Raw genomic sequence first — 58,103 nt, forward strand, 5'->3', positions numbered from 1 at the left:
GCTTGCCTTGCATGCATGAAGACCTGGGTTCGATTCCTTGGTACCACATACATAAGAAAAAAAAGCCGGAAGTGGTGCTCAAGCCCAGGACTGGCAAAAAAAAAAAAAAAGGAATAAACATTGAATATATTTAAAAAAAAAAAAAAAAGAAACTCTTATCTCCAACTAACCACCAAGAAGTTGGAATGAAAAGTGTTATCTTGTGGTGGGGGGCATTAGGGGTAGTGCCCAGGATCTATTTTAAGCTCCCCCTTAGTTCAATCCCCAGTACCAGTACAATTTTAATTTTTATAAAATGATCTGGGGCCGGGAGTTTGGCCTAGTGCTAGAGTGCTTGCCTAGCATGCACGAAGACCCGGGTTCGATTCCTCAGTACCACATACATAGAAGAAAAAAAAAGCTGGAAGTGGTGCTGAGGCTCAAGTGGTAGAGCTGTAGCCTTGAGAAAGTCCAAGGACAGTGCTCAGGCCCTGAGCTCAAGCCCAGGACTGGCAAAAAAAAAAAAAAAAAAAAAAATGATCTGGGCTAACTGCCAGTGATTGTATATAGAGATTCCCATTCTGAATACTTGTTAAACACGTCATTTGAAATATCGATGTAAAAATCGATGTTAATAAATTCTTTAAAACAAAATTTTTTTTAAATGAACTGGGGAGCTGGGCACAGTGGCTCATGCCTGTCATCCTAGCTACTCAGGAGGCTGAGATCTGAGGATCGAGGTTCATAGCCAGCCTCAGCACAAAAGTCCGTGAAACGCTTATTCTAATTAACCACCAGAAAACCAGATATAGCCCTGTAGCTCAAGTGGTAGAGCTCAGGCCAGCATCCAGGCCCAAAGTTCAAGCCCCACAACTGACCAAAAAAAAAAAAAAAAACAAAGGACCAGGAGTTTGGCCTAGTTGGTAGTGTTTGCCTAGCATACATGAAGACCTGGGTTTAATTCCTTGGTACCACATGCATAGAAAAAGCTGGAAGTGATGCTGTGGCTCAAGTGGTAGAACCCTAATCTTGAGGGGAAAAAAAAAGAAAAAAGCCCACGGACAGTGCCCAGAACCTGAGCTCAAGCTCTAGGACTAGCAAAAAAAAAAAAAAAGGAGAGAATAAGAAGGAAGAGGAGGGCCCGGGAGTTTGGCCTAGCGGTTAAAGTGCTTGACTAGCATGCACAAAGACCTGGGTTCGATTCCTCGTTACCACATACACAACCAAGCCGGAAGTGGCAGAGACAAGACTGCGACGGCGACAGAGAGCGAAAGAAGCGAGCTGAGCTGAAGTGAACAGAGCCCAACCGAGTGGTGGCCGGAGCGAGCGAGGCCGGAGCGAGCAGGACCGGAGCGAGCAGAGCCAGGAGCAAGCGAGAGCTGGCCGGGCCGGAGCGAGCGGGGCCAGAGCAAGCTGGAGCGAGCGGGGCCGGAGCGAGCGGGGCCAGAAAGAGAAAGGGGCCAAAAAAAAAAAAAAGAAGGAGGAGGAAGAGGAGGAGGAGGAGGTGGTGGTGAATAAACACAAGAGGGTAAGCTCTAAACTGACATGACGGTCATAATAAGACAAGATTAAGATGCCAAGTATGGCGGAGAACTTTCCTAGAGTTCCAGAGGCCAGGCATGGGATTCAATCTCTGGTCATGGAGAAAGAGGGACAGGACATCAAAATATAGACATACATAAAAGAAAAGACTATTCAGAGATGAAAGCTAGCCTGCTTAAGGAAATAACTGTTACCACCACACCCTAATCGTGTACTCCAAACTTCTAGCACTTCGGCCACACAATCTGCTCTGTATTAAAGTTCTCTGGGGCAAGGCAGCCCAGGGTCTCCTCAGGTAAGCTCCACATTGGTATCACGTTGCACCTCTTCAAAACCTTGCTGCTTCTCCATAACCTCCATCTTCATGGGAGCTAACAGGTCTGAAGTGGCCTCAGCAACAGGAATGTGGGTAACTTCGTCTCCTGATACTCTGTAGTGTTGGGGACTGGTCTCCATTTCTGAGGCCTATTCATCATTCCGGCTCAGCGGCCCGGCTTTGGCCAGGCATTCCTCACATACCTCCCTTGAGGTATTCGCATTCCTAGCATACCTCTCTTGAGGTATTTCTGTGTATGTGACTCCGCTGAACGTACATAGAAAAAAAGCCAGAAGTGGTGCTGTGGCTCAGGTGGTAAAGGTTCTACACTTGAGAAAGCCCAAGGACAGTACTCAGGCCCTGAGCTCAAGACCCAGGACTGGCAAAAAAAAAAAAAAAAGTTTTGCCGGGTGTGGTGGCTCACGCCTGTAATCCTAGCTACTCAGGCGGCTGAAATCTGAGAATCAAGGTTTAAAGCCAGCTGGGGCACAAAAGTATCTGAGACTGTTATTTCCAATTAACCTCTAGAAAACGGGAAGTGGGGCTTGGCTCAGGGGTATGGTAGTAGCCTTGAGCTGAAGCGCTCCGGGACAGTATCCAGGCCAGGGACAGAGTGGTAGCCTTGAACTTAAGAGCTCAGGGACAGTGTCCAGGCTGAGTTCAAGCCCCATGACCCACAAAAAAAAAAAGGAGAGGGGCCAGGAGTTTGGCCTAGTGGTTAAAGTGCTTGCCTAGCATGCATGAAGACCCGGGTTCGATTCCTTGGTACCACATACATAGAAAAAAAAGCCGGAAGTGGTGCTGAGGCTCAAGTGGTAGAGCTCTAGCCTTGAGAAAGTCCAAGGACAGTTGAAGTAGGGAAAATTAGGAAATACTTCATCTACCCCATTTAAAAATAAATCTTTCCTGTAGATCTAGCTTTAAATCACTATCTTCAAATCTCTACCTTCTGAATAGATTACAAGTATGAGGGGGAACCTGGCTAAGTTTTTTTTTCTCTCACTTTTGTGTGTGTGTGTGTGTGTGTGTGTGTGTCAGTACTGGGGCTTGAACTCAGGGGCTGACTATTGTCCCTTAGAGCTTTACTGAGGTATTCTCAACATATTAAAAGCTACAGCTATTAAGTATATACCTGTGAAGCTACCACTTTTGGAAATTTTAGTCCCTTTTCTTTTCTTGGGCTAGGCCTGAGCAATGTTACCAGACATTTTGTGTTCAAGACTAATGCTGCTCTATCACTTGGAGACATTGTTCTACTTCCACTTTGTGTGTGTGGATGTGGATCATAGGGCTTGCCTGGGCACTGACCCTCAGCTCTTCAGCTCAAGGCTACCACCCTACCCCTGGGCATGGGCCTGAGCTCTTGAGCATAAGGCTACTACCCTATCCTTGAGTCAAGCCCAACTTCCCGTTTTCTAGTTTTCTACAGGTTAATGGGAGATAAGAGTCTTAGGTTCTTTCAGGTTCTTTTGTGCCCAGGCTGGCTTTGAACCATGATCCTCAGATCTCAACCTCCTGAGTAGCTAGGATTACAAGCATGAGCTATTACACCAGGCTTTCTACTTCCACATTTTTAATAATAAATTGGAGATGACTTTTCTGCCTGGGCTAGCTTCAAATTGTGATCTTCAGATCTGAGCCTGAGTACTTAGGCTTACTGGTATGAACCATGGGTACCTGGCAAGATTTTACTTGTTTTCTCCCTTTGTCCTTAAGAGTGAGAACATGTTCATTTTACAATGTAAAAAGTTACATTTTAAACTTCTCAATGGACCAAGAGTTTGGCCAAGTGTTAGAGTGCTTGCCTAGCACACACAAAAACCAGGTTCCATTCCTCAGTATCAGATACATAGAGCCGGAAATGTTGCTGTGGTTCAAGTGGTAATGCTGTACTGTAGCCTTGAGAAAGCCCAAGGACAGCACTCAGGTCCTGAGTTCAAGCCCCAGGACTGGCAAAAACTAAACAAAACCAAAAACAAAAAACTTAGCCGGGCTAGGTTCACACCTGTAATCCTAGCTACTCAGGAGGCTGAGATCTGAGGATCAAGGTTCAAAGCCAGCCCGGCACAAAAGAACCTGAGACTCTTATCTCCAATTAACCCCAAGAAAACGGGAAGTGAGGCTTGGTTCAAGGGTAGGGTGGTAGCCTTGAACTGAAGAGCAAGGGGATAGCGCCCAGGCCCCATGACCCACAAACAAAACAAAACCAAAAACCCTTCTCAATTGATTGATATTTTTTCTAATTTTTTTTTCAGATAGCATATGGTAATGGAGCTCACACTGGCCTTGAAACTGGTCTTTATGCTTCTGCTTTCTGAGTGCTGAGATTATAAAAATATGTCACTACTGCATCTTCTCTTAACATTTTATTTTGAAAAATGTCAAAAATATTGAAAAGTTGATTTACAGTGAACACAAGTCAACTCACAACTGTGTATTTTGAAGAACTGATATTTAGTTCAATATTGTGAGGTTATGAGATCTTGTATTATGTAGTATGATGAAGAGATGAATTAAGGTGAAGATTAACTACATTTTCTCAATGAATTAACTTTTTTTTTTTTTTTGGTTGGTTGCAGAGCTTAGATTCTGGGCCTGGGTGCTATCCCTGAGTTCTTCAGCTCAAGGCTATGGCCCTATCCCCTGAACCACAGCACCACTTCCCATTTTCTGTTGGTCAACTAGAAATGAGTGTCATGGACTTTAGTGCTGGGCTGGCTTTTAACTGCAATCCTCCTCTCAGTCTCCTGAATAGCTAGGATTACAGGCATGAGCCACTGTACCCAGCTTCAATTTGACATTTTTATTAAACACTTTAGATCTTTTAAAGACATCTCAGAGCCATATTGAGATTCATATTTGAGGATTAAATGACCCAGTTCTCTCTCTCTCTCTCTCTCTCATACACACACACACACACACACACACACACACAGCTTCATGATAATGAGAAAAACTAAGTGAGAATGATCATCACACCTGTAATCTTAGCTACTCAGGAGGCTGAGATCTGAGGATTCTGGTTCAAGGCCAGCCTAGGCATAAAAGTCCCATGAGACTCTTACCTCCAATTAATCACCAGAAAATTGGAAGTGGTGCTGTGGCTCAAGGGGTAGAGTGCTAGCCTTGAGCTGAGGAGCTCAAAGTCAGCCCCCAAGCTCAGGGTTCAAGCCCCATGACTGCTGAACGCTCCCCCGAAAAAACAACAAAAAAAGATTTTAGTGATTATTCCAAGAAATAGTTGTTTTTTGGTTTTTTTTTTGTCCCTGGTATAACAGAGTCTGCAAATTAGTTAGGCCCAATTAGAAGAATGTATCTTCTTAGCTACTGTTCATATGCCATTTTGTTTCATAAGAAAAGCCCTGAAAAGAATTAAGCCCAACTATATGTAAGAATTCAATACACGATGAAATTGGATCAGAAATCAGAAACAAAAGGGAGAATTACTAATTTTTTTTTTGCTAGTCCTGGGGCTTGAACTCAGGGCCTGGGCACTATCCTTGGGTACTTTTTGCTCAAGGCTAGCATTCTGCCACTTGAGCCACAGCGCCACTACTGGTCTTTTCTGTGTATGTGCACCCAGGGCTTTGTTCATGATAGGTGAGCATTCTACCAGGCTACGCCCCCAGCCCAGAATTACTAAATTTATAGTGATGATGAAACCGGCTGGTCATTTAAATATTTAGAGCCATCATTTCTCAATTCCACATATAAACGTCTTTGATATAAAAAAAAACACAAAAAAACTACAACAGTTGAAGGGTTAACAATATATTTTTAATATTTCTTATATTTGTAACAACATAAAAATAGGTATATATTCTTTATGCTTAAAGTTTTCATACAATAATAAAGGCAAAAACATTTAAAAATTAAATTAAAAACAAAAATATGAACCAGCAAAACGCAAATAATCACTTTAATTTTCTTATATAATAAATGAAGTTGTTTTGCTCAAATAGAAAAGTTTGCTCAAACAAAATAAACAAGTATTTGGCTTAATAGCAAAAAGCTGTAATTTCAGACCCCATTCTGTTTATGAACATAGTATTAACTAATTCTATTAAAATGGCAACTCTCAAACATCCATTGTTTTTCTTTTCTTTTTTTAAAGAGCCAAGACCAAAACTTGTAACTTGGTGCCTGCCACTTTTGCTCACTTATTGGCATGCTACTGAGCCATGCCTCCAATCCCACAAAATCAATTTTTAGAAGCTTCCAACTGACCTTTTTTAAGGTTGAGAAAATAAAAAATTGGCTTTACTAAAATCTGCAACAACAACTATTGAGTTATTTTGTATTTGGAACAAGAACATTGTTTAGTATTTATTTGTTACTAGACTTATTGCTTATAGCTGTTGCAAGTTACAACATAAAGGTTGACTTACCATGCAGATTTTTTCTGAGTAATGTAAGTCAATGTCATCTCAAAAACATCCTGAGACTTTATGTGTACAAAAGTACCACACCATCACTTTTTTCATTTTCACATAATCTGTGTTCTCCACTTTCATCGCTTTTATTATTTTCCAATTCAGATTTTAGTTTTGAATATTTAACACTATTGATTATGTGCATCTCGCTTTCTTCATGTTTGCTAAGAATATGTGATAAATGTTGCCAATCTTTGCACCCATTCTCATTTTTCAATTGATTTTTTCCTTCCCCAAAGAGTTTGCAATACAGACAAAATACAGAATCTTTTGAGGCTGAATAAAGTAACCAGGATCTAGTGGTTTTCTCACCACTTGGAAGAATTCTTGTATAGTAAGTTTCTGAAAACTTTCTCCCTGTATTGTCTTTTGGAAAGTTAAAATTTCTTACTTGAGGTGGCTCATTTTCAATAAGAGCATCTCTTTGTTTAATGTCCAAAACTCGGGGCCATGTACCTGGATCTGCAGAAAGCACAACTGGTATAATGGGGTCTTCAGATTCTTTGTTTTCCAGTTGCTCTTGAAATTCATCAGCTATGGGTGACATGGAAGGTAAATTCACATTTTGTTCATTCAGTAGTATATCTGGACTACATTCTACAGAAACATGTGGCTCTGAAGCCTTTTCCTTTTTTTCTGGTATATCATTCATTTTTTCTAAAAGTACATTTGATGATCCAAGGAATTTTGTTTCATTTTCCTCTGTAATAGCATTCCTTTTTCTGGTTTCTGGTGCTGAAAATGCTTTTGATTTTGTTTCCAATATCTAAGAAGAAACAGGAGAATTATAACATGACCCAGCAATTCTACTCCAATTTATTCTACTCAGAATAAATTTAGGATGAACAAGTTAGCTTGCGTAGTACAGTGTTTGCCTACCAAGGGCGAAACTTGAATTAATATAAACACTGATCAAAAACAAATAAACAACAAAAAATACAAAACATGTTTCACATATATGTTTAAAATGTTTTGAAATATATGTTCACACACAAAAAAGTATGGAAATAACAAATGAAGAACTGACAAATCTTGAAAACAGTAGGAGGTATGAAAGAGGATAATGACAAAGAATGACATGCTTGCATTTGTGTTAAAATGTCCAGAATAGGGCCGGGAATTTGGCCTAGTGGTTAAAGTGCTTGCCTAGCATGCATGAAGACCCGGGCTCGATTCCTTGGTACCACATACATAGAAAAAAGCCAGAAGTGGTGCTGAGGCTCAAGTGGTAGAGCTCTAGCCTTGAGAAAGTCCAAGGACAGTGCTCAGGCCCTGAGCTCAAGCCCAGGACTGGCCAAAAAAAAAAAAAAAAAAAAAATGTCCAGAATAGGCAAATATATAAGGAGAAAAGGTAGATGCTTGGGACTTTTGGAAGAAGAAAGGATGGAAATAAGCTGGGCACCAGTGGCTCCTGCCCGTAATTTTAGCTACTCAGGAGGCTAAGAGCTGATGACCAAGGTTTGAAGCCAGCCAGGCAAGAAAGTCTATGAGATACTTTTATCTACAATAAACAAAAAGGCCAGAAGTGGTTCAAGTAATAAAGCTCTATCCTTGAGCAAAAAGCTCAAGGTCCCGAGTTCAAGCCCCAGGATCAGCATCAAAACAAAATAAATAAAAGTGATGGAAATGACTACTAACAAAACAAGAGGGTTCTATTGGGGTAAGTAAACACATTCTGAAATTGTTAAATTGGAGATTGTGATATACATCTACATGTATATACATATATACACATATTAGTTATGTATATAATACCTCAATATAAGATAATACATATATATGTATTATATACCTCAATATAATTTTTATTTAGTTGAGCACCTGTGGCTCATGCCTGGAATCCAAGCTACTCAGAAGGCTGAGATCTGAGGATTACAATTTGAAGCTAACCAGGACAGGAAAAGTCCAATTCATCACCAAAAAGCCAGAAGCATAGCTGTGATTCAAGTTGAACAGAGTTGCCTTGACTAAAACAGCTCAAGGACAAAGCTCAACTGTGAGTTCAAGTCCTAGCACTTGTTCACACACACACACACACAATCATTTAGACTATGTACAGTGTCTCACAGCTCCTTTGAAGGTGGAGATTGGGAAAGAAGTTCCCATTTAAACAAAAAAGTTGGGCATGGTTATGCATACTTATCTCATCTACACAAGCGGTATAAACTGGAGTATCACAGTCTTGGCAGCAAAGGCAAAAAATACAGAACTATGGGGCTAGGATTTTGGTCTAGTGGTAGTGTTTGCCTAGCATGCATGAAGACCTAGGTTCGATTCCTCAGTACCACATAAATAGAAAAGGCCAAAATTGATGCTGGGGCCAAGTGGCAGAGCTCTAGCCTTGAGAAAGCCCAAGAACAGTGCTTTAGGCCCTGAGTTCAAGCCCAAAAACTGGCAAAGAAAGAAAGAAAGAAAAGGAAAGAAGAAAGAAACTAGATGAAATAGCATCTTTTGAATTTTTACCTGGGATGGCCTCCAACGACAATCTTTCCAATCTTGCCTCTTGAGTAGTTAGGATTATAGCCATGAACCACTGGTACCTCGCTTTTTTCTTTTTTTGAACAGGGAGAAGGGAGTACTAGGGTTTGAACCCAGGGCCTTATGTTTGCTAGGAATGTTAGGTAGTAAAGCTATAGCCCCTAGTATTTTGCACATGCCCGACAAGTTATCAAAAACAAACAAACAAAAAATTTTTTTGCCAGTCCTGGGGCTTTAACTCAGGGTCTGGGCTTTCGTAAGGCTAGAGCTCTTACCACTAAGCCACGGAACCACCTCCGGCTTTTTCTTTTTTCTTTTTTGCCAGTCCTGGGCTTGAGCTCAGGGCCTGAGCACTGTCCTTAGACTTTCTCAAGGTTAAAGCTCTACCACTTGAGCCTCAGCACCACCACAAATTTTCAATAATACAGTGTTTACCTGAATCAACTCAATGACAGAATAAAATGTAATTAAAATTTAAAGATAAGCATAATTAATGTAAGCCAACAGAACAAATCTATGTTGTTGATCATTAAATCATATTAAATCATATTAAAAAGAATTACCTGTTTATAGTCATTAACACAAGTTTGACAGCAAAATCTCTTCTGCTGGCCTCCAATCAGGATGCTGTTTCCAGTATTTTTACTGGGCAAGTATTCTCCACACTGTTCACAGCAGTTCATTATTAGACCATTGGCCAATCGATACTCATTAAAGCAATGGTTACTGCACAGTTTATGTGTTACATTATTAACACTGACTTCATGACGAACCTTAAAAAAACAAACAAACCCAACAAATGTTAGGTAAAATATATGAAGTTTTCAAAAAATTAAGTGTAGTATCTTCTTTATTTAATAAAAATATATGAACCAGATTAATACAATAGGCAAAGTAATGAATAGTTTTGGCAAAACATACAAAGAAACAAAAAAAAGTATATTCAAGAAAATATTGTTTTTCTTTTTCTTTTTTTGCTAGTCCTAGGGATTGAACTCAAGGTCTGAGCACTCTCCCTGAGCTGCTTTTTTTTTTTTTTTTTTTGCCAGTCCTGGGCTTGAGCTCAGGGCCTGAGTACTGTCCTTGGACTTTCTCAAGGCTAGAGCTCTACCACTTGAGCCTTAGCACCACTTCCGGCTTCTTTTCTATGTATGTGGCACCGAGGAATCGAACCTGGGTCTTCATGCATGCTAGGCAAGCACTTTAACCACTAGGCCAAACTCCCGGCCCCTGAGCTGCTTTTACTCAAAGTTAACACTTAAGCCACAGAGCTACTTCTGGCTTTTTGTTTTATTTTAAATATTTTATTAACATTGACTTTTTTAATATCATATTACAAATGTCAAGTTTAAACAAATAAATGTTCAAGAATCGGATCTCTATATGCAAAGATTGGCACATAAGAACAAATCAAAATTAAGCTGAGAGTTTGTATGTCATAGATAATCTATATAACATTATGTCTACAGAGTATATGTCACACACACACACACACACATTATATATATATATATTTTTTTTGCCAGTCCCAGGGCTTGAACTCAGAACCTGAGCACTGTCCTTGGGCTTTCTCAAGGATAGAACTCTACCCCTTGAGCCATAGCACAACTTTTAGCTTTTTCTGTGTATGTGGTACCAAGGAATGGAACCCAGGGCTTCATGCATAGTAGGCAAGCACTCTACCACTAAGCCACTCTCCCAGCTCACCATCATATATTTTTGCCTATGTAGTTATATTTATTTGTTATATGATACTAAGGAATCAAACCCAAGGCTTCATACATGTTAAATAAGCACTCTACCACTAAGCTACATGTCCAGCCCAAGTTGTTTTTTCATATTTCAATTTAATGTGTTTGTTGGCTGTTACTAGGACTCGGAATTTGGGCCCCACACACACCTTGCTTGCTCACAGCTTGTGTTCTACCACTTGAACCATGCCATGAATCTAACATTTTGCTGGTTAACTAGGCCAGTCTCACAGACTTTTCTGCCTGGGATGGCTTCAATTGCAACTGCAATCTTTTTATTTTTTTTGGGGGGGGGGTTGTGGAGGGTGGGGACATATACCCGTCCATATGTGTGTGGGGAAGCTTGAAGTCAGAGCCTGGGCACTGCTCCTGAACATTTCATTCAAGGCTAGTATTCTACCACTTTGAGCCATAGGTCTACTACTAATTAGAGATAAGTCTCAAACTTTCCTGTATGGACTGCCTTTGAACCATAATGCTCAGATCAGATCTTTGAAGAAGCTAGGATTACAGGCATGAGCAAGCAGTGCCTGGCACAAATGTAATCTTTTAGATAACAGTCTCCTGAAATAACTAGGTATGAGAGAGCCAGAGGTACCCAGTTTCTTTTTTAAAAATCAAGGTTTATAGAGAAGCAATAAACAACAAATAATTTAATATTTGGTTGTTGCTGTCCATCATAGTGCTTGAACGTAGGGTTTGGACACTGTCCTTGAGCTCTGCACACTACCACTTTGAACCACAGCTCTACTTTGGGTTTTCTGATAGTTAATTAGAGGTTAAGTCTTACAGACTTTCCTGCCAGGTCTGGCCTTGAACTGCAATCCTCAGATCTCAGCCTCCTGAGTAGCCATGATTATAGGTATGAGTCACTAGTACTCAAGATAAAGTTTATTGCCCTATAACTCTGTGAGAAGAACTAAAGGGAAAAGTATCTATGTTATCAATAAAGGTGGTTCTCAATGTGTAATTAAGATAAACTAATTTTAGCTTCCAAAGGAAATGTTAAGGCAAGGACTATCTAAATGCATGTTTCTTCCTCATCCAGCAACTGGACAATGTAATACCACTTGTAGTTAAATGAACAACACATATTCACTCTGCTTGTTCTACATGCTTTCACACTAGGATAATCTGCTGCTTTGTTCACATCAAGTTACATTTTTGTTTTATTAATATAAACTCCTGCCTTATTTATACTTGCAATCAATTTCTCTGAGTGTACTTTCTATACTTTGACTCTCTTGCCTAGACTGGCCCCAAATCGTAATCTGTATCTAAAGTAGTAGGGATGCATCATTTCATTTGCTTTGAAGTAGCCATTCTACTTGGAATATTAGTATGATTTAGCATATCCTTATTTGTCCTTTTCACATCATTATGTACAACTAGGATATGTGTTTTATGTAGATGGAAGCACTTAAAAAAGAAATTACCGGAGTCTTAAACTCCCATTTCCTGCTGTGGAACAGGAAATGTTCTCCTTTTCCATTTCTTTCTACTTTAACTTCATTTTACTAAAATATATCCTTCCTAAAACTTTGAAAACCAATTTGAAGTATCTGTTAATCTAAATAATTTAGATATAAAAATCCAGACCTCTCCTAATTTACTACAGATTATACATCTTGACTTAATATAAATTCCTTTTCGAATATTCTGGTTGTCTTCATAGGGACACAAAGGTGTGTTATAAAATTGTTGGGAGGATCTGCTTGATTCTACTGGAAGAACAGTAGCTTTCTTTGTAGGTGTATCTCTGAAACACAAGGAAAAGACATACAATTTAGAAAAAAAAGCACTTCAGTAAATAATATTTATATAAACATTAGTTTACATTTTTCTTTTATTCAATTCCCTTTTACTCAATCCTAGAAAACAGCTGTAACTTTTGGACATAGCAAAGGGCACTTAACAGAACTAAGGTTCAAGAAAAAAAAAAAGACAAAGGCAAAGGCAAAGTCTCTGCCAAGATTAACACTTTTTAGTGTGTGTTGCGATATTTGGTCTTGAACTCAAAAGCCTTAGCTTTTGCACTCAAGGCTACTGTTCTAGCATTGAAGCCATAGTCCCACAGCTGGCCTTTTGATGGATAACAGGGGATAAAGAGTCTCAGACTTTCCTGCCTAAATGCCAGCTTTGAATCAGAATCCTCAGATCTCAACATCCTGAGCAGCTAGGATTACAGGTATACCTGACACCTGGCTTGAAAACATCCTTAAAACAATTCCACTCATGAATCTTCAAGCTCACATTGATATTCAGATCATTAATACTGCCAGTATTCATTTAAGTAAAAAAAACACTGAAAAGTACTGCTTACTTTTTATATATTATGTTCCGTGTCCTTCGAGTACGTCTACGAGAGAAAGAAGAAAGGCAGGTGGTACAACAAAAGAGGTGAGGAGATCCTTTCCGTTGATAAGCTGTCTGTCCCTTCTGTAAAGGCTCTTTGCAGTTTGCACAAGTGATTTTAGCTGGTTTAAGCTGCTGTTGGGCTGTAGTCTGGAAATTCTGCTTAGGAAGTAAGGCCACTGGCGATAACGAATCCATTCCTGGTTGTTTCTGATTTCGAGGAAATGATGCTGACTGAGAAATCCAAGAATCTTAAAAAATTAAGCATATGAGAAAAAGTCACAAATTCACATTGGAAATATGTTTAAGGTTTTAAAATTTTAAGAATCTAGTGACAAGGCAGCCAATCAGTCATACAATCAAAGCCCTGGGGCCTGAACATAGGGCCTGGGCACTGGCCCTGAACTTTTTTTTTTTTGCCAGTCCTGAGCCTTGAACTCAGGGCCTGAGCTCTGTCCTTGGGCTTTTTCTCTCAAGGACAGAGCTCTACCACTTGAGCCACAGCACTATTTCTGGCTTTTTTCTATGTATGTGGTACCGAGGAATCAAACCTGGGTCTTCATGTATGCTACGCAAGCACTCTACCACTAGGCCAAAGGCCGAGCCCTCCCTCCTTGAGCTTCTTTTGCTCAAGGCTAGCACTCTACCACATAAGCCACAGTTCTACTCTGGCTTTTTCTGTTTATGTGGTACTGAAGAATAGAGTCCAAGGCTTCATGAATGCTAGGCAAGCACTATACCACTAAGCCACATTCTAAGCCCTAATTTTTTTAAAAATAGTTATTTTAAAAGGTGATGTATAGAGGGGTTATAGTTACCTAAGTCAGATATGTTTGTTTTTTGAGACAGCACTTCACTGTGAAATTTAGGCTGGCCCAGTTTCCTTAGTGCTGGGATTATAGACATAAACTGCAACACTCAACCTCTTTTTGTTGTAGTGCTGAACTGTATGCATTGCCAGGTAGCACTCTATTACTTAGCTACAATCTAGCCTGGTGTGTCCTAGTTTTCATAGGTATAAATTATAATTATGTCTAATTTACTAGTGTTATAGGTAATAAATAAGATAATGCAAATATGGACCTGGAGTGTGGCCTAGTGGTAGAACGCTTGCCTAGCACATCCTGGGTTTGATTCCTTGGTACCACATACACAGAAAAAGCCAGAAGTGGTGCTGTGGCTAAAGTGATAGAGTGCTAACTTGAGATAACTCAAGGACAGCGAGTGCCCAGGCCTTGATTTCAGCCCGAGGACTGGCAAAAAAAAAAAAAAAAGATAGCAGAGAATTATGTGGCAGACAGGACATATTCAAAACATTACTTTTTTTCTAACAGGAAAATAATTGTACGTTTATAAAATGAAGCAAAGGATAATGTAAGAAGGTAACTATAGTGAAAGCAAGGCTGTCTAAAACACTTGAGAAAAACAGTAAGTAGCTTATATATGCTATCTAGTCACTTAATTAGCATTATGAAAAATGTAAAACAAGGATGTTGGAAAATTTTTTAATATATAGGATCCATATATACACCAACTGACAATACTATTTTAATGCTCTGCCTTATCACTTCTTTCCACATCTTCATTACTCTAAAACACCAATTCTTTTGTGTATTTCAAGAAAACTGTACCCATTATTATACTTTCATTCAAAATGCTTTAGACAAGCAGACTTTAATAGCTCACAATTTGTAACTCTAGTTAATTTACTCAGGAGGCTAGGATCTGAAGATTATAGTTCAAAGTCAGTTGGGACAGGAAAGTCTATGAGGTTTTTATCTCCAATTAACCATCAAAAAGCTGGAAGTGGTGCTGTGGCTCAAGTGCTAAAGTACCTGCTTTGAGCAAAAACGTCAAAAGAAGGCATGAGACCCCGTAGGTTCAAGGCCTAGTATTGGCACGAAAAATAAATTAACATGGTCTGGGATGCTGCTCAATGGCAAAGCACTTATGTAGTATTATCTTATGTATTGCCTATTAACAATAGTAAATTAGACATAATTGTAATTTACACCTAAGAAAAATGAGGACACAGCAGGCTGATAGTATAGCTTAGTGGTAGAGTGCTTACCTAACAATATACACAGCTTAGCAAAAACAAGTTAGAAGTTAGGGTTTTTTAATTTTTTTCCAGTCCTGGGCTTGAGCTCAGGGCCTGAGCACTGTCCTTGGGCTTTTTCAAGGCTAGACGGAGCTCTACCAGTTGAGTCACAGCGCCACTTCTGGCTTTGTCTATGTATATGGTACTGAGGAATCGAACCTGGGTCTTCATGCATGCTAGGCAAGCACTCTATCACTAGGCCAAACTCCCAGCCCAGATATTAGGGTTTATACCCACAATCCCAGCACTGAGCTCCTGGGTTTGATCCCCAGGACTAAAAAAGAAAAAGCCAAAAAATAAGAGTATAATATAAAGTATTAATGCTATCAACACTAAAAACGGGGCAGCATATTCACTTCCAAGTGTCATCCATTATTTCTAATTTGTCAGATTTTCAAATACTTTTTTTATTTTGCCTGTCCTGGGGCTTGAGCTCAGGGCCTGGGTATTATCCTTAGCCACTTTTTGCTCAAGGCTAGTACTCTGCCACTTGAGCCACAACAGCCCTTCCTACTTTTTCTTTTTTTTTTATTGTTGGTATAATGTATAGAGGGGTTACAGTTACATTTATCAGGTAGTAGATGCATTACTTCTCACACACTGATACCCCTTCTCATGATCTTGTCCCTATTTCTCTTTCCCCACCCCCTAACTTCCTGGTTTTTCTGAGTATATGGTACCAAGAAATCAAACCCAGGGCTTCATGCATACTAGGGAAGCGCTCTACCACTAGGCTACGCTCCTGGCCTTCAAATTCGTTATACAGTTTAAATCAAATCAGAATGAACAAAAGGTATTCTTTTATTTTTAAGAATGACAGATCAGGGAGCAGGGAGTTTGGCCTAGTAGTAGAGTGCTTGCCTAGTATGCATAGACCCAAGTTAGATTCCTCGGTACAGCATACATAGAAAAAAGCTGAAAAGTGGTATAGTGGGTCAAGTGGTAGACTGCTAGCCTTAAGAAAGCTCAAGGACAATGTTCAGGCCCTGAGTTTAAGCCCCAGAATTAGAAAAAAAAAAAAAAAGTATTTTAAATTTCTTTAAAAAAGTGTATTTGGGGCAAGATGTCAGCAGCTCATGCATGTAATCATGGCTATTCAGGAGGCTGAGGTCTGAGGATCTAAGCCAGCCTGGGCTGGAAAGTTCATGAGACTCCTATCTCCAATAAGCTTCCAAAAAAGTTGGAAGTGAAGCTGTGACTCAAGTGTAGAGTACTAGTTTTCAAGGAAAGAAGCTTAGGGACAGCACCTGGTAGACCTGGAGTTCAAGCCCCTGGATTGGACTACACATACAAAAATGTATTTGATTTTCTTCATGTGACTTGCCTATATCATCAGACCATTAGTTATATGTTATTTAAAAATACTTAGGTAGCCGGGTGTGGTGGCTCATGCCTGTAATCCTAGCTACTCAGGAGGCTGAGATCTGAGGATCAAGGTGTTAAGCCAGCCAGGGCACAAAAGAACCTGAGACTCTCTCTCTTTTTTTTTTTTATTTCAAAGTCATTGTCAGTTCTTTTTTTTCATATATTTTTAAAAATTGTAATGAATAGAGGGGTTAGTTATATTCGCCAGATAGAAGGTGTATTACTTCACACACATCGATACCCCATTGTCCCCATTTCCCTTCCCTACCCCCTGAACCTGAGACTCCTATCTCCAATCTTTAGAAAACGGGAAATGGCTTGGCTCAAGGATAGGAAGGTAGCCTAGCCTTGAGCTGAAGAGCCCAGGCCAAGATCAAGCCCCATTCCCACCAAAAAAAAAAAACAAAACAAAACAACAAAAAAAACTTGGGTACTAGATTCCTGTTTCTGGCCCTTTTTAAAAAGTTTTTCAGGTAAAACATTTTGGGCTTTTTCAGGTTCTGAGATGGAAAAGCAATCTTGATTCCAGCCTCTCTGGGATTAACAGCTATGTGTCAACATGCTTGGCCTCAAATTAATTCTAATGTGCTTTTTTGGAAGTATAAATGAGAGTATATTGGATCTATAAAACTAGCCAGATTACATTAACTATTTGGTGACTTCAGAGAATTATTTTGAAACACTTTATGTATAGAGTAAAAACAACTTTTTTTGAAGATGTATTACATTTGGTTTTAACCAAGTGCGGTAAAGAAATGGGTAAAAATCAAAAGGAAAGCTGGGTGTTGGTGGCTACCAGGTGTTAGTTGGTATTTCCCACAAACAGCACCAACTGCCAACTGCAAAACATTGGATTTTTCTGTTGTTGTTGTGAGTTTTTTTGGTAATACTGTGGGTTTGAATGCAGGGCTTTATGGTTGTTAGGCAGGTGATCTACCACTTAGCCAATGCTTCCAGTTTTGTGGTAAGCTTTTCCCTAGGGCTGGTCTGGATCATAGTATTCTTATTTATACTTTCTGCCAGAGATGGTACGACAGATGTGTGTCATTTATTTCTAGCTTTGTATTCTGGTGAGATGCCAGAGCCAGCTTCAAACCTAGATCCCTAGCCAGGTGAGGTAGCTCTCACCTGTAATACTAGCTACTCAGGAGGCTGAGATCTGAGGGTCATAGTTCAAAAGCCAGCCCGGGCCCTAAAGATTGAGACTCTTGTCTCTAATTAACCACTAGAAAACTGGAAGTTGGGCTGTGGCTCAAAAACCTAGATCCTGCTGATCTATGCCTCTGGATATATAGGATTAAAGGAATCAGCCAGTCACTGCTGTCTGGCTTGTTTTCCTTTTTAAATAAAAATTTAAGGGGCCAGGAGTTTGGCCTAGTGGTAGAGTGCTTGCCTAGCAAGCATGAAGACTGGGGTTTGATTCCTTGGTACGACATACATAGAAAAAAGGTGGAAGTGGTATTGAGGCTCAAGTGGTAAGAGCTCTAGCCTTGAGAAAGTCCAAGGACAGTGCTCAGGCCCTGAGCTCAAGCCCAGTACTGGCAAAAATAAATAAATAAATAAATAAAAAATAAATGAAATAATATAATTTTAAGCAGAGGAAAGAAATAATATAGTAATATTTTGAGATGTCTGCTGTTAAATGTTAGTTAATAAGATACAGCAAAATTATCCACACTTAATTTATAACCTTTCTCAAAGCTAGACAGAGCTCTTCCAGTTGAGCCACAGCGCCACTTCTGGCTTTGTCTATGTATGCGGTACTGAGGAATCGAACCCAGGTCTTCATGCATGCTAGGCAAGCACTCTACCACTAGGCCCAACTCCCAGCCCGTGCCTTGGTTTTTGAAGGCAGATTTTTTTAAAATACAACTGGCACGAATGTGGAACTAATTGAGAACTTCTCCACATAAGCTGAGCTCTACAATGTACAAATAGGAAGTTAATTTTTTTTTTTTTTGAAGCCGGGCACTAGTGGATCATGCTTGTAAGTCTTAGCTATCCAGGAAGCTGGGATCTGAAGATTATGGTTTGAAACTAGTCTAGACAGAAAAGTCTGTGAGGTTTATCTCCCACTAACCACTAAAAAGCCAGAAATGGAGCCATGGTTTAAGTGGTAGAATGCTGGCCTTGAGCAAAAATGCTTAGGAACAGCTAAGCCTCAGGACAGGCCAAAAAAAAAAAAATAAGTAAACTGGGTGCTGGTGACTCATACCTAGCTACTCAAGAGCCTGAGATCTGAGGATTGCAATTCAAAGCCAGCCCAGAAAGTTCCCATGAGACTCTTATTGCCAATAAATGACTAAAAAATGCTGGGAGGATCATCAGGAGTATAGTCTAGTGGTAGAGTGTTTGCCTTGCATGCACAAAGCCCTGGGTTTGATTCCTTGGTACCACATACATAGAAAAAGCTGGACGTGGTGCTGTGGCTTAAGTAGCAGAGCGCCAGCCTTTAGCAAAAAGTGTCTAAGGACAGTGCCTAGGCCCTGAGTTCAAGCCCTGAAACCAGTGGGGGGAGAGGGTTGAGGAAAAAAGGATGTGTGAGGCCAAAATATTTTCATAATAACACAATGATTTATTTGCCCCACGACTGGCAAAAAAAAAAAAAAAAAATGCCAGGAGTAGCTGGATGTGGTGGTTCACGCCTGTAATCCTAGCTACTAAGATCTGAGGATCGGAGTTCAAAGCCATCCTGGGCACTAAACAATGTGAGACTCTTATCTCCAATTAATCAACAGAAAATGAGAAGTGAGGCTGTAGCTCAGGGATAGCCAGCGTCCAGGTCCAGAGTTCAAGCCCCATGACCAACCAAAAAAAAAAAAAAAAATGCTGGGAGTAGTGCTGTCACTCATGTGGTAGAGTGCTAGCCTTGAGCACAGAGGCTCAGGGACAGCACCCAGGCCCTGTATTCAAGCCCCGAAACCAGTGGGGGGGAGGGGGGTGTGAGGAAAAAAGCATATGTGAGGCCAAAATATTTTCATAATAACACAATGATTTATTTAGTTTTCACTGTGTTGGTGACAGCACAAAAAGGTAATCTGGGGAAGTGGCACTGTGGCACTGTAGTAGAATGCTAGCCTTGAAATGAAGAGCTCAGGGACAGTGCCCAAGCCCAGAATTCAAACCTCACAACTAACAACAACAACAACAAAACGTGTGTGTGTGTGTGTGTGTGTGTGTGTTTATTAGTACCTGGGAGCCTGGAGTGTGGCTTAATGGTAGAATGCTCGCCTGCATGCACAAAGCCCTGGGGTTCAATTTCTCGGAACTACATGTTCAGAAAAAGCTGCAAGTGGTGCTGGAGCTCAAGTTCAAGCCTCATGACTGGCAGAAAAAAAGAAAGGTAACCTGGGCAGTGAACTCAAATTGTTCTAACATATGAGATGAAGCCGAAGTGTCACCTTTACTACTGGATGTTTCTCAAATATCAACTACAAAATAATTCTGAGGCTAACTACTCAGCATTAACCCTAGACACAGCAGGTTCTGATTAACTGGCATTAAATCAGAGAGATTCTCAAGACCTCCCACCCTTGCCAAAATTTAATAATGTGTTAGAAGAACCGTATAACTAAGAAAGCTCTATATTACAGTATGATTACAAAAGATAAATCAAGAACAGTCAAATGAAGAGCTGGGCAAGATCTTAGAAGGGTTCCAAACGCAGGCTAGCTCTGTAGAATGAGACAGCATCATCTTCTTGGTATATTAATATGTCCAACAATTAAGAGGACACACAGATCTTTTATGCCTAGACTTTTCCAGGGTTTCATTTCATAGGCATGACTGATGGTATCAGTGGCCGCATGACTGAATTAAATCATGTCAATTCTCTCCCCATAAATTTGAGCTACCAGCTAGTCATCACATATGTTCAAGGGGCTAAGACATTTCTAATACTTAGAAAATTCTAAGGATGTGGCAGATTGTTCCTCTGAGGAACCAAGAACAAAGGCAATTTATATGTACTGAGGAATACCTTCTTGTCTTTTCTTTAGGGAGGAATAGGGTTTCAACATAGGAACTTGAGATTGCTCAGGAAACACAAATTCATGCCTCTTATTTCAGGCCTTTGCTGGTTAATTGAAGATGGGAGTACTATGGACTTTTCTATCCAGGATGGCTCCAAGCTGCAATCTCTGAATCATTTTTTTTTTTTTTTTTTTTTTTTTTGCCAGTCCTGGGGACTGAACTCAGGGCCAGAGCACTGTCCTTGGGCTTTCCTTAAGGCTAGTGGTCTACCACTTGTGTCACAGCACCACTTCTGGCTTTCTACCAAAGAATCAAACCCGGTCTTTGTGCATGCTAGGCAAATACTCTACCATAAGGCCAAACTCATCGCCCTCTGAATCACATTTTTTAAATAGCCTCCTGAGTAGCTAGGATTACAGATATAAGCCAGCAGCACCCATTTTTTTTTTTTTTTTTTGCCAGTCCTAGGCTTGAGCTCAGGGTCTGAGCTTAAGACTTTCTCAAGGCTAGAGCTCTACCACTTGAGCCTCAGCACCACATTCAGCTTTTTTCTATGTACATGGTACCAAGGAATTGAACCTGGGTCTTCATGCATGCTAGGCAAGCACTCTACCACTCACCAAACTCCCGGCCCAAGCACCCAATTTTTTACTTCATTTCTACTGGAGGTTGAACTTTATAATAGTAGGCAAGTGCTCTAACAAGAACTACCTTCTTAGCTCAAAGTAGTAAAAATGATTTTACTCAATTTTGGCCTTTTCTGACTTCTTACTTCTTTTTTTTCTGCCAGAACTGGAGCTTGAATCCCAGGTCTTGGGCTTTCACTCGGCATTTTTGCCCAGAACTCAAGCCCCATGACCAGAAAAATAAAAATAAATAAATAAATGTTCAAGGACAGCACCCAGTTCAAGCCCTAGGACCTACCCAACACCATTAAAAAAAAAAAAAGTAAAAGAAATGTATGTAGTACTTGATCAGGAAGAAATAATTTTATCACTAATGTGTAAAGAGTTAAAACTTTTTCCTATGTAAAACTTGAAGTCATTGTATTTTTTGTTAATCATAAGTTTTGTAAATCAGAATGGCCTGTGTAAGTGAATGAAAAAATGATTATGTACGTAATTACTCAATCTTAATCAAGGAAAAAAACTAAAAATAAAAAGGTCAAATTCCAAACTTAACAAATTAAAATTCAATATTAATATTACATTTTGTTTTCAGTTCATGATTCATGAGTCTACTCTGATTCATTTGTTATCACTTCATATAAACCAAATTGGGTAAGTAAACAACCTCAGATCAAATATATTAAGTAAATATACTGCAAATTAATTCCTCAAGAGTATAAATACACTGGAAGTGGTGGCTCATGCCTGAAATCTTAGCTACTCAGAGATTGAGATCTGAGGATTATGGTTCAGATTTAACATGAGCAAGGAAGTTCATGAGACTCTTATGTCCAATTGAGCCGCAAAAAGCTAGATGTGGAACTGTGATATAGCACTAGCCTTGAGCATGATTAAGGGGCAGTGTCAGGCACTGAATTCAAGCTCTAGTACCAATATACACACGCACAAAAATAAATGAAATAGATATGAGTACTAAAAAGAAGAGCGAGCTATAAATTTGCTTAAGGTAGAAGTGAAATAGTATCGTTTACTGCTTACCAGGATTATGATGAGTTGTAAATCTTCCATTCTGAAGCACATCTCCTGCGATATTCATTCTACCAGGATTAAAAGGTCTTACTCCAGTCTTGGTCTGTGAAGTTAAAGATGGGGTGTATGTTTGTACATTAACACCAAAATTACTTGACTGAAGTCCTTTAGCGATATCTCCCAAGTGATGTCATATGTGTAATCATTAAGTTCATTATCTTGCCCAGCATTCAGGGCTTACACCTGTTTCTAAGGTTGTAACATTAATAATATATATTTCAGAGTCAATTCTGAAGTGAAAACACTATTACCCATTTCTGCATTTACCTTACTTCTTGACAGACTGGAAGTGGAGAAATCCAAATCTCTGACACTAGTTTTAGTTCCTGGAAGTTCCCATTCAGTAAAAGTAGAACAATTTTTGTCCTGCCCCTCATCTGTTTCTATGTCTTCTTCATCATCAATAACAATTGTGTCACATATATTTCCCTTCTGAAGAGGTAAATCTCTTGAGGAAGGCAGACTTATAGAATAGTTTCCTTCTGGTTTCTCATGTTTTGATGATGCCAATATAAAGTTTCTTTGATCAGCTATTCCTGGAGCAGAAACTGGAGGGTGTATAGATTCAATAAAAACAACATCATCATCATCTTCCACTGAAGTATTTATAGATCTATTGACTAAAGGACTAGTTGGATGACCAAATGAATTTCTTATGTCCATGATACCAGCTGCCATGGCTGTATCCTCTAATAAATCAGCAGACTGATCAGTCAATTCTAATCCTCCCACTGAATGCTTATCCATACCAAAGAATCTGTAAAAGAGAGAAAGGAAGAAGTTTTACTATACTTTTTTTTTCCATCTTACTGCATTGAAACAGCATTCGTAAAATTTAAAACCCTTGGTGGTTTGTAGCCAGGTACCAATACCTTTCTTGCCAGGAGGCTAATATCTGGAGCATTAAGGTTCAAAGCCGGCCTTGCAGAAAAATCCCTAGACTCCTTTCAAAACAACCATAAGGTGGGGTTGGGGGCAGGTGGGGAAGAATAATAGAAGGGATGACATTGATCAAAACACATTTTACTCATAAATGGACACCCTGAATTGAAACTCCTTTGTATAACTACTTACAGATAATAAACAGGTGCCAAGAGCGGCACACCTGTAATCCAGCTACTCAGGAGACTGAGATCTGAGGATCAAGGTTCAAAGCCAGCACGGGCACAAAAAGACCTGAGACTCTTATCTCCAATTAACTTCTAGAATAGGAAGTGGGGCTTGGTTCCCTTGAGTCTTGAGCTGGTAGCCAAGAGCTGAAGAGCTCAGAGACAACACCCAGGCCCAGGGGTAGTTTAGTAGCCTTGAGCTTCAAGAGCTCAGGGACAGTGCCCAGGCCAGAGTTCAAGCCCCATAACCCACCAAAAAAAAAAAAAAGATAATAAACAAAAAACCAAACAACCAAAAAACCAAAAATAACTATAAAAAAGCAAGTCTAAGCTAGGTAGAGTGGCTCACAGTCACTACTTGGGGGTCAAAGATCTGAGGGTCCAGGTTCAAAAGCCATGAAATTAGTGTGTGTGTATTCCTCTGGCTTCTATTTAGGGCCTGGGCACTGTCCCTGAGCTTTTTGGCTTGAGTCAGTACTCTTATCTCTGGAGCCACAGCTTTACTTCCAGATATTTTTTGGAGATAAGTATCTCAAGAGATTTTCCTGTCCCAAGATAATTTCCTTTTCTGGTCATGGGGCTTGAACTCAGGGCCTAAGCACTATCGTTGGGCTTTTCTCAAGGCTAACATTCTGCCACTTGAGCCACAGCACCTCTTCCAGCTTTTTTCTATGTATGTAGCACCAATGAATCGAACCCAGGTCTTCATACATGCTAGGCAAGCACTCTTACCACTACACCAAACTCCCAGTCCCTACCCCAAGATAATTTTGAGCCTTGATCCTTAGATCTCAGCCTATTGAGTAGCTAGGATTACAGGTGTGAACCATTGGTACCTGGTATATTCATGAGATTCTTCTCTCCACTTAAACTGCAAAAAAATGTAAGTGGACCTGTGGCTCAAATAGTAGAGAGAGCTAGATTTGAGCAAAAATGCTCAAGGCCCTGAGTTCAAGCTCAAGGACTGGTAGAAACAAAAAGGCCTGCAGGCAAGGCACATGTAATAGAGCTCAAACTGAGTGAACACAAAGCTGAGTTCAAACCCATGTACCGTGCTTAAAACAAACCAACCTTCATTTTTCTTTCTTTCTTGACAGTACTGGGGCTTGAAAAGTTGGGATCCTGAGCTCTCTTGTCTTGTTCACTTATTCTCACATACCCCCATTTTCTGACCACCCCCACTTCTTTTGCTAGAACTCTACACTTGAGCCACAACTCCACTTCTGGCTTTTTTTTGGTGCTCAATTGTTAATTATTGCACAGATAGACATGAGCCACAGGCACCTGGCAGTAACCAAACTTGTGTGGTTTCTTATCTAAACTATCAAGAAAATGGCTATAATACCATAATAAGATCCACATTTTAAAAAGTGGAGAGAGGGAACTGGCATTTTTCTTTTCCATTAGCTACTTACATATTTACTTGCTGTGCAATGATGACAAGTGATTAATATCTCCATACAATAGGTTTTACTTTGGGGGTCTTTTTATTTTTACTGAAGTTTGAATTTAGAGCCTTATGTTTGCCAGGCAGGTGCTCTTACCATCAGCCCTTTTTAGTGTTCAGTATTTTTGAGATAAGGTCTTGCTTCCTATTTAAGCATTGTGTAGTGACTACGTGGTCAATGCTACCTCCCCTTTCTTTGAAGAGAAGGAATCTTGGGTCCATTTCCATCCAAGCTGGTCTTGAACTGTGTCCTACCAATCTCAACCTACCAGGACCTCCCTATTTTTATCATCTTTTTTTTTGTTTTTTTGAGATAGTTTCCCTATATAATCCAGCTGACCATGCCTAAGTGATGGTATTACAAGTATGTACCCACAGGCCCAGCAACTTTTAGTCTTTTTTTTATTGTAATGCGGGTATTGAGAATTGTATAAAAGGCTTTATATTCTTCCTTATGAGCCACACCTCCACTTCTAGCTTTTTTTTCTGGCTAACTGGAGCTAAGAATCTCAGATTTTTTTTATTTGGGGCTGGCTTTGAGATACTCAGATCTCAACCTCCTACAATTAGGATTATAGGTGTGAGCCATCAGTGCCCAGCTATAACTTTTATTCTTAATATTTGCTCTGTGTGTGTGTGTGTATAAACTTACCTGCTTACCTAAGTAAGCATTATTGTTTCTACTTTACTGACAAGGAAACTAAAATTATAAGGTAAGTAACCTGCCCAGGTGTCCAATATTAGAAAGGTTAAGAGTCAGGATTCAAGCATCCAAGAAATCTAACTCTAGAAGCTATCTCACAGACACTGTATATATGTGACTAATGTAGAACACGATGTATAAAAATCACTTATCTTGGTCGGGAGTGTGGCCTAGTGGTAGAGTGCTTGCATAGCATGCACAAAGTCCTGGGTTCAATTCCTTGGTACCACATACACTGAAAAAGCCAGAAGTGGTGCTGTCGCTCAAGCACTAGCCTTGAGAAAGGACAAGGCCCAGCCCCTGAGTTCAAGCCCCAGGACTGGGAAAAAACAAACAAAACAAAAGACACACAAAAAAACATTCATCTTTTGTTAATAAGAGTAAATTAAATCAAATACATTCTAATAAGGCTTTTTCTTTTTTTGCTAGTCCGGGTTTTGAACTCAGAGCCTGAGCACTATCCTTCGGCTTTCTCAAGGCTAGAGCTCTACCACTTGAGCCACAGCACCACTTCTGGCTATTTTCTATGTATATGATACCAAGGAAACGAACCTAGGTCTTCATGCATGCTAGGCGAGCACTCTACCAGTAGGCCAAACTCCCGGCCTAATAATGCTATTTCAAAGATAAATAGCAAGGGTTAGGAGTCAGGCAAGTGTTTCAACTATAATCTTAGCGACTTGGGCAAAAGAGATCAGTATGAACATAGAAGTTTATGAGACTATATTTAAACCAAAGAGTGAGTACAGTGATGCACACCTTTTATCCTAACTATGGGGGAAGAACATTCAGAGTACAATTCAAACTGACAAGGAAAAAAAATCACAAATAGGAGGGTCACAATCCAGTTAAGCCCAGGCAAGAACCAACCTGAAAATAATGAATAAAAGGGCTAGAGGCAATTAAGCACCAAGTCTTGAGTTCAATTCTTGGGTATCTACCTCAAAACAGTTGGGAAGGTGACATTGGTATATTTAGGTCAGCAGTAAGATTGCTACACATTGTGAGATTCTTACATCCTCAGCAACACACACAAGAATAGGTACAGTGATATTGGGTAGTGACTGAATAATTACATGGGAGGCTGACATATGAGGATTTCAAGTTCAAGCCCTCCTACATCACACTATAATTCAACAAAATAAAAATTGGATAGGGTGCTGGCGGCTCATGCCTGTAATCCCAGCTATGCAAGAACCTGAAATCCAAGAATTACAGTTCAATGGCAGTTAGGGCATGAGATGCTTACCAGCAATCGAAAACTGCTAAAACTAGACATTATGTTGAAAACGAAGTTCACAACTTGTGGGTGGTAACGGGAGGGAAAAACTGGGAGAAGATCAGGGAAGGGGTGACATTGTCTAAACCATATTGACTTTTTATGTAATTGTAATCACTGTGCATCACCTTTCTACTAACAATAAAAAAAAAAAACCAAAAAAATTAGCCAGGCACCAGTGGCTCACACCTGTAATCCTACTCAGGAGGCTGAGATCTGAGGATTGAGGTTCAAATCCAGCCCAGGCACAAAAGTCCTTGAGACTCTTTTTTTGGGGGGGGCCAGTTCTGGGCTTGAGCTCAGAGATTGAGCCCTGTCCTTGGCTTTCTCAAGGCTAGAGTTCTACCACTTGAGCCTTGAGCCTCAGCACCACTTCTGGCTTCTTTCTATGTATGTGGTACCGAGGAATCAAACCCGGGTCTTTGTGCATGCTAGGCAAGCACTCTACCACTAGGCCAAAATCCCAGCCCCAGTCCTTGAGACTCTTATCTCCAAGTAACCACTCCAACCAGAAGTGGCATTGTGGCTCAAGTGAAGAGCTCAGGAACAGCACCTAGGCCCAGAGTTCAAGCCCCAGGACCAAAAAAAAAAAAAAAAAGGAAAAAGGAAAATAAAAATTAAAAACTAAAAGCTGGACACTGGTGGCTCACGCCTATAATCCTAGCTACTCAGGAGGCTGAGAGCTAAGGACTGTGGTTTGAAGCCAGCCCAAGCACTAAAGTCCATGAGACTCTTATCTCTTTTTTTTTTTTTGCCAGTCCTGGGCTTGAGCTCAGGGTCTGAACACTGTCCTTGAACTTTATCAAGGTTAGAGTCTACCACTTGAGCCTCAGCACCACTTCCAGCTTTTTTCTATGTATGTGGTACCAAGGAATCGAACCCGGGGCTTCGTGCATGCTAGGCAAGCACTTTAACCACTAGGCCAAACTCCCAGTCCCAAGAGACTCTTATCTCTAATTAACTACCAGCTAACCGAGTGGTGCTGTGGTTCAAGTGGTAGAGTGCCAGCATTGAGCTGAAGAGCCCCATGATCGGCAAAAAGAAAAAAAGAAAAAACTAAAAAGGCTGAAAGTAGAGCTCAAATGGTAGACCGTTCAGCCTAAAGTAAAAGAAGCCTCTAAAGCTTGGGTACTGGTCGTTCATGCCTATAATCCTAGCTACTCAGGAGGCTGAGATCTGAGAATAGTCATTCAAAATTAGCCCTGGCAGGAAAGACTATGAAACTATTATCTCCAACTAACCACCAAAGAACTGAAAGAGGTGCTGTAGCTCAAAGTTCTAGCCTTGAGCAAAAAAAGTTCAGGGACAATACCCCGAACTTGAGATCAAGCACCAGGACTACCCCTCTCCCCTCTCTGCCCGCCCCCCACAAAGAAAACAATAAGTCTTAAGAGACAGCACCCAAGTTCTGAGTTCAAGCCCCAGGGCTGGCAAAAAAAAAAAAAAAGAAATTCTCTTATAACCATTAGTAGTCATTCCCCTCTCCCTCTGCCTCCTCTTCCTCCTCTTTTTTTTTTTTTTTTTTTTTTTTTTTTTTGCCAGTCCTGGGGTTTGAATTCAGGTCCTGAGCACTGTCCTTGGACTTTCTCAAGGCTAGAGCTCTACCACTTGAGCCACAGCACCACTTCCTACTTTTTTTTTTTAATGTATATGGTACCAAGGAATTGAACCCTGGTCTTCATGCATGCTAGGCAAGCACTCTACCACTAGGCCAAACTCCTGGCCCCTCCCATCCTCTTCTGACCCTACAAAAAACAATAATCTGATTTCTCTCTGTGTTTTTACCTATTAAACAAGAAAATGAAGATGAGAGCTGAAGATCCCAGTCAGGCTGGGTAGACAAAGCTGATAAATTCTTATCTTGACTTAAGCAGCAAATTCCCAGAAGTGGCAGTATGGCTCAAGTATAGAGCATTAGCCTTGAGCAAAAAAGCTGAGAAAGACAGATCAGGGCCCTGAGTTGAAACTGAAAAACCGAAGTACCAGCACCTGCCTCCCCACCAGCAAAGAGAAGGGGAAGAGTGCAGAGCAAGCCCTTAAGTCTTCAAAAATTAAAAAAAAAAAAATGTAAACAGCTTACACACTTAAATGTCATTTTGTGTACAATTCAGGAATCAATTAATTATCTTGAAGATCATAAAAGTTGACTATTTCTGGGCAGGGAGTGTAGCCTAGTGGTAGAGTGTTTGCCTAGCATGAGGTCCTGGGTTTAATTCCTTGTATCACATACACAGAAAAAGCCAGAAGTACCATGGCTCTAGGGTAGCGTGCTAGCCATGAAAAAACTCAAGGACAGTGCCTAGGCCGAGTTCATGCCCCAGGACTGGCAAAAAAAAAAAAAAAAAAAAACCCAAACAGTGCTTATATTAAACATATTTAGCATTTAATTGAATTAGTAGTAAATGAAATTTATATTAAAAAAAAAAAAAAACACCAGGGCTGGGACTATGCCTTAGTAGTAGATTGCTTGCCCAGCATGCATGAAACCATGGGTTTGATAACTTGGTACGACATACATAGAAAAAGCTGGAAGTAGCGCTGTGGCTCAAGTAGCAGAGTGCTAGCCTTGAGCAAAAGAAGCTCAGGGACAATGCCCAGGTCCTGAGTTCAAGCCCCAGGACTGGCAAAAAAAGATCAAAGAACCAGGTACAGTGGCTCACACCTGTAATCTTAGCTACTCAGAAGGCTGAGATCTGAGTGCTGGCCTAGAGTACACCAAGTCCCTGGTTCAATTTCTGGTGAGGCCTAGTGGTAGAGTGCTGGCCTAGAGTGCACGAAGTCCTGGGTTCGATTTCTCGGCACCAGATACACAGTAAAAGCTGGAAGTGGTATTGGCTCAAGGGGTAGAGTTCTAGCCTTGAGGAAGCCCAGATATAGTGCCCAGGCCCTGAAGGTCAGGTCCCAGGCCTGAAACAAAAACAAACACTCAAGAGTGGCCAGCCCCTGCGTTCAAGCCCTGAGGCCAGCACACATACACACAAAAAACTATATATCAAGTGCCTTAGTTTAAAGAAGCATGCCTGGGAAAACTTCAAGAAAATAAAATGCAAGGATGAAGTGAATTTCAGTTGTAAACATTCACAGGATCCTGAACTGAATCCCCTGGATGTAGTGAGTTAACAAACGGGAAAAAAGAAAATATAGTTTACACTTTACAGTAATAAAGGCAAAAAAAAATCCACTAAACATAGTGGAGTATGAGAAGTAGTGGTCAACTAGAATAGTGCTATAGTTTGAGATACCACTACCTGGAAAATTGCTAGGATATCTAAATTATAGTCTTCCTCAAATATAAGGCATGGAAATTAATGAACAGAAACCTCTTTTCTCAACCTTAAAACAGGTAATTCTGTGGTTTTCACTTATATGCTTATTCATTTACTATTGTGTGTGTGTTTTGCCAATCCTGGGGCTTGAAATCCAGGCATTGTCCTTGAGCTTTTATAAGGGTAGCACTCTACCACTAGAGCCATAACTTTTTCTGTGTATGTGGTGCCAAGGAATTGAACCCAGGGCCTTGTGCATGCTAAGGAAGCACTCTTCCACTAGGCTACATTCCTAAAAGCCTGTGTGTGTGTGTGTGAGCGCGCATGCACACACACGCACACACATGCGCTTACACTAGAGCTCAGGTTATGGCCCCTGTCCCTTAATCTTCTTCACTCTACCATTTGAGCTATAGATCCACTTTTCTAGCCTTTTCTTTTTTTCTGGAGACAACAGTCACATACACTTTTTGCTCAGCTGCCAGGATGCTCAGATTTCATAAGTAGTGAGGATTACAGGCATCAGACACCAGCCCCTGCTTACTGCTTGCTTGCTAGGCTGTAACTTGAAGCAAAGCCCTCAGACTTTTAACATTTTATATTTCTGAATAACCTGTCCATAATTCTGCCATAGAAATACCTTGAATTTTGATCATCCTAGCTATACTTCACTTGTAGTTATGATTACCAGAGCACCTCACTATTTCTCATTAGAAGGGGTTGATCTTCAGCTCAGAGTAGCTGAGATGCGGTCCTGGGATGCAATGACAGGCTTATCATGATTTTTTTTTCTTTCATTCTTTCGCCAGTCCTGGGGCTTGAACTCAGGGCCTGGGCAGTGTCCTTGAGCTTTCTCAAGACTAGGGCTGTACCATTTGAACCACAGCACTACTTCTGGCCTTTTCTGTGTATGTGGTACCGAGGAATCGAAGCCAGGACCTCATGCATGCTAGGCAAGCACTCTAGCACTAGTCCACAGTCCTGGCTCCATTTTCTTTTTTTTTTTTTTTGCCAGTCCTGGGCTTGAGCTCAGGGCCTGAGCACTGTCCTTGGACTTTCTGAAGGCTAGAGCTCTACCACTTGAGACTCAGCACCACTTCCGGCTTTTTTTCTATGTATGTGGTACCGAAGAATCGAACCCGGGTCTTCATGCATGCTAGGCAAGCACTTAAACCACTAGGCCAAACTCCCGGCCCCTCCATTTTCTTTTTTAATTATATATTTGAACTTTGAAAAAAACTTCTTTTCATTGAATTCAGTGCTATTTTGGAACTCTAAAAAGTAGTAGTGATTTAAGGAAAGCACTGGTGGCTCATGCCCATAATCCTAGCTCTCAGAGGGTTCCAAGACAGCACAGGCAAGAAAATTTGTGAGACTCATTTCCAATTAACTAACAAAAAGCTGTGTGGAGTTGTGGTTCAAGTGACAGAGCACAAGCTTTGAACAAACAAACTTAGAAACAGTGCCCAGGCCCTCACTTCAAGCTCCAGGATGACAAACAAGAAAAAAAAGAAAAAGGAAGGAAGGAAGAAAGGGAAGGAGGGAGAGAGAGTGGTGATTTTTAGTGCCAATATGTACTCTCAGTTCCTTCTGAGGGGTATCCTGATTTGACTGTGGGTATGTAAGCACTCAAGCAATTATTCTTTGCCAAATATCACAGCTAAGAACACTCTATTATCACGTTTTAAACAGAGAATCAAGGTATGGTAACTCACAATGGAGAAGTTTTCCTCCTTAATTTTTGCCAGTGCTTCAACAGATGGAGATTCCTGACCCTAGAATAAGAGAAGACAAAAAATGATTTTGTAGCTGGGCATTCATGGCTTGTAATCTTAGTTATTCAAGATTATGGTTCAATGCCAGCTCAGGAAGACAAATCCATTAAACTTCAATTAACCACCAAAAAGCCAGAAGAGGAGGTGTAGTTACAATGGTAGAGAGCCTGCCTAGAGGGGAAAAGCCAAGTCAGAGCTAACATTAAAAAAAATAATAATAAGATTTTGTTATGAACACTTGGAGGCAGTAGCAGCTCAATTCCAGAGGAAGTGAAAAAGTGCCTGCGCTAATCTAGTTTCCCCTACCCCTAAATTGGCTAGACATGTGTTATATTTATACAAAAATATACATATATGAGTTGCAATAAGGAGACCAATTTGTTTTTCAAATTACCAAAACTGAGGGCAGATACGCCAAGCAGAGGCTAAGCCTGTTCCCAGGGGCGGTAAGGGAAGGGCAAATGCTGCTACGATGCCAACAAGGGATTCCTATTGCCTTCAAGATTTGCCCATCCAGCCCATCTCCACCACTAGAGCTCGGACACGTCAGTGGGGGCGGCTCACGTCATCGCCGGGCATAATTTGCCGCAAGCAGTTGCTCAGGGCCTGAGGTTTGTCCCTCGGCAGTCGGTGAATGACTCCTGATCCCGATCCGCCATTAGAAACCCGTTTTAAGTATTAGAAGCCACTCGTAACTGGAAGAGAGGCCAGGACGCGGAGAAGTCCTGGGCAACAGTCTCGACGCGAAGAACAAGGGGACTCCGGCTCGGGGAGCACAGCAGTAAATAAACTCAGCGACCAGAGCTGAAGCGCCCCCTCGGCCGTCTCCGTCCTCCCCAGCAGAGAAAGGAAAACACCCGACCACCTCCCCGCAACCCCCGAATTCCGCCTCACCCGCTCCCGTCGGCCGAGCCCGCACCCTGGCAACACTCGGGCCGCACTCGAAGACGCCCCTGACCTGGCGGGGCCCCGACACGCCGCGGCCACCGTAGGCCTCGCTGTGGGCTAAGTCCAGATCCGGGCGAGGCTAGGGAGGCTCCCCTCACCCGTCTCCTCCTCCCGAGGCTGCTACTCCCAGCCACCCCCACTCTCCTCGGGCCTGCACAGGAAGACAGTGGGACTAGCCTCACCCGGTTCTGGCGGCGGCTCGGCAGAATGAGCTTCCCCCTCCCCACCCCCTTCCACTACACTCACAACTCCGTTCAGTGCGGCGCCCGCTTTGCTCTGCTGAGAGGAGGTGGAAGACTTGTAGGGGCGGCTGTGCGGGCGAGCACAAACAAACCCCGCCTTCCGCACGCTCATTGGATGGAAGCAGAAGCGAGCGGCAACGCCTCGGGCCCACTCATTGGCTAGGCCAGCCTTCCTTCAGGAACCCCCTCCTCCGAGGGATCATCCACACGCCTGTCCGTCACATGCAGGCCACACCCCCAGCCCATCGGTTCTACTCCTCCAGCACCCTCCGCCGGCCTTCCGAAGCGCGGTGTCCTTTCCCCTCCTTTTCCCCGCCCAGCCGCCCATACCCGCCTGGTCGGTTGGGGTCAGGAGCCCCTTAGGCGCCGACCACCGCGCAGATCTCGGTCTGTCACGGGAGTTGAGAGCTTCCTGGGCGTGGACCTCCTGAGTGAGCCAGAGCCTCGGGCCTAGGTGTCCAGCTCGGCCGCTGCCAACGACGCCGCTCGAGGAGAGTCGAGGCCTCGATGGCCCAGCGTCCTCCCTGTCCAGTCCCAGGCAGCGCCCCGCGAGGGCCGAAGCCCGGCCCGGGCTGCAGCGAGGCCGAGGGGGCGGTCGGGGCCGCGGCCACAATGGGTTCCCGGGCGCTCCCGCCCTCGCCTCGCCTCGCCCCGTGGGGAACTAGCCGTCCCCACCTCCCGCCGAGGCTGCAGCCGGAGGCGACGACGTCCTCCATTTTGTCGGAACTGCTGCTGGAACTTGGGGCCCGTTCAGAAACCAGTCCTGGGGGGCCGGAAGCTCGCCCCGAGGAGCCTCTCCTGGGCTCTGCAGTTGACCCAGAGGTCGGCCCCCCGCTTCCGGCGTGCGGGGCGCGGGACCGAGGGGGGGCCGACGCCTCTCCGCGCCGACACGGAGCAAGATGGAGGAGCGCGGGCCCCCAGGCGCGGGGTTCGCGTCCCGGGGAAGCCGGGGCGCCCCGGGCGCCGCCTCGCCGCCCGGCCGCTGGTCCTCGCCAGCGGCCACGTCCGGGTCGTCGGCGGCCGAGGAAGGCCGCGTCCCGCCGCCCGCCCCTTCGCAGCGCGGCGCCCGCTCGCTGAGGCCCTGAGAGCCCAGCCCGCTGCCGATGGCGCCGGGACCCGGGGAGGGAGGCCGAAGTCCTCAGCCTCGTCCAGGGGCAGAGATCCTGCTGGCGATCTCCAAGGCCACGGGAAGCTGGAAGTGCTGCCTCGGCGTCTCGCCCTGGCGGTGTTGGCTGGGATGGCAGCTTGAACGGGTTGAGCCGAATCAAAGTTGATGAATCGGAATTGCTGTACCATGTGTGAAAATAGAAGACGAAAGACCCACACTATATAATGCTGTGTTTTCTCATGGACCTTTCCAGTATTGGCAATCTGGTGCCTATTAGCCCATTCCACTCCGCTGCACGCTACCATACCTCTACTTCTAGCCCTACTTGAGCCATATCTCTCCTTTCAGCTTTTTGGAGTTACGGACTTTCTTACCCTGGCTAGTTTGATCTGCTATCCTCAGACCTCATGTTTAGTTGGAATTACAGGCATGAGACACCAGTGCCTAGCTAGACAACCGTTTGTTTTTTTTAGAAAAAACTAGTCCATTACTTGTTGGAAATAAGCAATATCAGCATTTTAATAAGCTGTACATTGCAAGTATACTCTTGTGAGAACTAGAGGGGCAGAAAGCCCAGCCACTGCCGATGTCACCTCCACTCATGAGGGGCTGTGGAAAGGGAGTGGGGAGCAGATACAGGCGTGGGGAGCTTCCAAGAGGAGAAGGGAGAGATCTGGGAGAGCACAGTGGTACTGAGGCCTGACTAATAAAACTTTTGTCACCTTTAACTTTACCTCTGGATTTTGTCCATCTCAGATCATTAGGATCTATCTTCCCAGTAAACATGTAAATTCAAAGTCAGAGGCACGATAATTTTCTAGGCTAAGGCTTTACAGAAACCACTTAAAATGTTAGACTCAGTGGCCAAAAGTCGTACACTTTTCTGGAGCCCTATATTTTCCACAAATTTATGGCATTCGTATTTTAAAATAAAAATTGAAAGACAGCCAGGCCTCAGTGGAGCATGCCTGTAATTCTAGCTACTTAGGAAACTGAGATTTGATGATCCAGGGCAGGAAACTGTAGACTCTCCAGTAAGCTACTCAAAAAAGCCAGAAGTGAGTGGCACTGTGGCTGGAAGTGGTAGCAAGCTAGCCTTGAGCAAAAGAACTCGGATAGCAGCCAGGCCTTGAGTTCAAGCCCCAGGATCAACCCAAAACAAAAACAATCAAAAACCTTAGAAGTGGCACTCTGTCTCAAGTAGTAAAGCATACCTGGAGCAACAGAAGCTCAGGGACAGCACGGATGCCCAGCAAAAAAAAAAAAAAAAATAGTTTTCCCAGCGACTAGTGTAGTAAGGTCATTTGTCAGTAGCAGTTGTCACCAGTAAGCTGGTGTAATTTGAGTTTCCACTGCTATATTAGAATAGCACAAACAGTAAGTTATTAACTATAGAAATTTATTTGGCTAGGAAGTGGCACTTGGCTCAGAGTCAGGTGGTACCCTTGAGCTGAACAGCTCAGGACAGCGCCCATGCCCAGAGTTCAACCCCCACAACTGACAAAAAAAAAAAAAATGTCTAATTGTTCTGTAGGCTGCAAAGTCCAAGATCAAGGGAGCCAAATCCCCTAAGGACCTTTGGTGGGCTGAGTCTGTTAGACCAAAGAATCAGAGTAGGACATAACAGAAAGCTGACTTGTGTTAGGGCCTAGATACTCAGAAGGCGGATATCTAAGGATTGAGTTTCATAGCCCTAGCAGGAAAGTCTGTGAGACTTCCAATTAACCAGCAAAATGTTGAAAGTGGAGCTGACTCAAGTGGTAGATTGCCAGCCATGAGTGAAAAAGCTAAGGCTCAGCACCCAGACCCTGAGCCCAGTAGTAGCACATGAAAGAAGAAAGCAGGAAGAGAGATAAAGAGAAGGAAAGAGAGAAAGAAAAAAGAACAGAAAGGAAGAAAGTAGGGCTCTGATGGTTCATGTCTGTAATTTTAGTTACTCAGAAGGCTGAGACCTAAGAAGTAAGGTTCTAAGGAAGTATGGGAAGACAAACCAAAAGATACTTATCTCCCATTAGTGACAAAAAACTAGAAATGTAGCTGTGATACAGCATCAGCCTTGAGCAGAGGGAGAAATCAAAGAACACAGGGCTCTGGGTTCAAACCCTAGTACATACATACATACATACAAGCTTTTTGTTTTTGTGTGTATGCTAGTACCGGGGCTTGAACTCAGGGTCTGAGCATTGTCCATAAGCTTTTTCAATTAACAATAATAGCACCTCAGATAAACTTCACTGGCTATGATATTGCCACTATGCAAAGCTCTCCTTAAGCTTTTTGCTTAAGGCTAGCTAGCACTGTATTACTTGAGCCATAGTTCCAGTTCTGGAGTTGTCATTGGCTAATTAGAGGTAAGAGTCTCAGACTTTCGTACCCAGGGTGGCTTTGAACTTCTTTCATCAGATCTGTGTTTCTACAATAACTAGGACTATAGGTGTGAGCCACTGGTACCCAGGTACATTTTCTTTATCCAAGACTTGAAAAGAATTGTTTGAATTGAGTATAAGAGCAAACTCCAGTGGATAAGAAAGCCCCTAGAAGAGAACTGGTGGCTCACCCCTAGAACCTCAGCTACTCAGGAGGCTGAGATCTGAGGACTGACTCATAAGATTGGCCAAGACAGAAAAATTCCTAAGACTTATCACAAAATGGCTGGAAGTAGAGTTTAGATCACTTGGTTTAGCACCAGCCATGAGGGGGGAAAAAATCCACACAAAAGCACAAGATCCTAAGTTCAAGCCTCAGCGTTGGCACAAGACATCAGCAACAACAAAAGAAAGTTTAATGTTGATGGGAACATCTGTAATGGCTAGATCCAGCTAATACCACTGTGTGTATCAATAAGAGCTCCAAGTTCATGCTTTCTTGCTATGTGAAAATGGATATGGATGGTGTATTTTTTTTTTCTAGTTGGTGCAATGCTGGGTTTGGTCAGCAGAGGGAGAGTATATTGAAAGAAGAAAAGATTGCCCGTGCAGTCTATGTGCTGTCCTCTTAGCTTTTTCATGAAAGGCTAGCAGTCTACCACTTGAGCTGTAGCTCTACTTCCAGCTTTTTGGTGTTAATTAGAGATAACAACCTCAAGGACTTTCTTGCTCTGGCTGGTTTCAGTCCTTGATTGCCGCATCTCAGCCTCCTGCGTTCAAGCATGAGCCACTGTGGGTGCCTGTCCATTCCTTATTATTAAACATCTTTAAAAAATATCTTTAAGTAGCAGAACTAAAAATGAGTTTTAATTCAACATGTCAAATTATAAATATATATTTCGATCAGTGTCACCAGTTGCATCATTCTCCCTTGTTTCTCCCAATTCCACCCATCTGCTGAAGTTATTTGGTCACTGGGAGCCATTGAAAGTTGGCTCTAGAAATAAAATTAATCAATAATTAAATTAATAAAAATGAATGAAGTTGGGGCCGGGAGTTTGGCCTAGTGGATAAAGTGCTTGCCTAGCATGCATGAAGACCCAGGTTCGATTCCTCGGTACCACATACATAGAAAAAAAGCCGGAAGTGCTGAGGCTCAAGTGGTAGAGCTCTGGCCTTGAGAAAGTCCAAGGACAGTGCTCAGGCCCTGAGCTCAAGCCCAGGACTGGCAAAAAAAAAAAAAAATGAAGTTATCTGTCTCATTTCTCTTTCTCTTCCTGTCTTCTTTTCTTTCTTCTTCTTTCTTTCTTCTTTCTTTGTTTTGCTTTTGGTTGTGCTTGTTTTCAGACAGATTCCCCCATTTGCTTGGGCTGGTCTGGGCCACAATCCTTCTATTTATAGTTCCCATGAAGCTGGATTGTGAGGAAAACCTTTCCTTTCAAAGTAATTGCTTCTGAGCTGGGAGTTTGGCCTAGTGGGTAAAGTACTTGCCTAGCATGAACGAAGACCCGGGTTTGGTTCCTTGGTACCACATATATAGAAAAAGCCAGAAGTGGTGCTGAGGCTCAAGTAGTAGAGTTCTATCCTTGAGAAAGTCCAAGGAAAAAATAAAGTGGTTGCTTCCTTTGTCGGTCTTCTGAGAATTGTTATTCTTTTTTTTTTTTTTTTTTTTTTGACAGTCCTGGGCTTGAGCTCAGAGCCTGAGCACTGTCCTTGGACTTTCTCAAGGTTAGAGCTCTACCACTTGAGCCTCAGCACCACTTCCAGCTTTTTTGTATGTATGTGGTACCAAGGAATCGAACCCGGGTCTTCGCACATGCTAGGCAAACACTTTAACCACTAGGCTAAACTCCCGGCCCGAGAATTGTTATTCTTGAAAAGATCTTGCTTTGGCCAGGTGACTTGGTCATTGTTGATTACATCCTATACCTGTTACACTTTATAAGAACTTCTGTTACAGCTTATTGAATATTAGTTGTATTGTTTTCCTATTAATTAAGGCATCCTGTTCCTGTTAATTAGGACACATCCTATTGAAGATTGAGCTAGGTCAATTCAAGTAGGGAGTCAGGGCCACTGCCGTGGAGAGCTGCATACCTGCTCTGTGTTGTTGTTCACCATATTGTAAGTAGTATACACCCTTCTGCAGAAGTGAACTTTGCCTTGCTGAGGCACTTTCAAGTTGATGTACTTATTCCTATGGTAGACCTCAGGCATGAAGCAACATGCCCATTTTTCTGTTGAGATTGTATTTCTTGAACTTTGTGCCTGAGCTAACATCAAACCAAAAGCCTCCCTCTCATCTCTACCTTCCTCATAGGATTATGAATGTGAGTCATCACACTCAACTTTTTTTTTTTTTTTTGCCAGTCCTGGGCTTTGAACTCAGGGGCTGGGCACTGTCCTTGGGCTTTCTCAAAGCTAGAGCTCTACCACTTGAGCCACAGCACCATTTCTGGCGTTTTTCTATATATGTGGTACTGAGGAATCAAACCTGAGTCTTCGTGCATGCTAGGCAAGCACTCTACTACTAGGCTAAACCCGCCGCCCCACACTCAATTTTTTTTGTTGTTGTTTTTGTTGATCTCATAGGACTTGAACTCAGGACCTGGGTGCTGTCCTTAAGCTCTTTTTTCTCAAAGCTAGCACTCTAGCACTTTGAGCCACTATGCCACTTCCAGCTTTCTGGTGCTTAATTGGAAATAAGAGTCTCACAGGGATTTTTCTGCCTGGGACTCTCTGAAGAGCTAGTGTTACAGGTTTGAGCCACCAGTGCCCAGCTTCAACTTACTTTTTTTTGTTTTTGTTTTTAGTAGTAGTACTTATCCTATTAGATGGGGATTTTTTTTTTTTGCTAGTCTTGGGCTTAAGCTCAGGGCTTGAGCACTATCCTTGGATTTTTCTCAAGGCTAGAACTCTACCACTTGAGCCTCAGCACCACTTCTGGCTTTTTCTAAGTATGTGGTACCAGGAATCGAACCCGGGTCTTCGTGCATGCTAGGCAAGCACTCTACCACTAGGCCAAACTCCTAGCCCCTAGATGGGGAATTTTTATCTCTATGGTTGTGGGGGGTGGGGATAGAGACTGAACTGATCAGGGTGTCAGACATGCTGAACTTGTATTCTGCCACTAAGCTAGCATCCCTTATGGTTTGATTTCATTTTCTCTGATGGTGAATGAGGCTAGGTATCTTTTCCATACCTTATCAGCCACAATCTCTCTCTCTCTCTCTCTCTCTCTCTCTCTCTCTCTCTCTCTCTCTCTCTCTCTATATATATATATATATATATATATATATATATATATATATATATATATATAAAACTTGGGGCATGACTGCTAATTCAGAGCTTTTTTTACTCAAGGCCAACATAGTACTACTAAAGCCATAGTTCTGCTTCCCCCAAATCTTGACAACTCTCTGATGAATGAGGTCCAGAAAGAGGTTATTTACTTATTTAATCAGAAAAAGAGAGGTTTGTGGAAAAGGCTCATTTGATTTAAAAAAAAAAGAATCACAGTTTGAGCCAGTCCAGGCAGAAAAAAATCCCTCTGAGACATATTTGTTGTTGTTGGTGGTGGTGGTGGTTGTGGGGCTTAGACACTGGGCCTGGGTGCTGTCCCTGTCTTCAGCTCAAGGCTACTGCCATACCCCAGGGCCTGGGCGCTGTCCCTGAGCTCTTCAGCTCAAGGTTAACAGCCTACCCCTGGAGCCACAGTGCCACTTCTCGAGTTTTCTAGGGGTTAATTGGAGATAAGAGTCTCATGGTCTTTAGTGCCAGTGTGGGATTTGGACCATGATCTTAAAATCTCAGCCTCCTGAGTTGCTAGGATTACAGGGGTGACCCACCTCGCCTGTCCCTCTGAGATGCTTATGGTTAGGTCTGCCAAGGAGAACAGCCCTTCCTCCCTTCCTCTTCATCTCTCTGAAACCAGTAATCACATAACTGTGTGTCAGCAAAGGACCCCATACTCTGGAGTCATTTCCTGTCTGCAGAAGTCATTTCCTGTCGGCTGAAGTCATTTCCTGAGTTGCCCTGGTCACTCCTCCCTTGAACAGGGAGGGGTTCCCGCTTCCCCATCTACTCTAGTCCTGCCTCCTGCTTTTCTCTATATAATCTGGCTCAATATGTCCTCCCATTTTTTCCTTTTTTCGTTCTTCTCCTCTTTCTTCACATGCCTCCATCTTGTGTGGGCCATCAGTTTGCTCTCCCCCACATAAACTTTTCTGACTAAACCATGTGGTTGGTTTCCTTTTGGCAAACCTTACATCTAGTGCCAAAGACAGGGGAGGGGACTGTGTTGAAATGAGGCACTCAGCATAAAAGGAGCCATGATAGTGCTGGAAGAGCCAGGGCTAGAGCCATGATAATGCTGGGATGCCATGGAAATAACCATTAGACAGACTTGTGACAGCCCTAAGGAAAACCAAGTACTGGATATAGTTTGTGGGGAGCCAATTGTGAAAAGTAAGATTGGCACCTCCATTCTTGCTGACAACCAGATATTTTGTTTCTGTATTCTGCTTCTGTATTTAGTCTACATAATATAGGTGAGTTGGAAAGATTCCATTTAATACATAACCACCCCCCTCCCTTTGGGGGTACACCCCTCACCCGCTTTTTGTTACTTAATGCTGCATTCTGAGATCCCAACTTACAGCTGTAGTCCTGGCACATCAGTTCTTTCTCTGCTCAGTAAACTTTTAACCTCCCAATCATGTTCTTGAGGTCTCATAGTCCGTCCATCTCCTGACCCCACTACAGTGTCAGGAGTTCTGGATTTCCTCCTCTCCCAGAGCATCAGTTTGCCTCCTTGATTGCCCCTCCTCCAACCAAGCTGCTGGAGGCCAGAGGAATCCAACCTTGGACTTCTCCCCTTTATCATTGCTGGCTGTGCATCTACCATGCCATCCCTGCTCTACATTTGGTAAGTGAGTCACCTTCACCATTGCTGGCTACAGATCCACCACACTCTCTTCTCTCTTCACCTGGTAAATGTCTTCCTTCCCCTCTACGTCTGGTAAGTATCTGCTCTGAGCCCTGTTCTCTCTCTACACATGGTGCTATATCAATGGGTTCCTATGCCTCCTTGGCTGGTCATTTCCCCATTTAGTGGATGCCTAAATTGGGGAATCTGACAATCACACACTCACTCTAGAAGAGGCCCTGCAGGTAGAAAGGAATCTCTTCTTTTTCTTTTTTTTTTTTTCCAGTCCTGGGGCTTGAACTCAGGGCCTGGGCACTGTCCTTGGACAGTTTTTGCTCAAGACTAGCAGTCTGCCACTTGAGCCACAGCACCACTTCTGTTTTTGTTTTGTTTGTTTGTTTGTTTGTTTGTTTTGCCAGTCCTGGGCTTGAGCTCAGGGCCTGAGCACTGTCCTTGGACTTTCTCAAGGCTAGAACTCTACCACTTGAGCCTCAGCACCACTTCTGGCTTTTTTCTATGTATGTGGTACCGAGGAATCAAACCTGGGTCTTCGTGCATGCTAGACAAGCACTCTACCACTAGGCCAAACTCCTGGCCCCTACTTCTGGTTTTCTAGTGGTTAATTGGAGATAAGATTCTCATGTTCTTTAGTGCCTGGGCTGGCTTTGAAAAGTGATCCTCAGATCTCAGTCTCCTGAAAAGGCAGGATTACAGGAATGAGCCACCAGTGCCAGACTTTTTTTTTTTTTTTGCCAGTCCTGGACTTGGGCTCAGAGCCTGAGCACTGCCCTTGGACTTTCTCAAGGCTAGAGGTCTACCACTTGAGCCTCAGCACCACTTCTGGCTTTAGGCCAAACTCCCGGCCCCAGTGCCCAGCTTTTTAATTTATCTATTTATTTTGCTAGTCCTGGGCTTGAGCTCAGGGACTGAGCACTGTCCTTGGGTTTTCTCAAGGCTAGAACCCTTTCCTTGTAGTTCAATCTCAACTTCTCTCTTTCCCTTCCTCCCTCTCTCTCTCCCTCTCTCTCTCTCTCTCTCTCTCTCTCTCTCTCTCTCTCTCTCTCTCTCTCTCTCTCTCTCTCTCTCTGTCTCTCTCTCTCTCTCTCTTCCCCTCATGACCTATAGATTAGAGATCATTTAAAACTATCTTTCTTTGAGAGCACCCACATTCTGTTATAGCATGCTCTTCCTTTTGCTTGTTTGTCTTGCTTACTCAATAAAGCTCCACCAACTTTTCTTACTATCATAACTTGTTCGGAACTTGGCCATGTGGTGTTTTAAGGGTTTAGCCTCACCTGACCCTCACCCAAAGCTTACTACGCCTTTACTCATTTAAAAGGCATTCAATGATCAATTCATATTCTAATATGGCTTGCTAACAGAGTTGCTGCCTCTTCACAGGCCCTGGAAACAGAGGTCCAAACCATTTAATGTGCCTTGTTAGCAAAGATGTTTAAACACATTCTGTTCTGGGCTATCTAGGCCTTAGTTATCAGTAAGAAATTCTATGTATTATTGTCAAAAAATTTGTGTTGTGAGTTTTGCCTTGTATTTGTTTGGTGTTTCCTGTTTGTTTTCTAGCAATGACCATATGGTTCTATCATACAGTGGGCAAAAATGTATTTTGCCGCTGGAATCCCAGAAAATCTTCAGCTGATTTTCATTTTTAAAAACGTAAGCAGGGGGCCGGGAATTTGGCCTAGTGGTAGAGTGCTTGCCTAGCATGCATGAAGACCCTGGTTCAATTCCTCAGTACCACATACATAGAAAAAAGCCAGAAGTGGTGCTGAGGCTCAAGTGGTAGAGCTCTGGCCTTGAGAAAGTCCAAGGACAGTGCTCAGGCCCTGAGCTCAAGCCCAGGACTGGCAAAAAACAACAACAACAAAAAAAACGTAAGCAGGTGCTGGATGCTGGTGGATCCTACAACTCACTCAGGAGGCTGAGATCTGAGGATTGTGGTGTACAGCCAGCCCAGGCACAAAAGTCTGTAAGACTCCCATTAACCACCAGGAAACCAGAAGTGGCACTGTGGTTCAAAGTGATAAAGCACTAGCCTTGATCTGAAGAGCTCACCAAAAAAAAAAGAAAAAAAAAAAAAAAACACAAACAAAAGGCCAGGAGTTTGGCCGAGTGGTAAGTGTGCTTGCCTAGCATGCATGAAGACCCAGGTTCCATTCTTTGGTAACACATACATAGAAAAATCTGGAAGTGGAACTGTGACTCAAATGGCAGAGCTCTAGTCTTGAGAAAGCCTAAGGAAAATGCCCCAGGAGTGGCAAAACAAAACAAAACAAAAGACAAAAACAAAACACAGGCTGGGAGTTTGGCCTATGGTGAGTTCCATTCCTGGGTACCACATACATAGAAAAAAAGCTAGGGGCCGTTTTTGGCCTAGTCGTAGAGTGCTTGCCTAGCATGTACAAAGACCCATGTTCAATTCCTTGGTACCACATACATAGAACAAAGCTGGAAGTGGTGCTGAGGCTCAAGTGGTAGAACACTAGCTTTGAGAAAACCCAAGAACAGTGCTCAGGCCCTGAGCTTAAGCCCAGACTAGAAAAAAAAAAAAAAAAAAAAAAAAGCCAGCAGTGGTACTGTGGCCCAAGTTGTATAGTTCCAGCCTTGAGAAAACCCAAGTTTAGTGCTCAGGCCCTAAGCCTATGCTAAGTCCGGGACTGGCAAAAATAAAAATAAACAAAACAAAACAAACCTAAGCAGGGCTTAAAACTTATGCACAGTTTTGTGCATGTGAACACATTCAAAGCAATCTCATTGTAATATGTTAAAACCTGTGATCATGGGATCAAGATTATTTGTTTTTTTTTTTAGTATAATTGTAATTAATGTAAATCTTAAACGTCTTTATGTTGGAAGTTGTGATGTAAGCCTAACCTACAAACTGCTCTGCCTTTACAGCCTCTGAGTACAGTCACAGTGATTTGCCTTGAGGCAACTGAGGCAATTTTTTTTTTATTGTGGGTTGTGAGGCTTGAACTCTGGTCCTTGGGGCTGTCCCTGAGCTCTTCAGCTCATCAGATTTGGGTTCAAATCCATATGTCTAAGAGTTATTCCTGATAATACCAATTTAGGAACAATCAGGAAGGAAATGTAAAGAGGAAAGTTAGTAAAGGAAGACTTGGGAAAGGAATTAAGGAAACAAAAAATATTTTCTTCTGTGTAAGTCAAGATTCCAGCTTTTTCTCTTTATGTGGTTCTGAGGAATTGAACCCAGGGTTCCATGCATGCTAGACAAACACTTCACCACTAAGCCACTTTCACAGCCCATCCGCACATGTTTTTTGGGTTTTTTTGTCGTTGTTGTTTTTATGTTGTGCCACTCCTGGAGTTTGAGCTTAGGACTTGGGCACTGTCTCTGAGTTTTTTTGCTCAAAGGCAGTGCTCTACCACTTCACAACTCTACTTCCAGCTTCTTTGCTGATTAAGGTAAGAGTCTTCTTTTTTTTTTTTTTTTTTTTTTTTTTTTTTGCCAGTCCTGGGCTTGAACTTAGGGCCTGAGCGTAGTCCTTGGGCTTTCTCAATGCTAAAGCTCTACTACATGAGCCACAGCACCACTTCTGGCTTTTTCTATGTATGTGGTACATACATAGAATTGAACCCATGTCTTGGTGAATGCTAGGCAAGCATTCTACCACCAGGTCAAACCCCTGGCCCGAAGGTAAGAGTCTTTTGAATCTTTTATTGTATGAGCCACTGGCCCTGACTGGCTTTTCTGTCTCTCTTTCTTTCCTCCTTCCTTTTGTCCCTCCTTTCTCTCTCTCTTTCTCCCTCCCTCCCTCTCTCCCACCCTCCCTCTCTCTCTCTCTCTTTCTCTTTCTTTCTTAATCTCTTTTTCTCTCTTTTCCCTTCCTTCCTTCCTTCCTTCCTTCCTTCCTTCCTTCCTTCCTTCCTTCCTTCCTTCCCTCCGTCCCTTCCTCCCTCCCTCCCTTTGTTTTCTTGTTCCTTCCTTCCTTTCTTCCTTCTTTTCTTTCTTTGGGCGAGGAAAAAAAGGTAATTATGAAAACTAAAAATAGGCCAGGCGTGGTGGCTCATTGCTGTAATCCTAGCTACTCAGGAGGCTGAGATCTGAGGATCAAGGTTCAAAGTCAGCCCGGGCACAAAAGGAACTGAGACTCTTATCTCCAATTAACCTCTAGAAAATGGGAAGTGGAGCTTGGCTCAAAGGGTAGGAGGGTAGCCTTGAGCTGAAGAGCCTCAGGACAGTGCCCAGGCTCAGAGTTCAAGCCCTGAAAAGGGGGCGGGGGGGTGTAGGTCTGTGACTCAAGGGGTAGGGTGGCAGCCTTGAACTGAAGAACTCAGAGACAGCATCCAGGCCCAGAGTTCAGACCCCATGACCCATAGGGTGGGGTTGGGGGGGAAGAAAGAGGGAAAGAAAAAAATGCAAATAAAAACAATAAAGAGATTCTATCTCCCCATCAGAACACAATGTTAGAAGCTGGTGGCTCATGTCTGTAATTCTACTCTGAAGCCTGAGATGAGAATCTCAGCTCAAGGCCAGCCAGAGCAGTAAATTCTGTGAGATTCCTATCTCCACTAAATTAAAAAAAAAAAAAAATCCAGAGGTAGAACTGAGGCTGAAGTGGTAGAGAACTAGCATTGTGCGCAAAATCTCAGAGACAGAAAGAATAAAAACAACAGATGGGGCAGATGTGGAGGAAAATGAAGTAGAGTTACACTATTGGTAGGAATGTAATCTTGTCTAATCACTATAGAAAGCAGTTTAGAGATTCATCAAAAAACGAAACACAGAGCAGGCATGTGAAATAAACTACAAAAACTAAACATAGAGCTGGCTGCAGGTTTCTTATACCTGTAATCCTAGCTACCCAGGAGGCTAAGATCTGAGGATCTCAGTTCAAAGCCAGCCTGGGCAGGCAAGTTCCTTAGTCTTTTTTTCTCCAATTAAGCAACCCAGAAAGCCAGAAGTTGGGGCTGGGAATGTGGTAAAGTAGTAAAGTGCTTACTTAGCACTCTAGGTTCAATTCCTCAGAACCACATGAACAGAAAGAGTCCAATGTCTGTCTTATAAAATTAAGTAGAGTTTAGGGCTGGGAGTTTGGCCTAGTGGTAGAGTGCTTGCCTAGCATGCACAAAGACCCAGGTTCGATTCCTCGGTACCATATACATAGAAAAAAGCCAGAAGTGGTGCTGAGGCTCAAGTGGTAGAACTCTAGCCTTGAGAAAGTCCAAGGACAGTGCCCAGGCCCTGAACTCAAGCCCAGGACTGGCAAAAAAAAAAAAAAAAATTAAGTAGAGTTTGGAAAGAGTGGTGTAGGAGAGGAATGTGTGAGAATGTTGAAAGGGGGGACATCCAACAAGATACACAGTACTTATAAACTGCTTGGTTAAATGGAAACTCCTTTGTATACTACTTAAAGATAATAATAAGAAAAGAAAGAAAAAATACATATTTTAAGGTCCACCCAGGAAGGCCAGCCGTAGATAATTGCCCCCTGCCCAGTACTTGCTTAACATAGATAACTGACACTTCTGGAGACAGTTACCTTCCCCTTCTCTGAGGTCATATCCTGGATTTCCCATCATGAGGACCGAGGGAGGTTCTGAGGCTTTGAGGTCAAATTTGCATCTTTGAGGTCACATCTGCATTTAGTGTGGCCACACCTTCCCTGCTCCCATAACTAGGAAGCTGGAACTTGAGAGATGTCAGGGGTGGTATGGTTAAGGGGAAAAGGGTAGATGAATGAGGAAAGGAAAGATGAGGGAATGCAGTCATAATAATCCCTGTGTATCCATGAAGATGAAACTGGGAAATTGAGGGGATGGGTAGATTTGGGAGAAACGGGGAGAACCAGGGAAGAGGTTACAGAATAGAAAAGGAATAGGCCAGAGTTAATCATCAACAAAGATTGTTTATTGCCAGCAAGGGGCACAGACCTTCCTGCAGGTTTGGAGGTTTAGAGGGACTGGATTTTGGGGTAACCTTACATAGAGCTCTCACCAAAGAAACAGAAAATAAAAAATGGGCTATGGTATCTTGGGGCCCAGGGCCAGAGTGGAATGAATGTTCCACCTGGAGGGTGGGGATTATTGTCGCCTGGGTTCCAATGTCAGAATGACTTCCTGTGGACAAGCACTTAGCATGCACCTGACGCTTTCTTTTTTTTTTTTTTTTGCCAGTCCTGGGCTTGAGCTCAGGGCCTGAGCACTGTCCTTGGACTTTCTCAAGGCTAGAGCTCCACCACTTGAGTCTCAGCACCACTTCTGGCTTTTTCTAAGTATGTGGTACCAAGGAATCGAACCAGGGTCTTCATGCATGCTAGGCAAGCACTCTACCACTAGGCCAAACTCCCAGCGCCACACCTGATGCTTTCTATTCTGTCTTTGGATAGAAGAGGGGAGAGGTAATTCCTTCACTGACAGGTTCAATTGGAACCTCTTTGTACAGCTACAGGAAATAAAAGAAAAACTATAAAATTAATGTCAGTTGCTGATGGCTCACATCTGCAATCCAAGCTACTCAGGAGGCTGAAATTTGAGGATTACAGTTTGAATCCACATGGTGTAGGTAAATCCAAGCCATTAAAAAGCTAGAAGTGGAGGTTTTACTCAAGTGGTACAGTCTCTGTCCTTGAGCAAAAAAAAAAAAAAAAAAAAAAGCTATGGACAGTGCTTAGGACACACACACACTACAAGGTTGCTATAGAAAAGTCTATTTACATTTGTTTTATTACTTGAAATGACAAAAATCTGGGCATTCTTGAACTGTGAACAAGATAATTAAGGGCATGTCTGGTGAAAGGATGTCCTGAAGATCATATGAATTTCTGAGTAGGCTTCAACTATGTTATCCACTCAGAACCAGTATCTATAGATTTGGAGATGTTCCATGATCTTGTGTACTTGCTTAGCTCAAAAAGTATAAAAATGTTGAAAATGAACTGTATAACTTATGGATGGGGATAGGAGAGAAATAGTGGGAGAGAGTAAGGGAAAGGGTGACACTGTCCAAAAAGAGATGTACTCTTGGCTGGGTGCTGGTAGTTCATGCCTGTAATCATGAGGCTGAGATCTGAGGAACACAGTTTGAGGCCATCCAAGACAGGAACGTCTGTATTGTATGACTCTTATCTCTAATTAAAAAAAAAAAAAAATCCAGAAGTATTGGGGCCTGGAGTTTGGCCTAGTGGTAGAGTGCTTGCCTAGCATATGCGAAAGTCCAGGTTGGATTCCATGGTACCACACACATAGAAAAAAGCTGGAAGTGGTGCTGTGGCGCAAGTGGTAGAGCTGTAGCCTTGAGAAAAGTCCAAGGACAGTGCTTAGGCCCTGAGTTCAAGCCCCATGACTGGCAAAAAAAAAAAAAAAAGGAAAAATCCAGAAGTAGCACTGTGGCTCAAGTGGTGGAGTGCTAGCCTTGAGCAGAAGAGAAGCTCAGGGACAGTGCCTAGGCCCTGAATTCAAGGCCCTGTACTGGCACAAAAAAATAAATAAAAAAGAAAGAAAGGAAAAAAAAGAAAAAAATGTACTTTTTATCTGACTTATGTTGCTTCATCATAATATAGTAAAACCCATTTTTTTTGAAAAGTATAAAAGCTACTAATAGGAGCCACCATTATGATTTTTAACTTTCATTTCCTACACAGGAGCAGGAACTGTCTTTTTCTAGCCTTCCCTACATTAACCTTGTAATACTAAAATAAATCCTTGCTAAAATATTGACCTTGTGAAACTGCCCATTTTTTGAGGCATCCTGACATTCTTTTCATGATTGAGTTTCAAGGACTTGTGATTTTTTTGAGAAAGCTTCGAGGCTGGGGGAATTCTCATTCATCTTCTAGTGACCTTTCTTTCTCAGTACTGAGGAGTGAAGTCAGGGCCATGAGTTTGCTAGGCAACAGCTCTAACATGTGACCCTCTCTTCTCTCACATAGTTTTTAACAAGAGTTATGGGTTTTTATGTGTCAGGGGGCTTGAATTCAGGGTCTGGTCACTCACTGTACCTTAGATTGGTGGTGTTCTACCATTTAAGCCAAAGCTCCAGTTCTGGCTTTTTTTGGGGGGACTGGATTTGAAGCTTCATTTTTTTTTTTTTTTGCCAGTCCTGGGCGTGGACTCAGGGTCTGAGTACTAGCCTTGGGCATTCCTCAAGGCCAAGGCTAGCACTTTACCACTTGAGCCACAGCACCACTTCTGGTTGTTTTTTTTTCTGTGTAGGTAGTACCATGAAATGGAACCAGGGTCTTCGTGCATGATAGGCAAGCACTCTACCCCTAGGCCACGCTCCTGGTTACCAGTACATATTTGAGCCACCTCTGTTCCACCTAAGATATAAGTTTAATCCAGATTTATCCATTTCATTTTAAACTTAATGATTTTCTTTCTTTTTTATTTAACAAGATTATTTATTTATTTGCCAATCCTGAGGCTTGAACCCAGGGCCTGAGCACTATCCTTGGGCTTTTTCAAGGCTAGAGTTCTACCCCTTGAGCCACAGTACCACTTTTATGTATGTGGTACCTAGGAATCGAACCCCAGTCTTTGTGCATGCTAGGCAAGCACTCTACCACTAGGCCAAATTCCCGCCCTAGTTTATTTTATTTTTAAAAATATTTGATTATAAAGGTGATGTTTGGAAGGATTATAGTTACATAGGTCAGGTAATGAGTTCCTTTTTTTTCCTTTTTCTTTTCTTTTCTTTTTTGTTTTGTCGGTCTGGGCCTGGACACTGTCCCTGGGCTCTTCAGCTCAAGGCTACTACCCTATCCCTGGGCCTGGGATTCTCCCTAAATCTTTAACTTAAGGCTACCACACTACTCTTTGAGCCACAGGGCTGCTTCTGGTTTTCTAATGATTAATTGAAGATAAGGGTCCCATGTACTTTAGTGCCTGGCTGGCTTTTTTTTTTTTTTTAGTGGGGGGCATGGGGCTTGAATTCTGGGCCTAGGCGCTGTCTCTGAGCTCTTCGGTTCAAGGCTACTGCCCTATCCCTTGAGTCACAGCCCCACTTCTCATTTTTTTTTGTGATTAATTGGAGATAAGAGTCTCACGTTCTTTAGCACCTGGGCTGGCTTTGAACCCAGATCGTCAGATCTCAGCCTCCTGAGTAGCTAGGATTACAGGCATGAGCCACTGCGCCCAGCTTACATTTCTTTTTCAATAGTGTCACCTCTTCCTTTGTTTACTCCCAGATTTTTTTCCCTCTTGATCCTTGCTATGTGAAACTTCTCATTTTTCTTAAATTTCTGCTTAAATCTAAATTTATTATTCCATGAGTGATATTTTATCATTATTTGGATTAACCTTCTTGGGAGGGGCATGAAAGAACTGAGTACTGACCTCCAGGCTTTAATTCTTTAGCTTTTTCCTAGTGCTCTAGCCACCCCTCTGGCTCTATTTTTTTTTTTTTTTTTTTTGCAGGTTAATTGTAAATAAGTCTCAAGGATTTGTCAGCCTGGCTGGCTTTGAGCCAGCATCCTCAGATCTCAGCCTCTTAAGTAGCTAAGATTGGCAGATGGCACCCAGTTTGGATACGTTGTTTTTTTAAACTATTGTACTTGTTACCTCTGGATTTACTCTCCTTTTACTCTGCTCTAAGATTTATATTAGTTTCAATAATGGATTCTTTTACTTTAGGCTCTGGTTAGTTTCTACCAACAGGAGATCCAAAGGAAATGGGAGGAACTGTAAATGTGAATCTGTGGTCTGAGTATTTGTCCCCTGCTGCTTCATTATGGCATCGCCCTTAGGTGATCATTTCTGATCTGTTTTTACTCATTGGCTTTTTTTTTTCTTTGCCAGTCCTGGGCTTGAGCTCAAAGCCTGGGCACTGTCCTTGGTTTTTTGTGTTTGTTTTTGTTTTTTGAGCCACAGCATCACTTCTGGTATTTTTCTATGTATGTGGTACTGAGGAATCGAACTTGGGTCTTTGCACATACTAGATAAGCACTCTTACCACTAGGCCAAACTCCCGGTCCCCACTCATTGGCTTTTTGAATTGTAAGTGCCCAGAGATCAGTGCAGGTGGCTCACAATTATAATCCTAACTATTCAGGAGGCTGAGATATGAGGATCAAAGTTTGAAACTGGCCTGGGCAATAAAGTCCATTGAATTAGGGATGCTGAATCCAACTGGTGCCGTGTTGGCCCCATGGTGGATGATAGGGTATTATTGGAGCCATCTTGTCTTCATGATGGAGGCAGGTAGACCTACCTCCCAGGTAATGATTGAATTCCTAGAGATAGGAATGAGGATTTGGACAATGCATTACTGGACCTGCCAGTCTTGTTCCTCAACTCTCCAACCCCCTGTGACCCTGCCACCATTTCAGGTGCCATTCCTATGCCATATGTCTCCTGCCTGCTTCTGTCCTGTCTCCTGGCTCTCCTCCAGCCACCATGGGGTCCCACTTCAACTTTCCATTGGAGCTGTTCTTGTCTGTTTGCATTGTTTTTCTGCTCTTTCTTTCCTCTCGGGCTCTCCAGACTCAGTTTTCTAACAGTCTTAAATGTATTTGTAGGGCTGTAGGTCTTTACAACAAGAGTCCACCTACAGTTGCTGGCCTTCTAATAAAGACTTCCGATTCAACCTCTCAGAATGTGGCCTCTCTGTCCTCTCATTACTGAGACATCTTCTTATAATACCATCAATACTATGAGACTTTTTTTTTTTTGCCAGTCCTGGGCTTGAACTCAGGGCCTGAGCACTTTTCCTTGGACTTTCTCAAGGCTAGAGCTCTACCACTTGAGCCACAACACCACTTCCAGCTTTTTTTTTTTATGTATATGGTACCAAGGAATCGAACCCGGGTCTTCATGCATGCTAGGCAAGCACTCTACCACTAGGCCAAACTCCCGGCCCCTGTCTCTGAGCTTTTGTTCAATGCTAGCACTCTTATCACTTAGCCACAGCACCACTTCTGTTTTTTTCTGTGTATGTGGTACCAAGGAGTCAAACCTAGGGCTTCGTGCATGCTAGGCAAGCACTGTATCCCTAGACCACACTCCTGGCCCTCCTTGAGACCTTATCTTCAATTAACTATGGAAAAAGCCAGAAGTAGACCTGTGGCTCAGTTGTAGAGTACTGGCCTTGAGAACAAAAGCTCAGGGACAGTGCCTGAGCCCTAAATTCAAGCCTCAGGCCCAGCATACACACACACACACACACACACACACACACACACACACACACACACACATTATCTCAGAGGGTGAGCATGTTTGTTTACAAGTGTGTTCTTCCCAGTGATTATTATGTGAGTTTGATGATGTACAGATGTGAAAAGAAAGTCACTTCGATGAAAACAAGTTGATGTGTAAAGTTGAAATATAGAAGTGGTTCAGCTAGTAGACTAACCTTGAGTAAATAAGGGACAGTACCCAGGCCTGCAGTTCAAGCCCCACTATTCTCATTCACTCAATATCTCTCTCTGCGCCTCTCTCTCTCTCTCTCTCTCTCTCTCTCTCTCTCTCTCTCTCTCTCTCTCTCTCTCTCTCTCCCTCACACACACACATACACACACATAGAGTTAAATGCTGGGTGCCAGGGGCTCATACTTGTAATTCTAGCTACTCAGAAGGGTGAGAGCTAAGGATCGTGGTTCAAAGCCAGTCTGGATAAGAAAATATGAGACTCTCCAATTAATTAACCACTAAAAAAACCAGATTTGGAGCTGTAGCTCAAGTAGTAGAGCACTAACTGAGTAAAAATAAGCTCGGTGAAAGTGCCCAGGCTGTGAATTGAAACTCTAGGATAGGCACAACAACAAAACAAGAGTTTCTAACTGTAAAGAAAAATTGCATCTAGAAAAAGAATTATGAGGGTTGGGGGTTTGGCTCAGCGGAAGAGCCCTTGCCTAGCCAGTGCAAGGCCCTGAGTTTGGTCCCCGGCTCTGGAACAAAAAAAAAAAGAATTATAAGTTGGGTATGGTGGCTCACGCCTCTAATCTTAGCTACTCTGGAGGCTGAGATCCCAGGATTACTGTTCAAAGCCAGCCATGAGACTCTTATCTCTAATTAATCACTAGAAAACTGGAACTGGGGCTGTGACTCAAGTGGTAGGGCAGTAGCCTTGAGCTGAAAAAAAGAAAGAAAATTAAAAAAAGGAAGTAAAAGAAGTATAGATGTAGGTGTGGTGATTGATACTTGTAATTCTAGAACTCACAAGACCTGGAGATTCATGGCAAGATAAGGTTATGTCTCAAAAAACAAGCAAACAAAACAAAACAATAACAAAACCCCAAGCAAACAAATAAATGCATGCATGCATACATACACATAAAAAATTAATAAAATTAAGGCCGGGAGTTTGGCCTAGTGGTTAAAGTGCTTGCCTAGCATGCATGAAGACCCGGGTTCGATTCCTAGGTACCACATACATAGAAAAAAGCTGGAGGTGGTGCTGAGGCTCAAGTGGTAGAGCTCCAGCCTTGAGAAAACCCAAGGACAGTGCTCAGGCCCTGAGCTCAAGCCCAGGACTGGCAAAAAAAAAAAAAAATTAATAAAATTAAAAAATAAGTAGCCACAACAAAAAAATCAAAACAATAAGTGTAAAATCTGGGCCTCTAATTAGCTCATGTTTGTAAAATTCTGTTTAAACTATATAAACTGGAAAGGAAACCTTTTTTTTTTGGTTGGTCGTGGGGCTTGAACTCTAGGCCTGGGCTGTCCCTGAGCTCTTCAGCTCAATATTAGCGCTCTACCACAGCGTCACCTCTAGTTTTCTGGTGGTTAATTGGATAAGAATATCATGAACTTTTGTGCCTGAGCTGGCTCTGACCTCTGATCCTCTGATCGTAGCCTCCAGAGTAGCTAGAATTTCAGGCATGAGCCACTGGCACCCAGTCTGATTTTGTTTATTGGAACAGAATGTGGAATCCTAATGACAGAACTTTATCCTCCACTCAACCATAGTAATTAGGCTAGATATTAGTTGGCACATATATATGTGTGTGTATGTGTGTGCTGCTACTGGGGCTTGAACTCAGGGTTTAGGTGCTGTCCCTTAGCTTTATCACTCAAGACTGATGCTCTACTACTTGAATTATACTTCTTTTTCTGGCTATTGGATTGTTAATTAGAAACAAGAATTTCATGGATTTTCCTTATCTGCTGGGCTGGCTTTGAACCTCAAACCTTAGATCTCAGACTACTGAGTACCTAGGATTACAGGTACAGATCATTAGTACCTGGCTAGTGTATATATATATATATATATATATGTGTGTGTGTGTATACACATATATACACATATTATACACATATATACATATATATGCATACATGTACATATATAATTTTTATTTTATATTTTTATTTTTGCCTAGTCCTAGGGCTTGAACTCAGGGCTTGATCACTGTCCTTGGGCTTTCCTCAAGGATAGAGCTCTACCACTTGAGCCACAGCACCACTTCTAGCTTTTCCTATATATGTGGTCCCAAGAAATCAAACCCAAGTCTTCATGCATGGTAAGCAAGCACTCTGCCACTAGGCCAAACTCCCAATGCTTTATTTGTCTTTCTTGTCAGTCCTGTTTTTTTTTTTCCTCACTCTTGGGGCTTGAACTCAGAGCCTGCACCCTGTCCTTGGATTTTTTCAAGTCTAGACCTCTACCACTTGAGCCACAGCACCATTTCTGGCTTTTTCTATGTATGTGGTACTGAGGAATTGAACCCCAGTCTTCGCGCATACTAAGCAAGCACTCTACCACCAGGAAAAACTCCCAGCCCCTAATATATATCTATATCTATATTTTTTTTGCCAGCCCTGGGCTTGAGCTCAGGACCTGAACACTGTCCTTGGACTTTCTCAAGGCTAGAGCTCTACCAATTGACCCTCAGCACCACTTCCGGCTTTTTGCTATGTATGTGGTACCAAGGAATGGAACCCAGGTCTTCGTACATGCTAGGCAAGCACTCTACCACTAGGCTAAACTCCCGGCCCCCCTAATATATATATATATATATATATATATATATATATATTTTTTTTTTTTTAAGTTAAAACACAATACAAATGCAAGGCTGGGAGTTTGGCCTAGTGGTTAAAGTGCTTGCCTAGCATGCATGAAGACCCGGGTTCGATTCCTCGGTGACACATACATAGAAAAAAGCCGGAAGTGGTGCTGAGGCTCAAGTGGTAGAGCTCTAGCCTTGAGAAAGTCCAAGAACAGTGTTCAGGTCCTGAGCTCAAGCCCAGGACTGGCAAACAAACAAACAAACAAAGCACAATACAAATGTATCAGCCTAGAACAAATCATTTTAAGTGAGGTAAGCCAAGCTCAGAGAGACAAATAGCACATTTTTTCTCTCAAATGCAGAGACTAAATCTAAAATACATGGAGAAACAACAATTTATATAAGACTCTAAGCATTTACAACCGAAGGAGGAACACAAGAGTGCAATGCCTGTGTGCCTCTGAACTCCAGTAAATGGAAAAAAGAGGATTTTTTTCTTGTTTCTGCTTTCTTTTCTCTCTCTCTCTCTCTCTCTTTTTTTTTTTTGTTGGTCGTGGAGTTTGTACTCTGGGCCTGGGCGCTGTCCCTGAGCTCTTCAGCTCAAGGCTACTGCCCTACCCCAGGGCCTGGGTATTGTCCCTGAGCTTTTCTGCTCAAGGCTACCACCCTACCCCTTTGAGCCTCATCGCCACTTCTGATTTTCTAGCAGTTAATTGGAGATAAGAGTCTCTCAGCTTTGTAGTGCCTGGGCTGGCTTTGAACTGAGATCTTCAGATCTTAACCTCCTGGGTAGCTGGGATTACAGGCGTAAGCCACTGCTCCTTCTCTGGTTTCTTTTCTTTCTGTCTTTGTTTATTTCTCTTTGGGAGAGTAAAAGAGGACACAGAAACAGAGGGACAAAGGGTAAACGAATGCAGCAGTGGTGCTCACTAGACACTGTAGAAAATGAACCATACAACTTATGGATGGGGATGAGAGGAAGGAAGGGAGGGGGTGACATTGTCTAAAAAAGAAATGTACTTATGGGGCCGGGAGTTTGGCCTAGTGGTTAAAGTGCTTGCCTAGCATGCATGAAGACCCGGGTTCGATTCCTCGGTACCACATACATAGAAAAAAGCCGGAAGTGGTGCTGAGGCTCAAGTGGTAGAGCTCTAGCCTTGAGAAAGTCCAAGGACAGTGCTCAGGCCCTGAGCTCAAGCCCAGGACTGGCAAAAAAAAAAAAAAAAAAAAAAAGAAGTGTACTCATTACCTGATTGAGGTATCTGTAATTTTTGTGTATATCACCTTTATAATAAAAATGAAATTTACAAAAGTAAATAAATAACCACAGTACATGCCCCGGGATATGACTTTAACTTTGGGACTGTATAGGAGGTTGGCAAAGGGAAAAGGAAAAAGAAAGATGGAAGATAAGTAATTTTAAAATGCTGAATAACTATGTATGGAACAGTATAAGGAACTTCATGGGAAGCTGTTGATCAGTACAGGACTGAGCGTAGTGTAGAGGGAGAGAAAGCAACCGAGAGGGTTATTCTGAGCAAAAGATAATATATGCATAGCCTATATGCCCAAGTGTGGAGGGGAAGGGCTATAAAAGGAATGAATGCTGATGATTATGTTTATTGGCATGTAGAATAATAGAGTGATGATATTTATTTATTTATTATTTTTAAGAAAGTGGTAGAGAGCTGAACATTGGAGGCTTGCCTCTATAATCCCAGGTTCTCAAGAGGCTGAGATCTGAAGATTGCAGTTCAAGTCCAGTCTAGGTGGACATATTCTAGAGATTTTTTTTCTCCAACTACTTAACAAAAGGCAGGAAATGTGACTCAAGTATTATGAGTTATAGGAACTAAGAGACAGTCCTATACAGAGCATTTCAATTAATATTGATAATAAAAGTTATCTTATATAAGTAGTATTCCCATTAAAGAAACTGTACCAATACATTTTTCATGCTCTAGGACCTGCCTTTTTGATTTATTTATTTTTTTGTCAGTTACCGATTTTGAACTCAGGGCCTAGGTGGTGTCCTGTCCCTGAGTTTTTGTGCTCAAGGCTAGCGTTCTACCCCTTGAGTCACAGCTCCACTTCTGGCTTTTTTTTTGGTGCTTACTTAGAGATAAGAGTGCTTGGGAGTGGGGGGTGTGGGTGGGGGAGGGAAATGGGTACCAAGACATGTGAAAGGGTATCAATGTATGTGAATTAATGCACCTTCTATCTGGCAAATATCATGTAACCCTTTTACTAATTACAATAAAATAAAAAAATAAAAAAAAAGAGTGCTTGGGAGATGGGAGTTTGGCTGAATGGTATCGTGCTTGCCTAGTATGCCAATAGCCCGGGTTCGATTCCTCGGTACCACATACATAGAAAAAGCCAGGAGTTGTGCTATGGCTCAAGTGGTAGAGTTCTAGCCTTGAGAAAACCCAGGGACAGTGCTCATGCCCCAAGCTCAAGCCTCGGACAGACAAAAAAAAAAAAGTGTCATGAACTTTCCTGCTGGCTTTAAACCTTAATCCTCAATCTCAGCCTCCTGAATAGCTAAGATTCTAGCTGTGAGCCAGTGACAACTGCCCAAGGCTGAATTAGTTTTCATTACATGTATCTTCTACATTTTATTCTTTCTTCTGTGGTGGGTACTTGTTGCTTATGTCTGTAGCTGACTGTTAACAATGGAGCCAGGAACATGGATTGTAAAATAACCCTGAAATCTTGCTTTCAAATATTTCCAACATACACCCACAAGTATGATTGATAGATCATATGTCAATTGTATTTTTAGTTGTTTGAGTCTATGCTATTTTATAGTGATTATAATATAGTATTCCTACCAACAGTAATTTCTGCTCTAGATTTTTTTTTTTGCTTTTTTTTTTTTTATTGTCTGTTGTGGGGCTTGAACTCAGGGCCCAGGTGCTATCCCTAAGCTCTTCAGCTCAAAGCTAGTGCTATACCACTTTGAGCCACATCATTACTTGCTATACTT

At 42.3% G+C, this 58,103-nt stretch overlaps 1 protein-coding gene and 1 pseudogene across 1 annotated transcript; both read right to left on the minus strand.

Moving 5' to 3' along the window:
- Nucleotides 1-5,592: 5,592 nt before the first annotated feature.
- Zmym5 (zinc finger MYM-type containing 5) lies at nt 5,593-32,866 on the minus strand. Its single transcript, XM_090342437.1, has 8 exons — nt 32,784-32,866; nt 31,530-31,589; nt 22,278-22,767; nt 21,960-22,053; nt 12,823-13,105; nt 12,099-12,258; nt 9,312-9,521; nt 5,593-7,036 (listed from the first exon to the last, which is right to left on the minus strand). The coding sequence occupies exons 3-8, from the start codon at nt 22,755-22,757 to the stop codon at nt 6,284-6,286; spliced, it is 1,980 nt and encodes a 659-aa protein (XP_090198563.1). The 5' UTR covers nt 22,758-22,767; nt 31,530-31,589; nt 32,784-32,866; the 3' UTR covers nt 5,593-6,283.
- Nucleotides 32,867-36,082: 3,216 nt separating this feature from the next.
- Nucleotides 36,083-36,151, minus strand: LOC150057287 (U4 spliceosomal RNA; annotated as a pseudogene).
- Between the last annotated feature and the right edge of the window lie 21,952 nt (nt 36,152-58,103).

Source organism: Megascapheus bottae, chromosome 11 (genome assembly GCF_031878675.1).
Source record: "Megascapheus bottae isolate mThoBot1 chromosome 11, mThoBot2.hap1, whole genome shotgun sequence".
NCBI classification, from domain to species: domain Eukaryota; kingdom Metazoa; phylum Chordata; class Mammalia; order Rodentia; family Geomyidae; genus Megascapheus; species Megascapheus bottae.

What these genes read in the sequence shown, in the direction of transcription:
- Zmym5 (XM_090342437.1), bottom strand. Translation starts at nt 22,757, where the DNA reads ATGGATAAGCATTCAGTGGGAGGATTAGAATTGACTGATCAGTCTGCT. An exon ending in CCAGTCTGTCAAGAAGTAAG is followed by an intron (nt 22,054 to 22,277) that starts GTAAATGCAGAA and finishes TTAACTTCACAG; the next exon opens with ACCAAGACTGGAGTAAGACC. An exon ending in TCTGTAGTAAATTAGGAGAG is followed by an intron (nt 9,522 to 12,098) that starts GTCTGGATTTTT and finishes TGTTTTTTTAAG; the next exon opens with GTTCGTCATGAAGTCAGTGT.